Source organism: Atractosteus spatula, chromosome 24 (genome assembly GCF_055471065.1).
Source record: "Atractosteus spatula isolate fAtrSpa1 chromosome 24, fAtrSpa1.hap1, whole genome shotgun sequence".
NCBI lineage: Eukaryota > Metazoa > Chordata > Actinopteri > Semionotiformes > Lepisosteidae > Atractosteus > Atractosteus spatula.
This window is the reverse complement of record NC_142729.1, coordinates 5319829-5377964: the sequence shown is the minus strand read 5'-3', so window position 1 is coordinate 5377964 and position 58136 is coordinate 5319829. Positions and strand designations below refer to the sequence as shown.

The 58136-nt window shown below is 40.2% G+C and overlaps 2 protein-coding genes across 2 annotated transcripts; one reads left to right on the top strand and one right to left on the bottom strand.

The window, feature by feature from the left end:
- Positions 1–32402: 32402 nt before the first annotated feature.
- On the bottom strand, positions 32403–41577 carry LOC148815809 (uncharacterized). The gene is made up of 4 exons (XM_088904669.1): positions 41449–41577; positions 41196–41252; positions 40066–40265; positions 32403–32483 (listed from the first exon to the last, which is right to left on the bottom strand). The coding sequence occupies exons 1-4, from the start codon at positions 41549–41551 to the stop codon at positions 32433–32435; spliced, it is 411 nt and encodes a 136-aa protein (XP_088760795.1). The 5' UTR covers positions 41552–41577; the 3' UTR covers positions 32403–32432.
- A 778-nt stretch (positions 41578–42355) lies between these two features.
- Positions 42356–44226, top strand: LOC148815808 (uncharacterized). The gene is made up of 5 exons (XM_088904693.1): positions 42356–42437; positions 42529–42642; positions 42756–42823; positions 43384–43449; positions 44139–44226. The coding sequence occupies exons 1-5, from the start codon at positions 42384–42386 to the stop codon at positions 44224–44226; spliced, it is 390 nt and encodes a 129-aa protein (XP_088760819.1). The 5' UTR covers positions 42356–42383.
- The last annotated feature ends 13910 nt before the right edge of the window (positions 44227–58136 follow it).

Below are 58136 nucleotides of genomic sequence, written 5' to 3'. Positions count from 1 at the left end.
GCTGCTGTTGCTCTGCAATTTTCCCTTACGGGATTAATAAAGTATCTATCTTTAATAGGAGACTAGATGATCACTGCAGTTCAATAAGCTACCAGTAAACCAGTAAGCAAGATGAGACAAATGAGTTCTTTGCATTGATGAATTGTTTTCAGTTCTTGTTCCAGTAGATTTTTCACTTACAGGATGGGAAACACATTAAGAAAAAGCAACAAGGCAGCTCATGTTTCCTGTGGGCACCAAATCTCAGCGCCTTCCTCTTTTTTCATTTGGATAATGCAAATACCTTGCTCATTGTGAGACTGTGCAAATGATGCCATTTTCAGATTTGGTTTGGCCTGAAACAAAGAAAACCTCAGCATGTGCTATATAATACAACTTAAAAAGATCACACTGAACCATATATTAGAGCCTCCCTAAAGTGTACAAAAGTCAGAAAAAATCACTAATTTACAACATCTTTACACACATCATGTATGACATAAGGCAATAAAGGTCACTTTAAATAAGAAGATTGAAGGTGGATAAATCTAGAGTTCTATTACAATAATATCAACATAATTATTATATTACAAATTACTGTATGTGTTTTTCAAGATTTTAGTTTGTAACATACAGCAAAATTAGTATTTCAATGATCAGTGGATAACCTTGCTCCAAACAGCAAACAGCAGAGGCTGGGAGCCACCTGCTGCCTCTGGTTTGCCCTGATCGCCAAGGAGAGACGAGACACAAGAGCACCTGTCTGTAACAAATAGCCATCTGACAGCAGGTGTTCTGGGGTCTCCTCTGCAGTTCGGCATTGACATTAAAAAAACATTCATTACTTCAGTACTGAGACACCCTTCAGCGTTCCAGGTCTCTAGTGCTGAGATGTCTAGGGCCTCTCCAAGCTTCGTACCCAGACCTCAACAAACTACTCCTTCGGCCCGACCTACTAGTCACCTTATTCTGCCCTGAATGGTCTCTAGAGAAGACCACCTGATGAGCACTCACCCTTTTCAGCCCGGTATAGAAGCACCTTGAGGATGACCACCCCGACTAGGAGGATCCTGCCTGGCCTTAGAGCTTGGTCCTGTGCTATGCTCTGGAACCAGCACGGCACCAGCTCTTCAAGGCTCTCCCTGTCCTGCACCTGTTTTCTATACGTTCCTTCCCTGTGCTCCACTTCCTCAGCCCACCTGCCTGCATCCCAGGCAATTCCACCTGCCCAGGAGCCCAGCTTCCAGGAGCCCAGCCTCACGAATCCAGGCCAAACCTGATGAGTCTGACATGCCATGCAACCCTTGGCCATGGATTTCTGCAGACAATATTGCCTCCGGCTGACTTTGTGCCAGCCTGTCTTGCACCCGGGTGCAGTGATCCAGATAATCCCCTGGACTGTGACACCCTACTGTAGCTCTTGGGTCTTGGGTCCTCTGCGCTGTTTGGGGGCCGCGTTGAATGTAACACAAACATGTTACAATTTTGTCGATTGGTAAGGACCCGCTTCCACTGGTGATGAGGCGATGTACTCCCTGAACCATGAGCTTCTCTATGACGAGTGCAGGTTACAAGTTATCAGTAAGAATAACTGTAGCCTACCACTGCTTGTGAAGTGGAACACTATCAGATTGGGCAGCTACATTTCTGTTATCACTGCTAGAGATTTTATCCATTACATTTTATCCAGTACAGAGTCACAGTGAGGGAGGCCAGAGCCATACAGAGCAAGCAACAGGAGCAAGGCAGGTTATACCCTGGATGGGACGTAAGTTCATTTCAGGTCAGTCACGGATACACTCATGCCAGGACCATTTCAGGAACATTTTTCCCAGAAACCAGCTAATCTAACTATGTTTTTGGGCATAGTTGGAGGAAACTTGAGCACCCAGAGGAAACCTACACAAACATAGGGAGAACATAAAAACTCCACCCTATTCACCACTCTCAGCTGACTTTGTGCACTTGTTTGACATCCATTTCAACCACCTGAGTTCACTGAATGCACCTATAGATAGAGAGAAAAGTCTCCTCCCCTCCCCAACAGACAGTGTTCTAATGTCTTGTTCAGAAAATTTTGGACCTTTTCACTGGCAAAAGAATATGGCGGCACTTCCAGATGTTGTGGCAGATTTTGTGTTAATCTCATGTGAAATTTCACCATCTGGCCTCCTGTTTAGACACACCCAGATTAATTTGATTGAAAGCAGTAAGATCCTTTAAAATCAAGTAGAAAAATGAAAAGAAATTTAAATAGCATTGCCATATCTCAACACAGTCAATTAAATAATTATGTAGTATTTGCATAAAACAACTAAATGTCAACAAACATCAGTATTGATGATCCACATTCACACCTCAGTGCAAATAGACACTACAGAAATATTTTATCAAATGAGCTATCCTTGTTTGTTTCCTTTTTTTCAGTGTAACTATATACACCCCTAGTTGGATATGAAAACATCCAACTGGAAGTAGGAAGGAAGTATCCAAGAACAGAATGTCTTCAGATTGATTGCTTTTGAGAACAAAAAAAATCGGTTTATCTTACAAACGCAGCGGCTCAAACTTTCAATAGCAGTAGCTTTCTGAATATTTTGCAGTTAGAAAGGATGATCTACCACCTTTAAAGCACAAGTTCATATTGATTTCTGAATATTTTAAAAAAATAATGTGTGTGATTCTCCCTCCTCTTGAATCACAGAAATAAATATCTCTCTTACCAGAATAATACAGTAACGCCCTGAGAAAATCTTCACTGTATCCAGAAACAATGCCATCCAAAGAATGTGCTTTAAAAATAACATCTTACAATGCAAATGTACTCAAAACACACCCAGTGGACAACTCCCACTTTGACAGGCTTTGTTAAGTCATATGTGTAGATTTGTGTAGTGTTATCCTAGGTCATCATTGCCTTAATTGCAAATGACTTTTCTGAATAGCAGTGAAGCTTCCATCTGTGTCTTTGTACTGCTTAATGTCTTTATTACTCTTAAAAGGATAACAATTAACACATTTTAAAAATAATGCTGCAATAGTAATCTGTCTTTCATATGCATGGTATACATCTCTAGGCACTTTACAATAAAATAACCAGGAAAGGATTTGCCCTTTTCCATGCCTTCTGAGATACTGATCACCCTAAGATTGGCATAAAAGGTCCACTGGGTCATTTATTTTTGTTTGTGATCTCTCTTTCAGCTTGTTTCCAGGGAGCCGAGATAAGTATCTGTATTTGTGCAGTGGAATACACAATTTACACTGCAAAGGGAATAGTGATTTCATTTCTGGACCCTGCATCTTAATTCTGTCCCTCTAAAAACACTAGTGGGATCTCCAATGCATTCTCATTGCATTGAAGAGTTTTCAGGATATCACTATTCTGGGACACAGAACCCTTGTGGGCTGCTTTTTATTTGGAGGTCTTGGTAAAGATGATTACAAAAAGACAAAAAAAAATGAAAAATAAAATAAAATCTAATAAAATGATAGGAAGCAAGTTTTTTTATTGAATTGCATTAGTTAGACTGGAAATAACCGATTTTTCTTTTTATGGATTGCTACAGAAGATTAATATACTATTGTTACAGACCTCTTTTTTTCCATCAGACTATCCCCAATGAACAAAAGAGACAGATGTGCACAGATTCTTACAGCACATTGAACAGAGTGTTGGAATATAATAGTGGTGTTTAAGACAGGATTTGAAAGCCCTGACTTACAAGGATGAACAGATATGGGCTAGGACATTATTCCACAGTTTCAGAGCACAAACTTTCATTTTTCAGAGACTTATTTTGAGAACTGAAAGAAAGCCAGAGATATTTAGGAAAGCAAATGAGAGTAGCTGTAGAATTTAGCTCCTACAAGTTGACTGATGGAGTAAGTGTGACCGTCGCTGTTAAGCGCGGACTCGTGCCCTCCGCCACCTGTTCCGTCCCACAGCACCTGGGGCACGAACCCGGGTCTCCGGCGTAACGTAACAGGGAACCAGCCGCATGAGCTAAAGGAGATCTCCCTCAGCCCAGGCAGCTGAGGTCCGTGCTACGCGCAGTGAGGGCGATGACTTCACCGTATCCGAACTAGCTCCGCTACATTAGGACCCCAATTGTTCAAAACTTTAAAAGTGTGCAGAAGTATTTTGAATTTTATCCGGTGATACAGTATATGTTCATGGACTTGAATGAAATTACAAAAAGAAATATCTCTAAAAATGGTATAACATGGTAAGCGCATATTTGTCAACAAAAGCACGGTATTAAAACAGTCAATTAATTTTTCAGACTGGGAGAGATGCAAACTGATATGAGCAAAGTTACAAAGATAAAGGAAAAGCAACTGAGTTTCATATGAACATACAGTACAACTGAATGCTGATGTCTCACCTGAGATTAATCTGTCTCAAAATTTAACTGGACCAAAAACATCCAGGTTAAAAAAAGCATCCAATATATCTTCTTACTAGTGTCGATTTGAAAACTGAATGCCTGGGGCAGGGCAAAATAAACTCATTTGGTCGAAAGGCACCAGTTAAATAACTGGTCAAAAATTTCCAGATGGATCTATCAAATGATAGCATTGAGCTCACTATCACATTGCTGTAGAGAGTGGAGATGGAAAGCCAGTGCAAACACCTGCCCCCAATGCAATTTCCTCAAGTGACTCCACTACTGCAGTTGATCTAACTGCACAGTATGGTTACAGTGCTTCATCTGGTGGTGCTGCACTTGCTGAAAGGCAATTGTGGTGATAGCCAACCCCTGTACCACAGAACAGAGCTCTAAGTCAATGTGTCACCTTAGCACTGGATGACAAAACCCATCCGGACTCCAGGATGTACCAAAGGTCCCCTTGTGGAAAAATCTGTAGAGTCCAGTGTTCAGTTTGTTCTACATAGATGAAGTATCACAGTTACTTTAAGTCCTTTTCCACTCCTCAGATTAAGTCCTCTAAGGTAATTCAAAGCTCAGGAAGTTCAAAATGGGTGAATTCCTCTTAATCACTGCTCTCATTTACATGAAACGCAATCTTGTCTTGGGCCAAAACTGGAACACAGTGCTGCACTGGAGGGCTGGGGACCCAGGCCACATTCCTGGAGTGCTAACTGCCTGTAGTGTGTATGTTCTCTGTTTTAAATATACTTCTGTATAGCTTCCTTGTGTGCTCTCTGCTTTGTGTTTCATTGTGAAGCGATGGTTTCATCGATGCCTTTCAGACTTTCAACACTTGTATCAGATCTCTTTGCAGTCTTCTGTTCAAGATGTTTATAATAGATGTATACTGTATTATAAAGCACTAAAAAATCAAGACAGTTTTATGTTAATAAATTGTATTAAGCTATATTTTTACTTTAGACGTTTAAATATTAAAACTTGATTTAATTGCTACAGTAAATAATTCTATAATACATGATTATATACTCTGTAAAGTCATTAGTCTTAAAATCAATGCATTTTAAAATATGCAAAGCTAATACACACCGCAGGCTGAACAGCCGGTTTACAGTGGCGGGCACTTATCACAAAGATATTTTAATAATTTTTCTTATGAGATGATAGCAAATTTGAATTTTCAGGAAAGTTAGAGCAGCTCACAGGCTATGTGATACTTTTTTGCAATACAATGATGAGTGAAATCCCTGTGGTTTTGTTTAATTTCATTAAACATCACACTACATAATACATTTTTGCAAATGCCAAGAAGTAGTTTGAAAAATTTGTAGAAGACTGAAAAGTTTTGAAAGAAAGCAAATCCACTCTTAACGCTGAAAAAGACTAATAAAAGTTAATAACTATTAATCACATTCTTTTATTCGACAGATTAGAATCACTCCTACTAGCATGACCTTCCTGCTCTGTAAAAGTGGAATAAAGTGGAACCTACATTTCATCTTGCACACAGGCAGCGTATGATATGATGAGAAATGGAATGGTGACTATTTTGTGTATTAATACAATGACCTTCAATCAAGGGCAGCACATTGACACAGTGGTTAGTATTACTGCATCACAGCCTAGGTTTTCACTGGGTGCTCCAGTTTTCAGAATTCAAAAACATACTGGCAGGATAATTGACTTCTGGAAGAACTGGTCCTAGATGTGAGTGTGTATGTGTCTGTCTGCCCTGAGGTGGCATCAGCTCCTGGAGTTCTCTCCATGTTGGCATGGCTTTCCTCCAGTTTCCTCTCACACTCCAAATACATACTGGGAGGTTAATTGCCTAATGGGAAAATTGGGCCTGGTGTGAGTGTGTGTTTGTTTATGTATTTGTCCTGTGATGTGTATCCTGCCTTACACCTGCTGCATGCAGGGATAGGTTCTGGCTTCCCCATGACCCTGTATTGGACAAAGCAATTAGATAATGGATGGACTTTCTAAACAACAAAAAAATACAATTAAATTCTCTTAAATGGCAACAAAAGATAAGATAAGATCACTTTATTGGCCATATACAATTTCTTGCATTAGGAATTTGTCTTTTCGCATACCCCAGCTTGCTCTCCATGAGACACACAAAAGCCATGAATAAGACTGAAAAACAAAACAAAAATATCTTCTAGGTTTTTGTGATTAAAAAACGAGCCTATAGTATGAAAAGATGAATGGCCTAGTAACCTCAGAGCTAAGAACTGTTCTTATTCAAGGGCGGTAGATATTTTGTGAAAGTATACGATTTCAAATATTTGGCTTATTGCTGCATTGAAACAAATAACATCAAAGACACCTCGTAACAGGAAAGCACTGTGATCAAAAGAAAGCTAAAAGCATCATTTCAGCCTTGGTTCCATTTATATATACTGTAGTAATAGTGATCTGTACACAGAGTTACTGACAGGCAGGAATGCAACTGCAGGGACTCGTCGCTCCTTGGTAGCTGGTGGTGGAAACCAAAGTTAAAGGCTCGGGACTTGAGGAGACAGCCAGAGAGGAATGGGGTTGTAGCTGAGGTATGGCAGATAGAGAGAAGTAATTGTGGAATCACCAGACTGGCAGACAGATGCGGGAAAACACTACTGGATCTGTGCTCGTTGTCAGGAATACAGGCACGTTTTGGGTTTTAGGTTCCAGGTCTCAGCTTTCAGATTTCAGAATCTTTGGGGTTTTCATGTTTTTGGGCTGGTGCATCTTTAAGAATGGAATGCAGCACTTCCTGACATAGCTCAAATGTCAGAGCTATTTGCTCTGTAGGTAATACATGCCAACCAAGTGGTATTAAACAGGGAGAATACATTGGATGATTAAGTGGTAAATTGGATGATTGATAAGGTGTGATGTCAACAAGCAGCCCTAGCGTGTTCGGCTGCGATCTTTCATGAATGTTACTTTGTCCTGAGGCAGCTGTGGATTATGAACCCACCCGGGAATGACAGTAACAATCTGGAGGAGATGTCTTAAGGCTCACAAGGATAGCTTTATTGCCCCTTCGATTTACAGTGGGGAGTGCTAATCACTGGATGGTATCTAATGCCAGGAAGTAAGATAGCGAGAGAGACAGGTTTATCCCCTGAGAAGCACACAGGCCAAAGAGATAGAAAGGGAACTCCTCCCTGCTTTTAAAGGGGGAAAACGTGGGAAGGGGTGATCCTAGTGGGAAAGGATAAGAGTCACTATCACAGTGCACTTCAGACAAGAGAGGAACACTACACAGCCCTCCAAGATCCCTAATCCCCAGGGGTTTAAGTTAAGGTCCTGGAGGTGGAGTGGTTGTCATCTGGTTCTCTGGGATCAGTGGGGCTGGGAGACTGGAGTGATAAGCTGGCAGCAGGAAGGGACTTGGAACACCGTCTTGAGCTGGGGGGTCTTTTTCCTTTTCCCTTTAGGAGATTTTGTTCCATATAGAACATTTGTATTCCACATATCTTCCTCCAAAATGCTATCAGTCTCGTTATCAAGCTGTTTTTCGATACAAGTTCGGTCTGTCGGGTAATTAAAGGAAATATATATTCCCTCAAAAATAAAAATAAAAATTTTAGATTTTTGTCCCTAATTATACTACTTACATGAATTCAAACATACCTGCATTTGGTTTTCAAAGGCCATGCCTGAACACAAAGGTGGAACACATTCGCAGTGTCTTGTTTCTGTATCATATCTTAACTCAATAGCTTATCTCTGCCATTCTTTTAAAATGTATCTGCAGCACTTAGAGGAAATCTTGAGGAAGTCCTGAGACCAAAGTGTCTCATTCTATTGACATCAAAGGGGGGAAACACTGAGTTTAAAAACATATCTGAGTGTGACTCAATGATTTCAAATATGCAAATCAGTTTGAGGAAGTGTTACTTTATTTATTACTTTATTTCTGAGTGGCCCTTCTGTTGTTCGGAGGATCCTTCTCAGTGCTGGAATGGAATGGAGTCCTTGAATCAGCAGGAGGAACTACAGATATTTGAGAGAGAACTGACACCAGAGAAGGAAGAGAGGCTGCACTGTGATGTTTCTTCTGCCATCACCTCTCCCTGAGATGAGTATCTAGCTGTATGGCTAGATTGATGAGGACTTCCAATGATGAAGCGAAGGGCAGCTTGTCCTTCAGCTCCCTCGAGAGGGCTGCTCGAAAAAGGGAAATGAGTGCCTCTTCTCCCCACCCACATTCTAAGGCCTTAACTGGAAGGTGAAGTGAGTAACCAGTGGGCTGCCCTGCTTTAAACACGCTGCTGGTGTTAAGATGTTGAGTGAACACAGATGCACAGCCAGGGGTGTCAAATACCTGAAGAAAGATGTCCATGAGGAGTTGGTAACTGTTACAGTTGGGCCCTCCTTTCTCCGCAATGATGAAGCCCAGGCCAGGCCTCATCCCCAGACAACAGGGAGATCACAGAAGCCACCTTAACTTGATCTGAGGGAAATGAGCAGGTTTGCATGGACTACGTTATGCCACACCCCTACAGATTTTGGGAGCTTCAAAGCAAGGAGGCGGTAGATACATCTGAGACTCACAGAAAGCAGGCATTAGAGCAGGAGCCAAAGTGGAAAATGGAAAAGGAGATGGGACAGAAGCTGCAGCTGCAATGCTTGTGCACTAATTCTTTCAGATCGGTTACACTGATGAACTGTGCTCCCTATCCAGTCTCATGCTTGCTGGATTCATTTCTGCTGACTCAATCATTTGGCAATGTTGAACTTTGTCCTGCAGGGGGCAGCAGTAGTTGGGCTGAATAGTGCATCCCAACGCAAGCCTCTGAAAAGACTGCTATCAGACAGACAAAGGTGAACCAGGAAGCATAGCACTGAGAACCATTTTTCCCTCTAAGTTGTGCAGCTGCACGTCCGCACACCTTTTTTTAAACTGCCACACAGAAAACTCAGAGGCAAATGTTTTGCGTGGAAAAAAAATTTGACTGTGACTGTGAATGTTGACCTTCACGTGTATCTACAGTTGTGGCTCTAGTCTTAGTTATTTAATGTCTTTGACATACGTTAGCACACTATATTATGCTTTCATCATTTCCTTTTTATAATGTGTAGCGTCATTGTGATGCGTTGTGTAGAGAGACAATTGTATAATATTTGAACGGCCACCTTACTTGCATCAAGTGCAGATTGCGAACGCGGATTCAGTCTGATGAACATTATAAAAACAAAGTCTCAAAAACTGCTGGAAGAGTTACATTTAGACATGCTCATGAGAATTAAATCAAACCAAAACAATGGACAGAATATTAATATTGACAAAGTGTACACGCGATGGTCGTTATTGAAACACAGACGCCAGAAATGATATCTGAACGATATGGTTGTGTACAGCACAAGTTAGATTTAGACTTCAGTTAGTAGGATAGAAGTGAAGACTTCTATAATTTTCAGTGACATACTGACTTGGTATTTTTTATAATGATTAGTGTACCGAAATTAAAGATATGTAGTGCATGATTTGCATTATAGTTGCAATGTTGTGAATAAAAAAGTCCATGGTAAAACTGCAAGCATTAGCATGCACAATACTAAGTATGTAAGTAAGTGGTTTATTGCAATTCACATCAATCAACTGCTGGAACAAACATCAAATGAAATATCAGAAAATAAACATTTGCAAGTTGTAAATGGAATCTTCAAGAACTTCATAAAAGTTGTGGTTCATGCATAATGAATGACATTACTGACCAGCAAACAATCAATCAAAAATTCAGATAATGTGGCAAAACAAATAGGCCTTCATGGGAGTCGTTTAATAAAATCATTTTGCAATAAATTATCGGTCAACTCAATAGGTAGTACTTGAAAATGTATCTTAAAACTACATATTGTAGGTACTTCCTTTAGATAGATAGATAAGACTTTATTGATCCCGAAGGGAAATTGATGTGTTACAGCAGTCCAGCCCAAGACAATCAAAATAAAACAGACATCAGAATAGACGAAAAATTAGAATACGTACAGTAATACAAAATATAAAATAAAATAAATAAAAATAAATAAATAGGTGTGTGCAAAATATGCTCATATTCACTGTCAAAACAATAAAATATGTGCAAAATGTGCATAGGTATATACAGATTGAGTGTCCAAAAAAAGTGCAATGTAGCAACATGCTGTCCATAGACGAGCAAATGAAGGGCTAACAGTCCTAGTCTAGGGCAGCGTTATCCACCCTGACAGCCGCCGGGAGGAAAGACCTGCGGAAACGTTCCCTTGAACACCATAGCTGGAGCAGTCTGTTGCTAAAAGTGCTCCGCTGCCCAATAACAGTCCCCTGAAGCAGATGAGAGGCGCTGTTCATGATGGCTGTGAGCTTGGTCAGCATTCTCCTCTCAGCCACCACCTCCAGGGGGTCAAGGCTCAGCCCCAACACAGAGCCAGCCTTCTTGATATGTTTATTCAGCCTATTTGCATCTCTTGTCATGATGCTGCTGCTCCAGCACACAACAGCGTAGAAGATGGCCGCTGCCACCACTGATTCATAAAAAAATGTGTAGCAGTGTTCCACACACACCAAAGGACCTGAGCCTCCTAAGAAAATAGAGTCGGCTCTGACCTTTCTTGTACAGGGCGTCAGTGTTACCAGACCACTCCAGCTTATCATCCAGGTGTACCCCTAAGTACTTGTAGGACTGCACCTCCTCTATGTTCTCACCCTGGATAGAAAAAGGGTTTAGCGGAAACTTATTCCTTCAAAAGTCCATGACCATTTCTTTGGTCTTGCTGGTGTTTAGCTGGAGATGGTTTAGATGACACCACTCCACAAAGCTGGTAATCAAGCTCCTATATTCCTCCTCCCTCCCCTCTCTAATACACCCCACAATTGTAGAGTCATCCGAAAACGTCTGCAGTCTCTGACATGAAACAGCAACCAGTGACATGCCTCAGAGTTGTATCTGAAGTCAGAGGTGTAAAAGGTGAACAGGAATGGAGCAAGGACAGTCCCCTGTGGAGCCCCAGTACTGCTAACAACCTCTTCGGACACACAGCTCTGTAGCCATACATACTGTGGCCTGCAGGTCAGATAGTCTATAATCCAGGACACCAGGGGAGTGTCCACCTGTGCCGCCCTTAGCTTATCTCTCAGTAAAGGTGGATGGATGATGTTAAAGGCACTGGAGAAGTCAAAGAACATAACTTTCACAATGCTCCTCATCTTCTCCAGGTGAGAGTTAGCTCTGTGTAGCAGATAGATGACTGCATCCTCCACTCCCAAGTGTGATCAGTAGGCGAACTGCAGTGGGTCCAGTGCTGTACTCACCAGGGTTCTGAGGTGGTCCAGTACAAGCCTTTCCAGAGTTTTCATCAGGTGTGATGTCAGTGCCACAGGTCTGTAGTCATTCAATACTTTAGGGTGCTCCTTTTTGTGTACTGGCAGCAGGCAAGATGTCTTCCAGAGCACCGGAACCCTTTCTAATCTCAGGCTGAGGTTGAAGATGTACTGTAGCACTGAACCCAGTTGGAGGGCAGGGGAAGATGGAGTAGGAGTAGGAGGGATCTCATGATGGGGTGACTGAGGACATGAAGAGGGTGTCTGGGGTGAAGGCCTGTGAGGTGAATGGACAGTGGACCCTGTATCGAATCTGTTAAAGAAAAGATTCAGCTCATTGGCCCTCTCCAGGCCTCCCTCACTCTGTTGGCCTCCGGACAGCTTGTATCCAGAGATCTTCCTCATGCCATTCCACACTTCTCTCACATTGCTCTCCATCAGCCTATCCTCCATTTTCCTCCCATAAGCCACCTTGCTCTCCCTAACTCTCACCTTCAGCTCTTTCTGCACTCACCTCAGCTCCTTGTCACCTGCCCGAAAAGCCCTCTTTTTCCTATTTAGGACGGCCTTCAGTTCACTGGTGACCCAGGGTTTATTATTGGAGAAGCAGCACACTTTCCTGGTACTTCCCAGTCATCTATCTGCTACAACAGAGTGAGCACTGCACTGTCAACACAGAAGTTTATGTAGTAAGTGATGCAGTGGGTAAGACCATCAATGTCATCTCCATAAGGCTCACAGAGTATTTCCCAATCCGTTGTTTCAAAACAGTCCACCATTAGCCTCAGCTGACCATCTCCTCACTGTCCTGGTGGTCACTGGTTGCTGTAGGACAAGAGGGTTGTACAGAGATAGGAGATGAACAAGGTTGTGGTCAGATCTGCCAAGGGAGGGGAGTGATGAGGAGCTGTAGGCATTCTTGACATTAGCATACAGCAAGTCCAAAGTCTTATTATCTCTAGTAGGGCATTTAACAAACTGACTAAAAGTAGGCAGAGTAGAGGAGAGCGAAACCAGTTAACAAGAACATGGCTTGTGGGTGACGAGTCTGTAGTCCAGCTCTAGCAGTGTGTATGACGTCACACGCTGAGGCTGTGTCAGCAGAGGGCAGAACATACACCAACACAACAATAATAACTCCCTAGGTAGGTAATATGGCCACAGGTTAACTGCTAGTAGCTCAATGTCCAGGGTGCAGAGCTGTTCTTTTACAGTAATATGATTAAAGTTACACCATCTGTTATTCATAAACACTGCCAGCCCTCCACACCTCTCTTTTTACCGCTCTCCTTGATTTTCACACACCATCTGAAAACCCTCTATTGTAGCGTTATGTCGGGAACCAGTTCGTTCAACCAAGTCTCTGTAAAGCACATAATAGAGGACTCATGATATTCCCACTGGCTCCTCATCAGCGCCGCTAGCTTCTCCATCTTGTTGGCAAGAGATCGTACGTTCCCCATTATGATGGAGGGTAAAGAAGGTTTATACCTTCTTTTTTTAGCCTGACACATTGCTCCGGATCTACAGCCTCTACTCCATTGAATTAGCTCTCTGGGGATCTCCAATAGCTCACCCGAGAACACTGCCGACTTCCGTAACATGAAGAGCTGGTCTCTGGTGTAAACAAAAGAGCCTGGTTTGCCCGTAGTACACGTCGATTAAATTAAAAAATTGCTCAGAGATGATGGAAGGTAAAGAAGGTTTATACCTTCTTTCTTTAGCCCGACACATTGCTTCGGATCTAAAGCCTCTGCTCCATTGTATTAGTGTATTAGTGTATTACTGTATTAGTAAAAAATTGCTCAGAGACTGTCATAAATCCGAGAGAAAAAAACCCCACAGAAACAAAAACGAAAGTAAATGAAAGTAAACAATAATCCAAACTAAAACTAATGTAACTACCGGTAGTAACAACAAAAAGACACACAAATCGCAAAGTAACCGGAGCTGCTGCAGCAGGCTGCCGCACTCACGGTGCCATATTGGACTCACGGTGCCTTTAGTTTAGCTGTGTAGTGTGCTCTCACGAGGCACCAGTTCTGTAGGGGTTTGGGCATTTACTGGGACAATTATTAATTGTGGCAGTAAATCACAAAATTGATTCTTTTAATGGCCTTAGAATCCAACCATGTGATATAACTCAAACAACGCACACACACAGGTACTAATACACGAGGATACATTTATTAATACATAGAATATGCATGTAAACCTAACAGATCTTATCGTGAGAGTTATTAGAATAAAAAAGATATATATTAATTCAGTTACGAAGTGTTACATATATCAAGAGGACATACGTTCAGTATATCATTCATTTAGACCGTTTCGTAGTTGAACTTGGTTACAACTTCTACATTAGATACTCAAAACAAGTACATAACTCTTAGGAATTAAATTGATATCAACTGGTTGGGATAACAATTGAATTCTCGAGCAGTAATGCAGTGAAGTTGAATACTCATCCAACCTCTGGGGAAGAAGCATTTGCAGGCTTGTTGCTGTCCAATCCGTGCTCTCTGGCTCCGTGCCAGGCTGTGCTGTGCGGCTTGCGACAGTGCGCTGCTGATGCTCTCTGAAGACCGGCTAGTTAGTTTTGGCTGAAACTAGCAAGAGTTTGTGCACAGGAGAAAAGATGACTGTGGGTCCCAGCAGGTCAGGAAGAGGACCAGTTCGTTCCTGATGAAGCGCTAGTTCTGAATAGTGATTCAGCTGTCCACAGTTCCGACCTGTTCACGAGGCTTGCTGCTGATGCTAACCTCGGGTGGATCCTCTGGTTACTCTCTGGAAACCTCCGCTCTCGACTCTTAGAACAAAGCAAAGTTCTGGCACTCAGACACACTGGCCGTTACGTGGTTGTCCGGGCTGAATCTCAGGATGGTCAGGAGGCACGCTGCGAGAATGTCCTGCCCTTGGGAGCCTTTCTGCTCCTGGGCCGTCCTGGCCTGGAATTGTCTCGCACCCCTGGAATTCTCCTTAGAATTCTCTAGAATAGTCTCCAGAATAGTCTTGGAGCTCTGTGTTGCCTGTTTTTACCTGGAGGAACTTCAGCTCGTTCATTGGCTGAAAGTTTCATGGGCATCAGAGACCCACGTGGGTTACTCGGCCCCTACCAGTCCCTGATTGGTTGATCAAGGTGAGATATGAGTCATTTACTCCTGACACCTAGGAATGCAGTCCAGATGTCCATCTGGCACTCCCTAGACAGATAGGCGCCAATGGATGACCATTGATCATGATAGCCAGGCTTAGCTAAGTGCATCCCCATTTGGGAGCTGTCCCTTATCAAAAGAAAACATCTTTAAATCAGCCTGCATGAATAGTTTCTCTGTGGCTGCACCACAGAGATGAAGAGAGAGATGGGGCCTCATTTGGGAAAGCACAGCAACACTTAATTCTGTCTTATTAACAAGCATTGCCGCTACAGCTGGCAAACTATTGCAAACTCAAAATCAGCAAACAACAATACATGTCATTATGCCCCTTGGGCCTTGCCTTTGGTCTTTTCAGTTCTCATATGGGACCATATGAAGCGCTGTGCATCCTGCACTACAGCTTTTTTATGGCACTCCCAGGCTATTAATTCATCCATTCAGCAGGAACAGTGGTTCTCAGCCAGTAGCACAATAGAAAATCCAAACTCCAAGCTGAAGAAACTAACCCAAGCACGAAGAACATAAGAAGAATCTGCGAAGGGGTACCTGAGAGAGTAAAGATGATGTGAGTGAAGGTCCAAACTCAAAGATGCAAACTAGGAAGTTTTAGGAACTGCGAGGAAGCCATCTGACTTCAAAGAAGCAGACTCAATACCTGAGCATTAGTGTAGATAGCAGGCAGGACTTACATACCTGGAAAAACAAGCACATCGCCTGTTAATAAAGTGAAAAGGGGTTGCAAACCCGTGGTCACAGCAACTCTGATTAAGATAAGAGATAACATGAGACAAACAGACAGGGAGAGAAGCGTAGGGTCAGCCATTTATACAGCACCCCTGGAGCAGTTGGGGTAAAGGGCCTTGCTTAGGGGCCCAATGGAGTAGCCAGCCACGGGATACAAACTAGCAACCTTCCAGCCACAGGCGCAGATCCTGAGCCACAAAGTCACTGCACCGTCCCCAAATTAATATTTGATAAATCTGTCCAGTTGCAATGTGATGTACATGTGTTACGCCCGGTATTAAGAAGTTTTGAGATAAAACATCTTTGAGAATCGCTTTGATGCATCTCCAAATATTATTATTATTATTTTCAGCTTGATAAAATACTCCCGCTGTTTTCACTCTTCTAGACCTGCTTACACTTGTTTATACTTTTAAGAACAATGAGACCTCTACCTAGTATCAACCAGATATTTAACCAGATTTGACAGAAATGTAAAATAAAGATTGTAATTTTTCTAATCTTCAAATTTAGCTTTTAGTCCAATATACCTGCTCCTAGCAAACAGCCTGTACCCCTGAGAAAATGTCTTTCATACCTGCATTTGTAATCACACTTGTAAACCTTGCCAAAGAAAGAACTTTCAAATTATGACTCAACATGCCCGCCTTCACAGGGACAATAAAGCCCTTGGCTATCAGATTTGACATTCAATTATGCCTCTCCCTCTTTTCATTTAGTACTGATTGTGTTTCTCTTTCTAACATTCTCTGTGTCTGTTTGTTATAAACTAATAAATCAGATCTGAAGAAAACATCTATGACTCCAGCTTAGGATGGGAAGAAAGGCAGCCCTCATTCTAACTGGTCTTGACTCACTGCTGTGACTTTGAGGAAGAATATCAAATGCACAAAACTGTCTTCAGTATATTGTAGAATATGAAAAGTTTCCGATAAAGTCAAAAATGCATCTAGAAAAATGGTTCAAATTTAAAATAGACTAAGTAAACTACGACATCCACTTACAAGCTCAACATTAAAGATCATCTGAGAATCACTGTATCCAAATATAATCAATATTCACAGACTTCTATTCGATTGAAGAGACAAAGGAATAAGAGTTCTGATAAGAAGAGGTGCATGAAAAGAAGATATTAAAGAAATGAAAATTGAATGGAAAGAATGAGAGAGTGTGAAGTAAGACAGAAGCAGACTCTGAGAGAAGGAGGTTTGAGTGCTAATTGAAGATTGAAAATGGAAGATTGTTGCCCTTTTCCTTGGATGAGTTTTGTATGGGCAAAATAATGCATGTTGTAAGGAAGTGTTTTTTTCCATAAAAATGTATCTATGTCTTACGTACTGTTGTTGTGAATTTATGTTTTGCTTGTGTGCTTTGTACTTTGATAGGAGAAGCCAAAGACATATTTCCACAGTAGTGTACAATAAAGTATCTATCTATCTGTGTTAGGAATATACTATTCACTCAGAATCAGATATATTTTCTCAGAAATTTGGGTTGGATAAGTGTACATACAATTTAATAATAGCAAATGTAAATTAGCCCCGGTGTAACCAAATGGCTTAAAATAACATTAAGATCTAATAAGCCTCCACCTCCACCAACTGTAGTGATTTGAAAAGTTTCAAAATAAAATCAGTTAGATAGTGCATCTCCAAAAAAAGAGGCAAAGAAGAAGACTATGGCACTTGTGGTGCTTTAAATGCTAGTGAAATGGTAGTTCATTTAATCTGTTGTACTACTTAAAAATCAGTTGTTTTTGAAATCCACTTAATATAGAATATTAATATGGAATGCTGTAATTAAAGTTACATTTCAGTAGTTCAAAATAAAAATAACCAAAGCATAATGTTTCTGAATGTCATTGACAATATTAATATATACTGTATATATAAACATTGTTAATATACTGCCAGGGTCTAGTCTGACCTTTCCATGTATGCTGGAGCTGTTCCAGGCACATCCCAGTGGGCGGAGACCCTGTGGCAGACTCAGGACACGCTGGAGGGTTTACAGTATATCTCTCGGGAGCATCTGGGGGACCCACGGGAGGAGCTGGAATCTGTTGCTGGGGAGAAAGAAGTCTGATCTACTGATCTACTCAGCTTGCTGAAACTGTGAACCTCACCAGGAAAAGCAGAGTGAAAATGGATGGATGTCAATATGCTGTTATATATATAGTTTGTCAATTATATATATATAATAGCTGTATCTACAGTATATAGCTGATAGTGGTAGCTAAAAAAAATTAGATACACAACAGCATTCCATTTTGAAAAGAGAAGGAAACACAACGTTTCAGCCGAGGAGCCGTATTCGGGTGTCCACAGCTGAAATGCTATTTTTTAAAATTATTTTCAGCATAGAATAAACCTATGACTTGTTCCTTTACAGTCTATGCATGCTGACGCAGCTACCCACCTGAACTATAATAAATAATGTCTATTTATATTTTTATTATTTTTATACAGTATATCACTTTATGTTAGATATTAAAATAATATTAATAATAAATTAAGTAATAACAAGAATGAACCTCCATAGTGTGGAGTAAACGTGCATACTGTCATAGGGGGAGTAAGAAAAACCAGTTTTACCGGTCCAACCAACCTTTGTGGTTTTTACACTTACAGATGCAGCCATTCAAAACAAGCGGGGTGTGCTGCGGTATAACACGTTGGGCGTGTCGCAGTATACAGCATCATACCGTATGCAAATTAGATTATGTTAATAGTATCCAGAATCACCTTGTAAAACCGGCAGGTGGAGCTAATAAAGTTTAACCTCTCCTGTACAGCATTTGAGCTGTCACCAGAAAACATCTGGTTTCGAATCCCGGTCACTGCTGAGGGACAATCTTTATTCAATTAAGAATTTAAGTTGTATACTCTTTAGACTTTTAAATTTAAACTGTGTATTACAGCATGTTAATCATTATACATTAAAAAGTTGGTATATTTTATGAAAGCAAGATTGCTCAGTTGGACAAAAGTACACAACCTACCACCTTTATGATAAATATGACATGACATTAGACATGCAATACACTTCCTTGTGATCATCTTGGAATCATTGAGTAAGTTTTTTTTTTATACATAGCATTCAGAAATACAATCGAAAATAGTTTTGTGGTGTATGCATAGATGAAACTTTTCTAAAATGTATAACAAAATTAAAGACGATTAAAATCTGTAATCTGTCATCTTTCCATGTGTAATGTCATTAGAAAGTACAATAAGTTCCTGCCTTGTCTAACGATGGTATCAAAAAAGAAACCTGTGCTTAATGATATTAAAAGACTTAGAAGTCAAAGAAAATGATTTACGTTGTTTAATTTTAAACACTAAGTTATGAACACAATTGGTGTTTTACAGCCATAGCGTGTATCTCAGTAATGCACATTCTCCTTCCCAGTGCTACCTCCCCCTCTGACACAGCGCAGTGAGCGGCACGCTGTTTTCAGAGCCACTGATTGGGGAAAAAAAGACCTGCTGATCCGCTCTACATACCAGGAAGACAACAGAATATGATTTTTTCTATTCGAAACGTGTGTTGTTTTTATGAAATTCGTGTATTTTAAACGTTTAAGAAGTAAAAACCTTACAGCGTAGACAGAGATTCTAAGCTGCTCATGAGGAAGAAAAATCACCCGTTTTTCGCGCATACAAAGTGGTTATTAACTATCGAAACCTGTTTTTATAGCTTTTAAAGTCGTGCAATGTCTTAGTAGGAACACATCATTATATCTCGTTTTTTATTTATTTTTTAATAATTAAAATAATCGTTTGCCCAGCCTAATTTTAAAGACCTCTACTTGTGAAACTTTTCACAGCCTGTACATAAAACTGTTATTAAAAAGCTTATTAAAAACAGCCCCCATGGTGTTCAAACTGATTTTTTTTACACAGAAGACTGACACAGCTTCGCGCTGTGAATCTGTTTTTCTAAGAAAACATGTGTCCGTGGGGGGAGGTGGAGTGTCTTTCGCTGGAAGACTAGTCCTATTCTACTTTGAAAATACCTGTGAAACCAGTTTAATTCGGCACAGCCAGCACTCCCGCAGAGAGAGATGAAAACCGCGCAACACCAGGAGAATGCACAACATTAATGTAGGGTTTTCGGGCTCACATGGATTTACGCCCTACAACATGCGGTACCGCTGTGTACATACAGTACAAACTTGTTGTGATATTTAGAAATATAAAAAATGTCAATACTCTAGTGTCCATAATATTTGCTATTTTAGTTTTTCAAAGAAATGTTTATTTGTTAAAAGAAAACTCATAGCGATTGCTGGATTTGAACACCAGACTTCATGCTTATAAATCAGTCACTTAAGCTGTCACGCAACTAAGTCACGTAACATGCACTGAAACAGCAATACACATATCAATATAGAAATATAGTTATACTATTATTAATTTATTTAGATACGCAAATCCATATTATATTCCCTATTAATCCAATTCTAAAAGTATGCTTTTGTTTAATCCGATAATGAGTGTATTCGCAGAAAAGGTTAAAACGATCAATTTTCCACAAAGTATATAAACGTACAGTAATATGGTCAGAAGGAGCAGGTAAAAACGTTTCAAAATAACCACATGTACTGTAAGACTTTGATGCTTAAAATGTTTAGGGAGAAATGGAATAGTGGTGTGTATTTTTTCTTTAAAATACCAAGACCAGCCACATACAGTACAGTTTACATACAGTAATGTTTATGTTCCTAAATTAATATCATTTATGACCTTCAGATGCGTTATATTCCTATTCTTTTTATGCTCAGCTACTAAAATTTCCCTTTAGTGGTAAAATTCCATATAAATATTCAATACTAAGCGGATTAAAATGTGCACAGTAAAGAGATCAAATGATTAAATCTTTTCACTACCGACCAATGCACCATGAGTGCCCCTTTCGGTCATTTTGGCCAGCCAATCACGTACCGCGGTACGGCACGGTGGCGCACGCGTAGATGCCTGCGGTACGGGTTTGTACCGTGCATTTTGAATGGCTGCATCTGTATAGTTGCTTTTAAATACTAATCATTAAGCCACTATGTAATTTTTTTTAATAAAATAACAACTTGCTACAAATATTGCACTCAAGTTGCTTTGTTAATTAGCAATACTCCATTTAAATTGACTGAATTTCATTTAATACGTGGAATCTTTTTTTATTCTTGTGGCTATGCCACTGCTGACATCTGCTTCAGTGTCAGCCGATGGTTTATTAGAATAACAGGTTTCTGGGTCGATATACATGATCAAGAGAAGTTTCCAACACTTTAAGCAGGGAGGTGAGAAGAAATGATACCTGTATAATAAATTCAATGCATATTTTTATATATTCATGGCATAACCTGTCTTACATATTTTTAAGTAACAGTGTTACTTAAATTAACATTAAGACAAAATATTGCCTTGGCTATAAAGTGAGCCTCAGTTTAAGCTAACCTGCTCGGAGCAGGATAAGAATAGAGGACGTGTTATTATGGTCTATTTAACTACATAGAATTTGATGTTGCTTCATGCAACCAAAAATCCAGAATTTTGTCAACATAATTACTGAGGTTATTCAGCTAGCTGAATTATTAATCAAAATCTGGCTAATATATAATATCTGGCTATGAGAAACTATAAGATTCATTTAATGTTCATGATTTTAGCATTAATCAAATATGCATTTTTAGTTATTTAAGGAATATTTTGTCTAACATTTTTTTAAGTAACGTATTATAGACTATATACTATCCCACCAAACATTTTTAAAGAAAAAAATATAATTCAGAGACTTAACTTAACAGCTGTCCATCTCACAGACGTATCTGTCATGAAGCGTTCTTTCAGGACCCTATGCAGACAGCACAATCCAGAGAGGAGTTAGGAAAACACAGGGACAAAAGTGTGCAAAGGGGCTGGAAGGAAAACAGGGGGCATGTCCAAGGTGCGCTGGTGTTCAGGGGGGTGTGTCTGAGGCAAACGAGTCCAAGGGAGTCCGTAGCAAATCCAAAAATGTTCCAATGTCCAAAACCGGAAGATCCACCCTGACACAGACAAACAGAGTTATAAGCTGGAGCGGGATCCGACGAAGGGATGGGGGAATAAAAAGAGGGTAATGGGACCAGACGCTCCAGTCCCGGACCCAGAAGGTCAGGATGCCGTTGTGAAGCTGATGCCTTCGAGTCGCACCTGGACTCGCGGGTAGGCGGGCTTCTGGGCATCCATCTTCCAAAGCTGAGCCCAGATTGGCAGGAACGTCTGGCTTTTATAGGACGGGAGTAGGAACCGGAGGCAGGTGCAGGAGATAAGTACAAAACTAGGAAGGGCTGGAGCATCCTTAAGAGGAGGGGTTTACGAGCGTGACAGTATCACACTATTGTGCATCAGCAGTTGTATTGGGCATGTACCGTATCAGACATTACACTGAGAAGAACATATTTTTATTAAAAAATCATCAAATATCTACAATGCATTCTGTGGTTTGAACTGGGTTTAAAAAGACAGCAGAATGTCCTGATTTAGGGACAGCACAAATAATACTAAGGATCAAGAAGGGATGAGTGAGAACATGAATCTATCACATCTAAACTTATAAATTGTTTCTTTCTAGCAGGTTATTACAACCTTAAAAATGCATCTGGGGTTCACCAAAATTCGCAACACAAAAGAACGCCAGAAAGATCGGACTTCCCCGAGAAAACAAATCAACTTTATTATACCAAAAAACCCAGGGGGGCAGAGTTACACATTTGTATTCCAATTGGGAGGGGAAAGACAAAGAAAAGAATAAAAAAATGACAAACTGAATTAAAAAAAAAACAACTAGATAGGCTGGAAGCAGAAACAAAAGGTGGTTGTGCCTGAAATTTGAGCCTGAAGTGTTCGTTCGTCCAGCCAAGCTTTATTGTATACATACAAGGAACCACAATAAGCACCATAATAGTTATAGTACCTATCGTAGCTCAAACTGGATATGGTCCTACAGAACTTATATATACACGTTTCCCCCCCCCTGTCTTTGATGTAACCGAAGGAAATAGAAACCTCCCTTTGTCATTAGGAGTTTAGTGTAAACATTTACCATTTGGGTAAACATTCACCATTTGGGGGTAAGTACAGGGGGAGAAAGCCCCTGTGATCAAGCAGGCGTGATGGTTACAGTTCAGCATGTAAAAGCCGTTAGCAGGCTCCATCATGCCTAACAATGCAGCCATACCAAAAAAAAGTCTTCTGTGTCCTACCCATATCAACACTAACTAACCAAACCAAAAGCAAAAAAGAAAAGCACACAACATATCTTTCCCCCATCCCTAAAACACACCACTCAACTAACCTCATTCACCATCTCCGATCTCTCAGTGTTCTGTCTTTTGCAGTCTCATTTTCCCCTTTTTGTTTCTGCCTCATTTGCTTAATATATTAATTGGCAGCACACGGAGAAAAAAGGAGAAAACAAATAGAGAAAAAAAAATAACTCTCCAACTGAGGACGATAACACAGGCCTAGTGGTCATTTTATTTATGATTAGTTTAATTTTCCATTGCACCTCAAAGTGGACATTGAAAAGACTGTAGACAACAAAGATTTAACACAGAAACGCAAATTCCAATCTCCAGCTTTCAAAAATCATTGTTTTTTTTCCAAGCTTAAACTATGCTTTATTAAAGGTACTTGTAACAGAGAGAGCAAAGCAGCCAAAGAGCAGGTGAGAGAGTGAGAGAACTTTTACAGTACAAAAGGAGTTTTGCGTTTGAGTCCAATGAAGCCAAGATAGCTTCCCATTACGTGTAAATTATTTCATGAAAAGAAAGATCAAACTCTTTTCAAGATTATTTTGATTTCCTTCTGTTATTTAGATTGTACAATTAGGATTGAGCCAAAATTAAATTATTTTAATGTGCATCTTAACCTGAAAACACATCACCTTCACAACAGACTAAGCAATAAACTATTTTTCAATATATGGAACTAAGTAGTCTTATTGGAAATATCCCCAGACTGTCACATATGCTACAGTAACTCTGCAAGTCATTGCTACTTTTACTATTAACATTAACATACTGTGATATACTGTATAAAAGTCATTTAAAAATTGTATTGTATTATTTGAGAAAGAGTCTTTATTATCCCCAGTGGAAATTTGTTGAAAGTACAACTAGCACATTGACCGGGAACGTCACTCTGCTTGGAGTTGCGAAAATAAAAAACTACAAGCTTTTCATTTTCCATTACACTGCAAAGAAGCATTATACATAATATATGAATGACAAATAATTCAAATTAATGATGTTATATTTTATTGCAGAGGAACTGAAACCTGGGAACGTTTAGAAACATTTTGAATGAAAAACACTGAATGAAAACTTACACAAATTTCTGAGAAACACACTAATGACACACCAATGGTTTGCAGGGCACGACAGACATGCACACACACACCAGGGCCATTTATTTCAGAAGCCAGTTAACCCACCAGCATATTTTTTGGGCTGTAGGAGGAAATCAGAGAACCCAGAGGAGACCCATGTGACCCAGAGAAGAACATACAAACTCCACACACCCAGGAGTCCAGCGCTACCCACAATGCTACCATGCTGCCTCAACAATGTCCTATTTTGTCGAACTGCACATTTTTTGGAAGTGAATAGTTTTAGTATTTTAAAATGCTTGTTTTATTTAACACTTCAAAACAGATCATTAAAAAAAATTACAAAGTGTTGAATGCTAATTCATCCATCTCAATCAAAATTTGGTATAAGCAGCTCTGACAGCTTTTATAGCTGTGAGTCTTTTTCGATCTTTGGTCTTTGCCAACTTCCTCAAGTTCTGTCAAGTTGATCAACAACTATTTGTAATTCGTGTTACTGACTTTCTGCCTGAATGGTTTGCTTTGTCACTAATGTCACTGTAATGACATGTAGTTTCCCTCTGCTTGGGGGAGGTCTGCACACCATGGTGGCTCTCATGGGAACTTTAACTGAGCTGGGAGCTAAGAACCTGTAGACCATCATGCACCTTTGTGGAGTGTCAGGATCCACCTGGTGAATCTGAGACACTGGGCTCTGAGGTCAGCTGTGAGCCTGTGAATTCAGCTCAATTCAGCAGTGTAACCCAGGATATTCAGATTTCAGTCCAGAAGGTTTAAAGAGAACCGTAGAGTTAGCTGAGTAGAGTGCATGCCTTGGGTAAATGTTTTCAGTTTCTTTCCTGATTTGTTTGTTTGTGTGTGTGTCTAACGCTGCAGGTGCACCTGTACCGTGACCCACAGTGGTCCTCTCACGTGGAAGAGGCAAAGACAAAGATGGTGGAAACACTCAGCATAGACAATTTCAGCTTTTTTAAAATGAGGCAAAAACTCCACGAATCAACAGAGGATGAGAAGTTTTCCTTAACAGATGTATGGCTGCAGGTTTTGTTTACAATGTGGTGAGAAAGGTCAGCATTGCTTCTTGTGTGTATCGGTTTCTTTACTCAGTGTATCTTTCTCCTTGTGTAGCTGTTTCTTTGTGAACTAGTCTGACAGAAGTCCTTTTGTAACTGAGCGTCTTGTACAGCCAGTGGAAAGAGTCTACTGCCTGTAGACATTGTCAGTCTTTTTGCCCCTGATGAAAAAGGGTTAAAGTTCCCAAATGTGTCTGAGAAGTGGAGAGGGGTGACTATTTAAATTCATCTTCAGAGATAAAATAATGAATTAAACTGTTATTAATAATTCTAACAACAAAAACATGATGATTTAAAAAAATAACTGCAGAACAGTAAAACAGATTAGCACAATGAGGGAAAGAAGTTCTGTACAATTGGGTGTACTGTAAGCACCTGCACTCTCAAGAGAGATTTAGTTTATAGAGTTGACAGGTTGCAGGTCCGTATTCCTCATTTACACCTTAAACAGGTGACCTAATCCACTGGGAAGGGTTCTCTCAAGCTGAATTTGAAGTGTGAGAATCATAGTTACAGTACCATACAGATATCAGAAATCTTCCACAGCAGATAATCATTCACTGAATTTGTAATGGGAAAGGAAGCTAGGTTCCCCATATGCATACTGTCATGAAAACGATCATCTCTGCTGCATCGATAGGCAATGATTGCACAATATACAACTGGAAATGCTGGTAAAAATGTATAGTACTATTAATGCAGATCTCCAAATAAGAAGATACACTTGGTTTAATAATTGTTTTAATAACCACAACTCACATTTTCAGGCTGTAACATCAATGCAGTTGCATTGTAATTAACCAGTTAAGGTTAACCAGTTCAATCACACGGTCCTCGTTGTTCAACTTATTGAATCTGTGCCCAATCCCGACACCTGCAGCAACATGCTGTGAGAGCTTGATCTGGTTGAAATTTAAAATGGTGAGTTACAGTGACAATACAGTACAGAATGGGACATATGTACTGTATGCTAACAAAAATAATAATACTGTAAAATGATTTTTAGTTTCTTTAGTTGTTTTTAGAGCAAAACTTTCTTTAATCATTCACAGAGCAATTTTTGTGTTTATATTCATAGCTCTTTCTGTCTTCTGAAGTTTAAAAAATAGTAAGAACAAATTAATGAACTTAGCAGTTACTGTATGACATTTAAAGATGTTATAACATATACAGTTGCAGCCACTCAGAACTTTATTTCTTAGAAATGCAGTGACTATAACGCAGTGCGGTACGTTATGTGATTCACTGGCCAAAGACTATCAATTGGTGGCACTTGTGGTATGTTAGATGTTAGTGAAACGATAGCTTCATTTAATCTGTTTCCCTACTATTTATCATATTTAAATCCACTTAATGTGGATTATTAATTTGTTATTTTGTAACTAAAGGGAAATATTGGTATATGACCATAAAAATAACAGAAACATAAAGTCTCTGAATGTCATAAACGATATTCATTTAGGAATATAAATATATTATACATTCTGTATATGGCTGGTAGTGGTAACTAAAAAAAATCTTACTGTATCCAGCTTCTTCATAGACATTTTCTGCATCAAAATCTTTAACTCACTTATTGTGGTTATTTTGGAAAAGTTCTGACGATATTAAGTTTATATACTTTATGAAAAGCTATAATGTTTTAACCTTTTCTGTAACTACTTACTGTTGCTATTGTTATAAAAAAAGTTGTTGTATTTTATTATATCCACTGAATAGGGAATATTAAAATGAAATAATGTAACTAAATAAAATTTGGTTGCTGAAAATAAAAAAAGTTTCTGAATGTCATTAATAATGTTAATTTATGGAACAAGTAAAGGTGTATTTCACGCTGAAAAAAAAAGAAATGCAATGTTTCGGCTGTTTAGCCTTCTTTGGGTGAAGAACTGAGAACACCTAAAGAACATGCATACTAAAAAAAAAACAAATTCGGACTACACAAAACAGATCAAAGATCCTGGACCAGCCCCCAAACATATTGCAGAGATAGTTATGTCTAGGGGAAAAGAATAAATAAATGAATGCACACACAAATTAAATAATGATACAAAGTGTATTTACAAGAATAAAGATAACAGTAATACACAGTAAAAGGGAGGTTGCTCACACTTGAAGAAGGCTCCACGGCTAAAACGTTGTGTTTTCTTTCTTCTCTTTTCAGCATGGAATAAACCTATTATTTGTTACTCATACACAGTAATACACTGTTATATTAAAACTAACACTCAATGGGCACTACACGTGGGGGGTGGCATGATCAAACAGCTGACTTCCAATCTGGTGAAAAACAAGGTACAGTAGCATGGGAAAAGATACCACTTTTAATAGCACAAACTGTCCCAAACAGAACACAAATGAATGTGGGGGGGTTTCATTGTTTGTGCTGTTTATAGAGGGGTCAACTTCATGTAGCTAATTTGCAAATGGATACAATTTCATTTTGCCTCATGAACCTAAAAATCCAGACTTTTGTCAATATATTTACTAAAGTTATCAAGCTGAGTCATCTAACTGTGTTAAATAGTGAGGGAATTAACTAAAAGTTTTTACTAAACGTTTGTATTATATCTTGTTGGCTATGTATAGTATTTCTTTACTTATATTTTACTAACTCTGTCTCAGGATGTCTTGTCTCAAAAGATAATATAGCCACACTGTATCTTTACGCATAGCTGGCATGGTTCTCAGGGAAATGACTGAGTGACCTGGAACAAATGGTCTATTCAGTTACAAGCAGAAGGGGCTGCTTGTCAGCAGTAAAAAAATATATAGGTACTGGTCAGCTTTCTAGAATGACCATATACTGTACAGCCACAATGCAAGTACAGATTAATGTGGGAGAGTATCTTGTATCATTTGTTTCACTGTATAAAAGAGCACTGTAAGAGTTGTCGTTTGAGTCTTGCGTACAAGAGCAAGACTCCCATATGCATATGAAATAAAGATGACTTTCAACACACAAACTCTCGGCTGATGCCCTTTGTTTGGCACAAAAATAGGGCCCCGGTACTCTCTGAATCTTCACACCTTCAGTATTAATTAGTGCCCACCTGATGGGCACACTGTGAGTGTGAAATACAGCAGGGTTAATGACTTCTGTTTTAAAAGATTTCAGATTTGTCTTAAAATTTGTATCTGTTTGTAGCTAATACCATGGTGAATATAATTGTAATCCTACTGTCTATCTCCTAATATTGTGAGTCATGTGTGTGTTGTTGGTTGAGTGTACAGTTACTCACAGGTTCAGTCTTAAAATTTTCACACTGAAAAAAATAAGCATGTGTTGTGTCGATGTTAGTGGTTTTATAATAAATCAGCCTGCTTTATTACTTCATCTCTTAATAGCATTCCTGAGGTACTGTAGCACACAAACACTACTTTCAAAAGCACATTGTTTGTGTGATTAAAGAATGTGCAACCTTATTTTTATCATAAGATGGGCTATTTAAAATGGAACAATTTTCATTCACAACTTTACTGTAATTTTAAAATGTTGGCGATGTGAATCAAATACACGAAGAAAGGCTGCAATCCCTGACGTGCCACACATCTCATGAAGTCATATCCACAGAGATATCACAATAATAGTGTACAATGAACTGCTGTATGATCAGTATACTATATAAATATACTGTATATACAGTTAATACAGTATGACAACATATAGTTTTAAAGCCACTACAGTACAGTATGTTTGAAATATATTATTCACCATCAAAATCTAGACTAAAATTGTTGCTGAAATTAGCATTAAGACAAAATATAGATAATTTTAATGTGGATGTAAACCTCACACAAGCAAATCACATTCATAGCAAGCTATAATAATAAACTATTTTATATATGTGGGTGAGTAGATTTGCTTTGAAAAATAGCCCTTTGTTACTTTGTAAAACAGACCCTTTCTAATATTAATTTAATATAGTATTGAATATAATGTAATATGCAATCTAAAATCTAAAGTCAAAACAGTATGTTAATAAAATTCTGTAACTGGAAAAAGGTTGTCCCTACGGGGCTGAGTATTGACAGGGATTCTAAACAAGACGTTTTTGCTTGAAAGCCCAAAAACTTCCACATGCAGTCCTGCACCAGATTATTTCAAAAATGTATTGCAATGTTGTATGTATGTATACTGCATTATCATGCATTATTTGTCACATATTTTGAAATCTACTAAATGTAGATTTAAATGCTATAAAATTAGAACCATTCAGTAAAAAAAGGACAAAACTTAATTTTCTTAATATTCCAAACACAACACAACAAAATTTGGTTAAATCTTTTTTTAACTACATATACCTTATATGACTACATATACTTTTAACTGTATTTCAGTTTTAGTTGGCTAGAAGTAAGTTGTTTCAGTAAATTTTTAGTTGACCAAACCACTTAATTAATACATCTACTGATGCACCTAGAAACATTATCAGTGACATTCCTGGGTTCACGGGGTGTTTCAGGTCTTTCAACATCATACAACCTCCTGCAGGTGAGGCTGATCAGATCTCAGCTTGTGTCTGATCACTAAACTTTACCTCAAGAATCTCCACTCTTAAGCCAGAGACATCTTGAGGCTCTTTCTCCAGCTTCAGGTTTGTGGATGACTCATCTCCTTCTCTCTCACCACAATGCCCGGTGCACTGAGAATCCTAAACAGTGATCAACCTGCAAAACCTCTAGGTCTAACCTTGGCTGGCACCTTACGTTCCAGCCCCACGTACTTGGTGAATTTCCTTTCAAAGGCCTTCTCCAAATAATCTTCCCAAGGGAATAAGCTCCAGGAAGAGCTCCAGGAAGATAACGATCTCCAAGACCAGCACGATGTCTGGTCTCAAGGTGGTGTTTGCAGTGTGTTGGAGGAATTTAAGCTGTTTCTCCAGGTCTGTCAACAACTGACAGTCCCCTACAGAAACCAAGATCCCAACTGATGAGTTTGTTGAGGGCTTAGGGTGTTCTTCAGCTCTTATAAATGTGATGGCTTGTGTAATAGCAGTTAGCATAGGGATGGTAGTAGTATAATGCGACACCTTTCGTCAAACTTTTTTGACAGGTGCCACGCCCCCTTTTTCAGCCACTGGGAGTCCACGGTGGAGCGGATGTCCCGCCCCCTCAGGAGCCAATAGTGTGTCGTTAAGGGGCGGATGTCCCGCCTTCCCCCTGCCGGTCGTGCCTGAGCCTCAGGGTCCAAAAGCCCCGGCCACCGCATCCCTCGATTTATAAATAAGTGTATGAAAGCGTGTGTTAGGGTTAGAAGGCGACCATGTCTTCCGTGGGGTTGAGCATGCTCTATTATAACCCTAGGGAATCAGGGAGTTATGGCGACGTGGGGAGTCTGGTGAGGGCCGCAAGATCCTGTGGTGTGAGCGGCACCAGCCGCTGCCGGGTGGACGAGTGGTTGTCCGGCCAGGCTGCTTATACGCCGCACAAGCCGGCACGCATACGCTTTAAGAGAAACAGGACGTTGGTGTCTGAAATGGACTGGCAATGGCAGGCCGACTTGGTGGACATGAGAGAGCACCGCGAGTTCAATGACAGTTTCTGTTGCATCTTAACATGTATAGACATGTTGTCTAAATATGCCTGGGCCGTGCCTCTGAAAACCAAGTCTGGAGGGGCCATGACAGGCGCCTTCCGAAATATACTTCAAGAGGGTTGTACTCCTAAAAAGGTACAAACGGATGAGGGTAAAGAATTTCTTAACAGGACCTTCCAAAATTTTCTTAAACGTGAAAATATTGAACATTTCGTTACGGCCATCGATGTGAAGCCTAGCGTGGTCGAGAGGTTTAACAGAACTATTAAAACAAAAATGTGGAGGAATCTGATACACAAAAACACCTTTCGATATATCAACGTCCTATCAGATCTTATTTACTCTTATAACCATAGTTACCACACGACTATTAAACGAACCCCGGCTTCTGTTACGGCCGACAACTCCCTTGAGGTGTGGAGAACGGTCTATGGCAAACACTTTAAGAGAAAACCATCAAAGTTTTCATTTAATGTGGGTGATCGCGTACGGGTGTCCAAAATAAAGGGAGTGTTTGAGAAGGGATATGAACAGACCTTCACAGATTAAATTTTCATTGTCAAAGAGCGGACCTCGGCTCTGAGACCCTATTACAAGCTGCAGGACTACGCAGGCGATGACATTAAGGGCTCCTTCTATGCAGAAGAGCTACAGAAGATAAACCCCAATGTTGAAAACGTCTACCGCATTCAAAAGATTTTAGCAGCCAGGGGGCGTGGCAAAAACAAACAGCTTTTGGTAAAGTGGCGCGGCTGGAGCGATAAATTCAATAGTTGGGTAAAGGCTTCTGAGGTCTGAGACATATAAAGATGGTGAAAAATGAACCCCAATGACTTCTATGTTACGATGGCCAGTAATTCATCCTCAAAGATGTTTCCAAAGAACACCAGCGCATGCTTCACAGAGCATCTAGCAAAGGCGATTGACCTGGACGGGAGCTGGGAAGTGGGCCTGGTAGAGCTACACGAACCACATACGCTAAACACGTTTGATGAAGACAAAGTTTTTCTGTTCGTCAGCCAAGAGCTCAAGACTATATGGACATGTACCTTACCTAGAGGGTACTACAGCAACATCGAGCAGCTCTTGCATGAAATGAAACGGGCTGCGGAAAAATCCAAGTTAACGACTGTAAGTCTTAAATACAACCCCATTAGCCGGTGGGTAAGGATTGTTGGTGATAACCGGTTTGTTATACAGGTGCATAACCGTCTGGCGAGGATGTTGGGGTTCAAATCAGGTGTCGGAAGTGTAAAGTCACCGCACCCAGTCGATATGACTGGCGGATTTAACACCATGTATATATACACAGATATCATAGAACACCAGTTAATAGGCGACTTCTACGCACCGCTTTTGCGTTGTGTGCCCTTCAGAGGCGTGGATGGTGAATTTGCCACAGTATTGTACGACAAGCCCCATTATGTGCCGGTGAGCATCGATCATTTTAACAACATCACTATTGAAATAAAGACGGACCAAAATGAGCACGTGTCATTTGCATTTGGTAAGGTCATCGTCAAGCTGCATTTCAGACCCGTGAAAACCGACAAACATCTAAAAGGATGACGGTCATCAAGAGCTATGGGGATCCTTCTTTGTATACACACTACTACAAACAACAGGCTGGTTAGGGATTACCAGGATTTTCTGGGCTACCTGTTCAGTATGGCGCTGGTATAGGGGGTATTTTCAGAGCACTATTTAGAAAAGCCGTGCCTTTTCTGAAACGAAGGTTTGAAATAGCTAAGCCGCACATGGCATCGGCAGCTAAAAACATAGTCAAAGACGTGGTTAGCAACATTACAAGCGCGGTCATGTCTAAGGTGGCAGCACATCAGAAGGAAGGTTCGGGTCTAGCATACATCCACAGAGGTTTCAAGAGAAAAAGAAAGACGTCATCATCTCATCGTCGGGGGCCACGGAAACCTGATAAAATCAATGAGATACGAAATTAGACATATTTTAAATATGGCTTCTGTTCACGGCGGGTCTGCAGAATGCGCAAAGTCGGAGCTGGACATATTTCTATTAGCGCCTACCCAAACAAGCATCGAGAAAAGCTTTTACATAGAAGTTTCGCCCCTCACGGCCCTAACAGAAAGCACACCTCTGGAATTCTACATTGCAGGCAACGGAGATTATTTAGATTTAAACAACACGCTGCTCTATTTGACCTGTAAAATAACGTGAAGCAGACGGTTGGGACATTGATGCAGCAGCCCGTGTGAGTCTGGTGAATTACCCCATCGCTGCCATCTTCAGCCAGGTTGACATCACCGTAGGAGACCGGTTGATCAGCCAGAGCAACAACTGTTATCCTTACAGAGCCTTTATAGAGTCTGTCCTGAACTACAGTGAAGAGACGTTGAAGATGCAGTATTCAACAGGGCTCTTTTACAAAGACACAGCCGGGCAACACGAGTCCACAATTTTGGATGGACCCAATCAGGGGTTCCTAAAAAGAGCATCATACACGACGCAAAGCCGAAAACTGGAGCTCCTAGGTCACATTCATGCAGACCTGTTTTTTCAGAACAAACTACTACTGAATGACGTTGACCTGAAAATAAAACTCACGCGCAACAGAACTTTCTGCTTAATGAACAACACTGGAGAACACAAACTGAGCATACTCTCGGCATCTTTGTTTGTGAAAAGAGTCAGAGTGTCACCAGGGGTCAGACTGGGACACGCCGAAGCACTCCTGATGGCCAACGCTAAATACCCCATAGACCGCGTACAGATTAAAGTCTTCAGTCTGCCTGCAGGGAGCTGTGTGTGTAACCAAGAAAACCTCTTTCTCGGGCAGTTACCCAAAGTGGTAATTTTGGGGTTTGTGGACAACGCAGCATTCAGCCGCAGTTTTACACAAAACCCCTTCAATTTTAAACACTACAACGTTAACTTTCTGGCTCTCTATGCGGACGGTGAACAAATCCTCACTTAACCGCTTCAACCTGACTTCCAAAATGGACATTGCGTCTGTGAATATTTTAATCTGGTGGAAACATCCGGGAAGCGTCTGAAAGACAAACCACTTCTGGTGGACTGCGAGGAGTATGCGCACGGTTACACATTGTTCGCGTTCAACCTCAGCCCCGACGACAAGTGCATAGGTCATTATTCACTTACAAAACGGGTAATCTGAGAGCTGAAATATGCTTCGCACTACCGCCACCCACTACAGTTAACATGGTTGTGTACGCACTGTTCGACAACGTGATAGAGCTTGATATGAGACGTCAAGTCATCTGAGTTTAATAGTAATACTCACCCACACGACCGCCCCGGAGAACACTGGCTCGCTATTTACCTACCCGATGACGACGGAGCAGAATTTTTCGACTCCTACGGATTTTCACCCGAAGCCTTTTTTCTTTCCCAAGAACATTATTGATTTCTTAAATAGAAATGCTAATTCCATATTTAACAACAACAGACAATTGCAAGATTCTTTTGCAGTGACCTGCGGACTACATTGCGTCTTATTTCTATACCATAGATGTAAAGGTTAATCTTTTAGAAACATTTTAGAACTTTATTCTACGAATGCAATCCAGAATGACTGCATGGTTGAAATGTTTCTGAAAAACCGACGACGTGTGAGACGGAGACCCCTGTACCCTTTTAAGCCATTTGAAAATACGAATGTTCAATTATGCGGGTGCTTACGCCAATTTAAAACATGTCATAAATGTTAATCGACCGTCTAAAATAAAAATGAAATCGAACCATTTCATTGTCTGTGTGGTTATTATTTAAAAAATAATATCATACAAAATATGAATTAAAATCAATACAATATTTTTTATTATACATCCGCGGTTATATACGGTTATAATGCTCAAGCTTTTTTTAATACACAATTACATCTAAGCTATTTTATTACAAACATTTTTAACATAACTATATTGCTCACGCTTTTTAATATACATTTCAAGTCAAGTCATTTATCACAAACACACATACCCTCAGATGAGAGAAAAAATGTTACAAAGACAACCATGTGGGTCTAGGTATTAATGATTGTCTCCTTTCTGCGGTTATCTTAGAGACCAGGTCGGGCGTCGACATCTCTACCGGGTGTTTTAAAGTTTTGACAGATGCTGCACACCCCAGCGGGACACACTTGAGTTTTTCAAGTAGCTCTCAGTTACCAGCGTTGGCTAGCAAGGTGCCCGGCACGTTGATTTCGGCCATAGCCTCCATAAATACATCCCAACCTTTAACAATATCTCGGCATTTCTCCGGAACCGCTGAGACACGCTGTCCAAAATATACCCAAAGTCAACGTCGCTCGATGACGGCTGTTGTGGTAACGTGCGTGATAGCTCAGCGGGTGCATTTTCGGATAGTACAACAGTTAAAGTCCCCTTTTCGGAAGCCTCCTGGCGTACTAAAGTCAAATACCGTTGTAACACCTGACTGTACAATTTCACTTTTTCATATTCAGCCAGATGTGAGTTCTGAAGAATGTCTCTCATTTCATCATCCAACCGCCGGGTTGTTATTTTTCTTATATCGCTTTCGATGCCAGACCGCTCTCGGAGTCGATCGAGCTGTTTCTGAGGTACCAGGTGCATTTTTTCAGCGTGCTCCATTATTGACGTTGTAGAAGCCCCGTAATCAATGGTACTGCAATACTCAACAGGGTCCCAATAAAACCGCCGGACTGGTTCACCAAGAGTCTTTCTTTTAAGAGAAAGACCCTTTCGACTCAAAGTCTTTATAAGCTTACGCTTTCTCTTCAGGGTCCCAAACTGCTTAGCAGATAATGGTATGTTCCCTTTCAAGGTATTCAAGGCGATTTCAGCTATGGCCTGTACAAGATCATTTGAAGCCCTGCAGAGAATAGCCTTCTGCTGATTGGGGGCAGCTTTTACCAGAAAATGTAAGAGAGTCAGGTTTCTCTGAACGCGTGAAGACATGACGACGGTCCGAACGTGTTTTTCGACTGAGTCTATGGTTGCGAGATCACCGACTTTTAGATTTTTTAAATACATAAGCCGTGGGTACATCTGGGGGGGAAAGACCTGTTCGCAAGTGATAGTCATCTGGGGTGTCGGCATTTAAATCCACCAACAAGTAACCGAAAGGTTTTTTAGTAGCGTCATCGAACGCTTCCAAAAAAAATTTGGCTTTACTGGGGTACATCTGCCGGGACAGGGTTGTAATCTGTAGTTTATCTCTAGGGTTTTTAAACAGCACCATGTACTTTGTATTTAACGCTATGGTTCTACCTTTCCGGCCTTGACATAACACATTTTGGACGATATACATGATGCTAAGGTTTCTGTGGTGTACGTATTTGGTAAAAAATATTTCATTATTTTCACACGCAGACTCCATCAAATCATCAACTATAATCAAATTTACTCTATCAGGTGGCAGTAGCTGGTCTTCGGAAAACGATATCGGTAGCCCTTCTATAAACTGAATGTATGGAAATTTCACAAGCAACTCAGCGTATAAAGGTTGCCAACAGCTGTAACACCAGACTATGTTTTCGGGTTTATGAGTCATAACGGTATCGCCGTTCTCCAAGAGTTGTTTTATAAAATAACTTTTACCGCAATTCGAGGGTCCGGACAAAATGCATGAAAAAGGGAGTTTTAACCTGACATCCATCGTGTTAATATCCGTAGGGCAGCGATGTCAAATTTTCTTGCAGCACCCGCTTGTCGTACACCACTTTCTGGGTTTTCTCTAAGGTCCGGGTCTCAATGCGCCAATCCTTTTTAACACACACGATCATCGGCTGTTGAATAGAAATGTGTTTAAATTCCTGGCACTCACCATAAGGGTTAACGCCATAGTCAAAAACAGTCCCGCAGACTCTCAAAGTTAACTTTTTCACAATTGTTCACATTGAGCGTAATACCTTTCACCTTTAAACAGGCTTTCCCACCAGACAGCTTGTACCCATACGACTTGGGTCCTGTTGATACAAACTCGGTGATGTGTTCTCCAGCATCGATTTCACTGGTCAGCTCACCCAAGTAGTCACCCAGTTCCGGATTCCACTCACCCTCCCAGCTCACAAAGATAACGGAATCTGTGTCGTGGTACAGACAGCGGTTTTGCAAAGCATTTAGCAGCTTGTATAACTCCAAGCGGGCATAGGCTGTTGTAAAGCTAGCGATGAAAATGTTAATGTTTGAATGGCCTGTATAGTGGTCTTTAGTGTGTTTTCACGTAACACAGGCTGTGTTTTCATTGATAAATTCATAGGCTGACACCTCATGATAAGGCGCAAATAAGTACCTGAACAATTCATCGGGGTTTCTCACAATGGTGGTCTGTGGTAAATTGGGTCTTTGGCCGTACTTGCCCCACAAACTGTTCAAGGCAATTTTTGAAAGCTGTCTTTTGGCCGGATTCTTTTTAATGTTGCCGGGGTCCAGTCGGACACCCTCTTTTTCATAATATTCGCTGAAATATCTTTGTTGTTTCGCGACATCAGTACACCACTCTGGAAACCCCGAAGCTTCCTGTTTCCCTTTCAGACGCAGCTTGATGTAGTCGGAAAAAAGATTGTGTGAGGACTTTTCGAAATGCCAAATTTCGTAAATTTTACCCACTCTATACCCCAGATCTAAGGCAGTCTGTAATTCCAGAGTGCACCAGACACCAGTCAAAGCGCGATCTTCATCACTGTGCTCGCAGGGAGTGGTCTGTTTTGTTTCAGCACACGTGCTACACAGTGTGAAAAACAGTTTTTTGTCAATTTTGGTTGATAGAACTGGAAAGTACAAACATCTGGGTGGGTAAACTTTCATCTTCACTAAACCAAAATACCGTTTTAAATCTCCAAAGTTGTTATAAATTATTCGGGGGTGACCCAGTGGGTATTTTTTAGTTTTGTTCACAAACGGATACAGACTGGTGAAATCATGGTAATGAATTTTTTCACCGGGTTGTGCAATGTAATGCAAACAAATAGCATTTGTTCTACCCCCAAAAAGTGAATCGTGCTGTTGCAGAGGCTCTGGTAACTGCGCAACCGCTAGAAATTTTCCCAAGTCTCCATTTTCAACAAGCATGTCTCTGAACTCGTGCTCCCACAAAACACGCATGTTAAAACCTCTCATTTTGAGAAAATTAATTTTCACCATCGTCTTTCTGTGCAACCAACCAAAAGTAGTGTTTGTCAGCGGATTAAAATAGTTTTCACAATAACAAACGTTACAACCGTGAAAAAAGCAACTGTTGAACTCAAAGGCTGTCTGCACTCCGTCAATTACAGCATAACCATTCAGAAAATAACAACGCAGAACAACGCAGGCAGCCCCCGACTCAGTCAGACGCGCCTGTCTGGTCATATTCATGACCTCGTCCCAAAACCTGACACAGCCTTCTCTTAGAATTGCCACATCCAGCTGGCAGTAGCGTTTCAACTTTCTCTGTAAGTTAAACACAGTTCCCTTGCATTCTTCATACCAAGCCAAAAACTCGGCTTTCTTGCTCGGCAGCATGTAGTTAACGCCGTAAAGTTCTGGCGGCGGCATCGGGCCTACATCATTTTGGTTTTCTGAAGTGTTCATCAAGTGTGGAAAATAACCCTTTTTGTTTAGAGAATCGATAAATGTGATGTTCAGAGCTTTTACGGTTATACACATTATCTTACCACCCTGATTAATTAGTTCAACGTCCATCTTTACATCTAACAACTGTCTGATTGCAAGGTAATTCTCATAACCCTTGCCACTGTGCGAAATGAATGTATAGTTTTTGAAACGACTATCGATAAATTTACACACAAAATCCTTTAGACAAGTTTCACCATAAAATTCCCACCTTTGTTTATTGTTAATATGAAGGGCATGGACGTAATTTGGTATGTGTGTCCCAGTTATTTGCATGCATTCAAATTCGAAAAAAATGTACTTGTTTAAAATTTTGGGTTTGTCCAAAGGCTGTATGTAGCACAAATGTGTGTCGGGGTGCCGATCACGTTGTTACAACGCGAGCACAGTTTCTCTTTACATTTGTGACTTGCGAGGTTATAAACCCCACATTTCTCACAAAAGGACCTGCGCTCACACTTACTAACACCCGTCGCCACATTCTGAAAGTGTCTCGCCAAACACTGAGAGCTACGACAAAAGACCTTACAGGCCGGACAATTCTGAATTTCTGCATCAATTTCGCAACACTGGGGATCTAAACAGGTTTTACAAGATTTAACACAAGCGTGTGCGTTCCAATGACTATACGCTGCATGGCAGTTAGTGCAAAAATACTCCGCCCCCACAAAAACTTTAATATTTAAAACCCCGTAAAAATGCTCTTCATGCAGTAGAACAAAAAATATTTTAGAATTTGGCGGCATGGGACCCGTTGTAAAATATTTCCAATCACCCTGGTCGGGTACAAAATTTTAATGACCACCTTTAAATGTTTTTCAAAAGCTGTAATGTCTGACAAATTAATTTTCCAATTCTCTGGAAAACCCAACTCTTTGTGCATTCGTTTAGCGCCCTGTAACATTTCCCTAACCTTCATTTAACAAACCGTACACACTCCCGGCGAAACACAGATTACCCCCCATGTAATGTACTGTAAGTCGATAAGGTGTGCTTTTTTCCGAGCAATTACCCTGCTGTACAGAACGGATTGAAATCTTCTGCGGGCACCCCCCTGCTTATTCCTAACTATCGTCACCACTAATCGGAGGCTGTCATCGGTGAGAACTTCTGTGTTGCTCTGTAAGAGGTCTGAGATGTGGTTTAAAAAATCGGCAGCATTTAATTCTCTGGGGCATCTCCTGCATGAGAACAAGGGTTTGTTAAAACCACCCGAAGACAAACGCAGCTGTACAAAATCATTCACCCCTATGTTTGGAGAAAGTTCATCCAATATATGTGTCTATAGCATGTACATACGATGCTATTCTGTCAAGATTAACAAAACGAAATTCTTCATAGTGCTCTGTTGCTCTAAAATTATTATAAGACCTGTTATAACTATGTATACGCTCCAGGAAAACTAAGGGTTCTCTATTCACACCGACACTGTCACCAATCTGATTCACATCGTTCATCACAACCTGTTCTCGGTTTTCAAAGTTACCGCCATCCTGTTCTGCTACAGCACCCCCGGCCATTAAGTTATTTTCTACCAATGCATTCTCATTGTGTGGTTTGGACGGCCCTTGGGAAATCTGATGCCTCTCTCTGAATCTTTTACGTCTCAACAAACATGCTTTTGCCAGTTTAATTCTTTTATTAACGTACAAACGCTTGATGTTGGCAAGAGGTCGGTCTTTTAAACACATTTTAAACCGCATGTTTAGTCATTTATCACTGGGGATCTTCGCCAATGAACCATGAAACAGCATTATCGGGTTTTGAAATCCAGCGTTTAGAGCGCCATCCTCTTTAGAAATTACGTCTAAGAGGCTAGCAGCGTAAGCCTGGATCGGTTTTGGAAACAAGGAATGTACACTTGCTAAAGCCGCTCTTAGACACTCTAAATCTTGCTTTTTATCCACCGCGTTAGTGCTCACCGTTGATAGTAACTGTGTAATATACCGCACTGAATCTAGCGCATCACCAAACGCCAAGTCTCTAATTGCGTTATTATTTCTCTCCAAAGGCTTGACATGCTTGGATTTGGTCAGCGTATTAACAGCCGTCTTCGACGCTGTCACCACCATAGGGCCCGACGTTTCCTCCACACTTTTTTCACCGCTCGTCGATACAGCTGCTGTGTGAATAAAAATAAAAGACTTTTTAATACCACGCCAATGCGCCATATCTCAAAATCAGAAAACTACACTAACCAGGATAAAAATAAAAATAAAAATAAAAGACTTTTTAACACACCAACCAATGCAATCTAAATGGTCAAAATAAGAAAACTACGTTAACTAGGATAAAAACACCACACATGTGGCGCATCCTTACACAAAGGGCTGTGGGTGAATGGAACAAGCTACAAGGCCATGTTGATGTTGTTACACCGGTTTCCTTTAAGACAGTGATGGCGCTACTGGGACAAGCGGTTAGGTTAACAGCATATAGACACAAGACGCCGACCAGTCATTTTTTAACTTTAAATATGAAGTCTTAAAGGCTAAGCAGATTTAAAAATAAGACGTTTTAATACACCAAAACGTAAAACTACATGAACTAGGATCTTTCAACGAATTAACATTCTAACAAAAGAAGTAACTGTTGCAAGAAGTGGTTCATACCACATCTTGACCACTCTTAAATTATGTTAACCTTTGGTTGCTGATTTGAAACGTTTTGAGTTCGCTGTTTCAGTTAACATCTTAGCGGTTACCAAATTAATTTTTATTAATTAGTTATAGACACCTTTAAATGTGTATGTTAAAAGAATGTTTTATAACATGGCACAGACAATTCTTAACTAATACCGACCTTTTCTCACAAGCGATCTGGTAATATGCTCCGCACCCTCTGGTATAACGTGAACATCTGCCTGAGTCTCCACAAGGTTTTGAGGGGGTATTGTAAACCACAAACAAGGTTTTTTAAACGTGTAGCTCGTTCCCTTACCAGCGTCTGCGAAATAGACACATGGGTGTATTGATGTGGAGAAAGTGCCCGTGTGTCTTTAAGACGGACATGGCCGTAAAGCGTTTTTCAAAACATTGTCGTAATTACTCACCGGCGTTGAAGTGTATTGCCGTAACTGGACGTTTGTCAGCTGTTGTTTTCGTTGCATCTAATGGAAAAGAATGGATAGGCGCAGTCACTGCCATATTACTGAACAACTCCCTTGTAATTCCATTATAATAATTCAATATTGCATAATATACAAATATTATACAACGTTTTGCATCTATAGCTAACAACACGACTACATGAGATATGCAATGTGACGTTGTAATTTTATCTCAAAATAAGCCAGATATACATACCTGAGAAATGTTGGAAATCCTCGTCTTCGTCTATCAAATTGTGTAGTGTTAAGTCAGAAAATAAGACGTCTTCAGACTGTTGAATTTGATCGGTGTGATCCATTCTGACAAGTTAGACGATAACGCGGACTGATAGCCTTGGAATCCTGACAGAAGTTCAGATGTTACGCCATGTGTTCTTATACCCCCCCACCCCCCTCATCCTCTTCTAAGAAACACATTTCCCCCTAAATCCTTTAACCTTAGGTATCATGGGGTGTGCACGTGTTGGGCTGTAGAAATTATTTTAAGAAACATTTTTAGAAAACATTTTAGACAGTTATAATGTTAAAATCTATATTATTTTAAGACATACATCTGTGTCTAAATTTCATAGCTGTGAAAACATGGTGAAAATGTGCACCGGTGTCTATGATTGATTCAGCAACAGACCTCTAAGAATATTATTAAGAATTTTTTTTTTTTATTAATGGTATCGCTATAAGAAAATGTATCTATTTTTATAGCGACGTGTTCACAAACCATCCTTGACGTTTATTGTCACTGTTAATTGTACCCGCTTAAAATTTAAAACTTTTATGAACTTTCGCTATGAGGTCAATTTTAGCGCGAAAAAAATTCTACGAAAAAAATTCTTTTCTGCACAAACACATCATTTGTGTTTGAGTTGTGTGTTAATACTTTTAAAGTTTAAAACTTATAAGCTGATAAGTGAATACTTTTCGCTCATGATAAAACACATGTGGCTTTGGGGGGGGGGGGGGGTGGAGAGATGCAGCTGGTCATTCTAGAACACCACAACCAATTGAAAAATGTCTTGAGTTATGTAGGCGTGGTTACACCTTTAGCTCATATTCTTAAATGCACCAGCTTGACAGGGGTGCAGCGTGTCCCTGGAGCTGTCAGACACCACCCCGGTGTTTGTAGCTACGAAGATGGCTTCTTTGTGTGGAGAAACATTGGGTTCCTCTGCTCTACAAAGTGAAGAGGTAGGCTGCTAAAATATTTTTTCTGATCGTGGAATTGTTGTTTCAATCGGTGCTTAGCGTATGTCATTTTAATACTTGGTCTTCTTTTTAGCAAAACCCGACCCCGCCCTCTGTGACGTGTGACAGCGGCTGTCGTGTGAGTTCGGATGGGGAACCTGGTGCTGAAGAACCGCCAGGTAGTGGTGATGAAACGGCGCTACAATTGGTAAATATTAACGAAAAACCCTAACACAAAAGAGGCATTAAATGATAGATATTTTAGGTACAAAGCATGTCTATTTATTTTGTTAAGCCTTCCTTTTCTTTTTCCTTTAATAGAATAACGAAGAGGTCGACGCATCAATCTTCAAACTACCATCGTGCCTGAATGTGTCGTGTCTATGCCTGTGTGTTCATCAAAATGTTAATAATGATGATGCACAACCAGGTTTAGCTAATGATGTCCCTAATGAGCCCGATGTTATGCCCCAGATTGTGAAAGCAGTAGTTTATTGCATCTTCAAACACTGTTTAAAGGGGGTTCTGGTTGATGAATGCCCGGCCTGTTTGATTAACCACTCCGGTCAACAGGGTCACACATGCCTGGCTGTCGGCTACACAGATGGGTTTGAAGATGTGAGGTTTGCCGCGTTAGAAATTTATAAATCTCTCAGTTTAGCCCGAATTTTATCGGCTGTTCTGTACATCACCAGGTGTCTGGGTTTGTACACCATTACAAATGACACTGAGCGGAGCATAAAACACTTACTGAAAAACATAATTGACGACCGCTCGCCATACGAGCATGTACACTCCATACTTGAACAGCTAGATGAAAAATTAGTAGGCATGACTTTTGATGCATTGCAAAAGAAACATTATTCTTATTTTTACAGACGCAAAAAAAAGATCTATGTAAAATGTGAAATACACGCTATGTGAATAGAGCTTTCACTCTGTTTTACAGACCCGGGTGTGCCATCGTCCGAAGAATGAAGAATTTCAAATGTATACGTCTGAATTCTTACAAAGAGTGCTTTACATACTTCTTTCTACAAAGCTTGATATGAAAAACAAAGAGTCGGATGCTAATGTCCTTAAATTTGTGAAAGAGATAGATGTGTATGTCAAGAACATGAGTGAAATTATTGCAGATCTGATGTTTTCAGATCAGAAACGGAAGCCTGGTGGCTTCTGCAGTGTGTATTCCAAAATACAACGTGTTTTGCACAGAACCTGTGGTAACACCATCCCGCTGATTACGCAGGCAAATTATTTTGCTCTGCTAGATCGAATCACCCAATGCAGCTCGCATGGTTTTAGACATGGGGAGCGGAAGGGCATTATGAATACTTTTTCAGATGCCTCAAAGTTCCTAAGCAATGTTGGGGTGGTAGTTACGTGTACCAAACTAATTTTCCGCACCAACATTTAATTGTTGATTGCAAACTGGTAACGTGTGTACTGTGATGTTTCTGTGTTTGAAAACCTACTGTTGAAATAAAGTGGTTCACATTTCACATGCTTGAGAACAGGAGTCTGTAACATTTGTGAAAAGTGTGTACTACAATGTTTCTGTGTTTGAAAACCTATTGATGAAATAAAGTGGTTCACATTTCACATGCTATTTGTCCTGCGAGTTCTTTCCGTGAGACTTTACGCTGTCACTATGTGTGTGTGAAAGCTTACACGCCCTTGATGTTTTTTGAGACTTGCTGTCAGGGTCAACCACTCAGCCACCCGGCTGCGGCTGGTGCCGCTCACACCACGGGATCTCGCGGCCCTCACCAGACTCCCCACGCCCCCGTAACTCCCAAATTCCTTAGGGTTATAATAGAGCGTGCTTAACCCCGCGGAAGACATGGTCGCCTTCCAACCCTAATACACGCTTTCATACACTTATTTATAAATCGAGGGATGTGGTGGCCGGGTCTTTTGGACCCTGAGGCTCAGGCCCAACTGGCAGGGGAAAGGCGGGACATCCACCCCTTAACAACACACCATTGGATGGCATGGGGGCGGGACACCCACCCCACCGTGGACTCCCAGTGGCTGAAAAATGGGGCGTGGCACCTGTCAAAAACGTTTGACAAAAGGTGTCGCTTTATACTACTGATGGTTGCATGAATCCCTTCCTTCAGGGCTTGGTCATGGCGTCTCTCCTAGAGCGCAGGATGTGCTCCATCGTTCCTTGTTTTGAGCACAGAGGACACCATTCTACTCGCCTCAGCACTAGGAGCCTTTTCCCCAGAATGCTCTGTAACTTAGCCAAGGCTGCATACTGCTCCTCATTCGCACTCTTGAACTGATTTTAAGGGTTTTTAGCTATTTCCTGACTTTATGGATCTTCACTGTTCTCAGGTTCATGGAATATAGTGCTTTAGCAAGTTTCTCCTCCTATGCACCAAACCTCTCTGAAGCCAGACTCACTATGATGCTTGTCATAATTTGCAGCTTTCTGTCAACACCAACTTTCTTTACCTCCAGCACTTTGTTTACATCATCATTAAACTGGTGCCACAGTGACTTTTTGCATGACGCTGGCCATCTGATTCATGTGCTTTCTGACTGGATACCGTTGGAGGCAGCATACGACACATGGAGGTTCTGGGCACTGTGGGGTGACTCTGGGGCTGGTTCCTCCTGCTTCCAACCAGATTGGACACCTGTGCATTGTGTCACATTTACTACCTCCAAACATCTCATCTTTGCTTACTGAATCTTCAGGCCCCTCGCATTCTTGCAGGCTTTGCCACCGACCCAGTTCCTCGTCGTCTCCTCCTCGTGTCCATGTCCACTTACTTCTGGATTATACCGTCTGCGTAGAGTCCTGATCAACACATCGCTACAGCCCCAGCCCCAGTGAAGGAAAAGTCTCCATCTGCCTCCTCCACCTTTGCAGGAAAAATTCAAAACCTTTACCAATCTGGTGTTGAAATGCCAGTAAGATTTTGAACTTTGAAGGTGAAGGAACAATAAAAAGAATGACATTTATAAGAGCTGGTCTGAAAAGCCATCTAGGTAAATAGAATAACCAGTGATTAAATTAAGTTGATTGGAATAGTAATAAACTCTTTCCAGCCTGGCTAAGAAAACCAGATCAGGTACAATTTTTGCCCAGATGTACTGCCTGGTGTACAAGTTGATAATCCTTAAGACATCGATCACTGCAAACAGATAGCACTGTGCTTAGCTCCTTGGCTGTGCTAGGGTAAGGTTCTGAGCTAGTCCTTTCCAGCTACTCATTTTCATTACAGTTAATATCCAAAATCACAATATCCACAGATTTGAGCTGTCTCCCCTCAGGGCAATGTGCTGCCCCCCGTCCTATACATTCTGTATATACAGTATACAGGCTATGGAAGCCCTTTTCAGGACAGACACATCATTACGTTTGCTGATGACTTTGTCATTATAAGGACAGAAACTCGGTGCTTCTAACTGTCTCCACAGGGGAGCCATTGATGTACAGTGGGGATCAATCAGCGTGGGCCCTCCTGAAGTCAATGATTATCTCTTTTGTTTTGTTTACGTTAAGAGATAGGTTGTTGTTTGTGCACCAGTCCACTAGTTGCTCCACCTCCTCTCTGTATGGTGCCTCATCATTGTTGCTAATGAGGCCCACCACTGTCGTGTCATCGGCAAACTTGATGATGCAGTTTAAACTGTGCTTGGCAGTACAGTTATGATTCATCAATGTGAACAGCAGTGGACTGAACACAGAGCCCTGGGGGTTCCAGAGAGGTGTTAAGGTTCAGCAAGCTCAATTTTTCTGTCAGCTTCTGGGGGATGATTGTATTAAATGTTAGACACATTTAATACAATAGACACATAGACACTAATCATGGACCTGTAGTAGATTATTTTGTTGATTTTTGTAAGAACTTCTTCCATCAGCAAAAACCAAAGACATGATCATTGACTATAGAAAACAACAACCAGTTGCAAAACCAACAGTCATTGAGGAGCAAGAAATTGAAATTGTCACCAGTGTAGCGGCAAGGCTTATTAAAATATAGGAATTAAGTTTTCTGTTCCCTTGCCAGTGAGGCCCCGTCTCTCTCTTCATCTCTGTGGTGCAGCCACAGAGAAGCTATTCATGCAGGCTGATTTAAAGATGTTTTCTTTTGATAAGGGACAGCTCCCAAATGGAGATGCACTTAGCTAAGCCTGGCTATCATGATCAATGGTCATCCATTGGCGCCTATCTGTCTAGGGAGTGCCAGATGGACATCTGGACTGCATTTCTGAGTGTCAGGAGTAAGTGACTCATATCTCACGTTGATCAACCAATCAGGGACTGGTAGGGCCGAGTAACCCACTTGGGTCTCTGATGCCCATGAAACTTTCAGCCAATGAACGAGCTGAAGTTCCTCCAGGTAAAAACAGGCAACACAGAGCTCCAGAGAACTTTCCAAAAAGAAGAATCCCAGGGGAGAGACAATTCCAGGGCAGGACGACCCGCAGGCCAGAACAGTTCCCAAGGGCAGGACATTCTCGCAGTGCGCCTCCTGAACATCCTGAGGCTCAGCCCAGACCACCACGTAACGGCCAGTGTGTCCGAGTGCCAGAACTTTGCTTTGTTCTAAGAGTCGAGAGCAGAGGTTGCCACGAGTAACCAAAGGATCCACCCGAGGTTAGCACCAGCAGCAAGCCTCGTGAACAGGTCAGAACTGTGGACAGCTGAATCAGTATTCAGAACTAGCGCTTCATCAGGAACGAACCGGTCCTCTTCCTGACCTGCTGGGACCCACAGTCACTTTTCTCCTGTGCACAAACTTTGCTAGTTAAAGCCAACATTAACTAGCCGGTCTTCAGAGAGCAGCGCAGCAGGAATCTCTTCAGCCGCACCGAGCACTGCCTGACACCGAGCACGGATTGGATAGCACAAATCCTGCAACTGTTTCTTTGTGCCTGCAGGAGATCTGGATTGGATGAGTATTCAACTTCACTGCATAACAGCTCGAGAATTCAATTGTTATCCCAACCAGGTGATATCAGTTTAATTCCTAGGAGTAATGTACTTGTTTCGAGTATCTACTGTAGAAGTTATAACCAAGTTCATTTACAAAACGGTCTAAATGAATGATATACTGAACGTATGTCCTCTTGGTATGTGTAACTCTTCGTAACTGACTGAATATATATCTTTTGTATTCTGATAACCCTCACGATAAGATCTGTTAGGTTTACATGCATATTCTATGTGTTAATAAATGTATCCTCGTGTATTAGTACCTGTGTGTGTGCGTTGTTTGAGTTATACCACAAGGTTGGATTCTAAGGCCATTAAGAGAATCATTTTGTGATTTACTGCCACAATTAATAATTGTCCCAGTAAATGCCCAAACCCCTACAGAACTGGTGCCTCGTGAGAGCACACTACACCAGTTACAAACATCTTGGCACTGTTGTCGATTATAAATGAACCTTTGAGGAAAACATATATGCCACATGCAAGAAGAGGCAACAGTGGTTGTTCTTCTTAAGAAAACTCTGCTCTTTTAATGTGTGTACTGCAACAATGACTTTATTCTTTAGAACTTTCATTGAATCTGTCCTCATATTCACTGCAATATCCTGGTTGGTAACCTTAATACTGTACATGCAATAAAAGCAGAGTGAGCAAGATTGAGAAGGTAGCCAGAAAAATTATTGGTGCACAGCAACTACAGCTTTCAGATATCTACTGTACTGTACGTCAAAGAAATACTGTAGTGCAGAAGGCCATAATAATCACTGATTGCAAGACCACCCCTTGCACAGAGAATCTGACCTCCTTCCATCTGGGCATCGATTTAGACTGCTTAGATTCAAGAGCAATAGAACTAAGTCATTATTTATTCCCACAGCTATTAACCTGTTCATTTTGGACAATTGACTGTATATTTTACTCTATTTATATACCTTAATTTAATTTCTCATCATACATGTACTGTATGTCTTTTATTTGTTAATGGGTTCATGTTGTGTAATGGTATTGTGTGATGTGTTATGTCTTTACCTGCAAGCAAAGCAAATTTCTCATCTGGGACAATCAAGTAAGTGACTCACTCTCATGCTCACATTTTGTATGCTGCTATAGGAATTGTCAGAAAGACAGTCAAAATGCACTAATTATTATTTTTTTATTTAGACTAAATTAAAATCCAAGTGAACTTAATCTTCTGTAGTTGTTACAAATCCTTTGGATATATTTGTATATGATAGTTATTTTACAAACATTTTTAAACACAGTAACAGCTTTTCAATGAGGCCTCCAACATTTGGCATTTCTCAGTGTAGCGGCAAGGCTTATTAAAGTACAGGAATTAAGTTTGCTGCTCCCTTGCCAGTCTCTCTCCTTCATCTCAGTAGTGCTTGATACAGAGAGGCCATTCCATGTGTTTCACAATTAAGGTGGTTTTTTTAGCTGATAGAGTGTCCTGTGAAATGGAAATCTAATAGGTAAATTGATTCTTAAAATGTAGAGAGCTTTGCAAAAAATATATTGGTGCTTTTGGAAAATATATAACTGATATGTAACTGCTGTGCTACGTGCAGGTTTTTAGAAGACAGTGCATCAACAAAGTACACACTGTCTAGGTTACTTTAGAAGACAGTGTACCAAAACAATATATACTGTCTGGGTCATTAGATTAGCCGAAGGTAACTGACAAACTTTGAAAAATGTGTCTGAGTGCAGGACTTAACTTGTGTTCTAAGAGTCGAGAACGGAGGTTGCCAGCGCGTAACCAAAGGATCCACCCGAGGTTAGCCCAGCAGCAAGCCTCGTGAACCCACCGCGAACGCTCATCTGATCAACAAGTGAACTATGGTCGGAACTGTGGACAGCTGAAATCAGTATTCAGAACTAGCGCTTCATCAGGAACGAACCAGTCTTCTTCCTGTCTAAACAGTGTGATCTGCTTGGACCCGCAGTCACTTTTCTCCTGTGCACAACTCTGCTAGTAAGTCAGAACTAACTAGCTGGTCTTCAGAGAGCCCACTGCTTGAGCATCGCAGCAGGAATCTCTCCCACTTCTCTCCAGCCGCAACACCACTGCTTGGCACCGAGCCAGAGAGCGCCGATTGGACACAGCAACAAGCCTGCCGCTGTTTCTTTGTGCCTGCGGGAGATCTGAATCCACACAGATTGGATGAGTATTCAACATTCTGCATTACAGCTCGAGAATTCAATTGTTACCTCAACCTGAGTTGATATCAATTTAATTCCTATGAGTGATGTACTTTTGAGTATCTAGTGTAGAAGTTGTAACCAAGTTCATTTACGAATCTAAATGAATGATATACTGAACGTATGTCCCTCTTGGTATTTGTAGCTCTTCGTGACTGAATATATACCTGTTGTATTCTGCTAACCCTCACGATAAGATCTGTTATGTTTATATGCACGTTATGTATATGTATAAATGTATTTTCGTGTATTAGTACCCGTGGGTGTGCGTTGTTTGAGTTATCCCGCAAGGTTGATTCTAATAGCCATCAAAAGAATCATTTTGTGACTTACTGCTACAATTAATAATTGTCCCAGTAAATACACAAACCCCTACATTTACTGGTGCCTCGTGAAAGGATGCCTACATCAGCATAACCAATTTTTAATGTCTTGTTAAGAGCAATGTTCACCAAAGAATGAAGAATGCAAGATAAACTAGCTTGTACAAGAACATTCAAATACACTTCAACATACAGTAAGTGAATGTTTCAGTGTTTATTTGGTATTCCATATGTACTGTACAATGAAAAACTTATATCTTTAGTTGAGTCCTGTCTATGACATGTCTTTTATATGTTTATCTGCATTCATCTTTACCTTGTTCTCACACCATTTCAATCTTTTTTTCACATCAAACTCAAACTTAGACATTAACGACATAAAAGATATGTCATAGATAGGACTCAGCTAAAGATATAATTTTTTCTTTGTATGTATGGAATGCAAGACAAACATTGAGACACATACTTATTTTGAAGTGTATTTGAAAGTTATTGTCCAAACTCGTTTATACGTTCCCAGATAATACAATTCTTTAAGATTACACTGTCTAGTGCCCACTCTCTTGCTACTTAGATATACCTCACTCTCTGAAGGTCTGTGTTATTCAGAAAAGGAAATATCTGTTTGATGGTCTGGAGTACATAGCTCAATATAGAATGGCAAGAAAGTGATATTTTTTTAAATTCTAACTGGTTTGCTAAAATGTTTCCCAACTTAGGAATTTTGCTGGTTATTAATAAAACCATATATTTTTTATTTCCTTAATTGATTTTGAGTTTTTTAATTGGATTGTTAGCATAAACATCACTCAGTTCTTTGATCTTGTTCCTTTTTTTTCCTGAGATGAATATGACAGAATTTTGTCCCTCAGTACTACTTTGATAGTTACCTAAAGTAAAATAGTAAACAGATGTGTTGAAGTCCTCATCTTTTAGGAGCAATGTACTAAAACACCAGATTATATTGGGTTGTTTAAGTTGCTTACTACTGGAAATTAAGGCAACAGGGTATGATCACTAATTGTACAGTAATGTGGTAATGTTAGTATCCGAAATGTAAGATATGATTGAGTTACGGTACTAGTGAGAAAGAAAACAATATGAGAAAATGACTGATGAAGGGGTGATACTGTAAATAAGAATATATGCTGTTTTGGTGTGTTTCTCAGTAGTGTTGTGTAGGTATTTGTTCAGTTTTTTTATTCATATCATTTTATTTTTTGAAACACTTTGTGCTAGTTTGATTTCACTTGTTCTGTAAGCAATTAAAATATCATTCATTTTAATTATTTGCTGTTTATATGTAATGTTAATATATAATATATAATGTTTCTTTTCAGTGTAATGGAAAATGAAACTTCCTAAAACATCAACTAAATTCATCACTTAGCAACACTTCTAGTTTTTAATTTGGCTCATGGCACTGTAGCGGCAATGCTTGTTAATAAGACAGAATTAAGCATTGGTGTGCTTTCCTAAATGAGGCCCCATCTCACCCTCCATCTCTGTGGTGCAGCCACAGAGAAGCTATTCATGCAGGCTGATTTAAGATGTTTTCTTTTGATAAGGGACAGCTCCCAAACGGGGATGCACTTAGCTAAGCCTGGCTATCATGATCAATGGTCATCCATTGGCGCCTATCTGTCTAGGGAGTGCCGAATGGACATCTGGACTGCATTCCTAAGTGTCAAGAGTAAGTGACTCATATCTCACCTTGATCAACCAATCAGGGACTGGCAGGGTATGGTAATACCACGTGGGTCTCCAATGCCCGCCAAACTCAACCAATCAGCACACATCTGTGTCTTGGTCAAAAAGGGAGCGCAAGCTCAGATCAGGGCTCTCCTTGGCCATTTTCGCGCATCCTCAGAGACAATCACGTGACAACTGCTGTTGTCTGCAAAGGGACTTGGACTTTGTTCTAAGCGCGAGGCCGAGGATCCCGTACGTATTCAGAATTCTACCAACGTGAATGCTCCGCTTGATCAACGGCAGCCTACAGTTGGACCCTCGTCGACAACCTGAATAGCTTATTCAGAAGCAGTGCTGGACCGGGAACGAACCAGCATCTTCCCGGGCAAAAGAGTGACTTGTGAGGACTCGCGGTCACACTCTGTGCATAGAGACTTTCTACTAGCCAGCCGGACTGCTGGTAGATCCCCTCGGAGCAACGACTGCCCTGCGCGCCGCAGTCAGATTCCTCCGCCCGTCCTACTCCGAGCTGCACTGGTTGACTGGTTGGCCAGTAGCCAGAGGACGCCGGGACAACGCCCATTGGACAACCGCTGGAACAGAGGCTGCAACAGAGCCTGTCAGCTGGTTTGGTGTAACTGCTGGGAAATTCCAAATCCATACACAGTGGATAAGTAAACCCCATGTTCTACAGCACTAATACATGAACTAAGAAACTACATTTCCCACTTGTCCCACACATTCAGCCATTTAAAGTGATGCACCACTGCAATAACGTGTATGTTAGAAGAAATATTTTTCATAGTGAAAATGTTAAAACCATAACTGTTAAGTAATACTGTACTTCCAACGATATTAATGGTACAACACATTTGTGTGACTTGCAATATTAAATGATAAACTGTTATTGTATTAAAAGATGTGGTTTATATTGCAACTGAAATATAGATATTATACAGTAATTACAACATAAAATGAAATAACTGGTTTTATAATCATTATATGTACGCAATGATTTTTTATCATTGCATGAAATATATATTGTGCTAATAAAACTGGTAATTTAATTATAATTGTTACATTGTGATAAATTGCATTAGAAATTATCACCGTAGTTGAAAAGGGGTTTATGTACAAAGTAGTTTGACAAATTGTTTTTCACTAGTATGTTATCAGTGTATGAAAGCACAGACACTTACTGACTTTAATTTCGATTTGCACCAGTACCTGTTTCTCTTGGCCACACGCAGTTACAATGTGCTCTTAAGGCAACAATTTCAGCCTTTTTTCACCCGCAATACACTTTATAAAAAAGATTAAATTTCTCTTTCTCAGAAGCCAGAACAAAATGAATAATTACTCCATTCTTTGTGTAAGCAAGTAAAGCTTATTCTAAACATTCTAAATACTCTTTGCTGTGTCCAACAAAGGAGACACGATCCGGGTGTGTATGAAGCAGGCATTTTCTTTATTACGTATGCATACGGGAGCCAAGGCCGATGAAGCACTGACTCAACTTACTGATACAAAAGGATGCTTTTTATACAGAATCACAAACAGAAAACCCACCCAGAACAGTTTCAGGACAATTCCATGCCATATATGGTGTAAAGCCAAGGCTGCTAGCCTTGGTACGTGATAAACTGTAAGAATATTCTTGGGTTCCTTTAATCATTGTTTAAGCAGACATTATTTACTTCTAGATTTTGTTAATCATGGCTTAAGCAGATATCGCGCACTCTTAGTTCTGGACAGGCTGCCCAAAGCTGGCTCTGCCCTTCATGTTCCAGGCACGCAGCCAGCTCACACTTAAGTTGCAGTTAATAATTTTCCATTATTCTAGCAGGATAGTTAGTAAATTATATTAGTAAATTATTCACACAGTAAAAGCAAACTAGTGAAATAAGAGAAATAAATGTTTGATCCCTCACCTTTTAACGTTTTAATTAAGTGATCTGGAATTTATTGATGATTTTTTTTTTACTTTTTGAGTGGTGTTTATTTGTTTTACATGTTTAACAAAACATTTGTTTTATTTTTAAACCTTTTTTACAAGCACACTTGCAGCATTTTTTACAAGCATCATCACAGTGGTTGGGAAGGTTAAGTCTTCTCTGCACCACCTGGCAGTGTTACACAGTAGTGCAATCCTGCATGGACTACTGGGGAAAAATAAGAACAAAATGTTGCATGTCACCTCTGCACAAAATAACCTACCGCAGCATGCCTACAGATAGCTTACTTTAATTTATAGATGGCTGCATCTGTATTTAAGTTGTAAAATCATCAATTTTATTTTTATTATTGAGGGAATTATTCTTAATTCCTTCTCGGATAAGTCTTTTTATATTTTAAATGTGTGTGTCTTGTAACTTTTCACTGCAGCAGTTGTGAAAGTATGTAGTTTTGCTTTTGTCTATATACAGTATGCTGAATTGTCAACGTATGTTACATAAACAATGAGGAACTTGCTTGACTGCTCTTCACGTGCACAGCCAATGTCTAATCCCTTTTATGGACAAGTTTTACAGACTTTACAGACTTTAATGTTTAAAAAGACCACTCTTCTCTTAAATACTTGTTGGAGTCTGGCTAGGCTCCCCTGTTTAATAATGTAAAAATGAAGACTTCTGCTACCCTTGCTGTCATTTGTTTGACACAACATTATTAAGCAATCAATCAAAAAGTATTGATTCTGTTCTGGGGTATTGTGAAGAGAGGTGGACTGCCATGGCTGGAGGAATAGATGAGTGTGTTGTGAAGTGTTCACAGTGCTTCTTAACAACATCATGTCCTTAAGCATGCAGATTTTATACAATTTAAACTTGATTAGCTATAGTACAGCAAATTAGGTTCAACAAATAAAAACAGTAAAAACAACATGATCTGGTGGTAAATTAATTATTTCTTGAGCAAAGTAATGTCAAAATGAGTAAGGAAAGTTATCAAGTTAAAAAAATCTGAGAAGCAATATTCACAGATAATACTGTCACGGAGCTGGTTCGGACTCCCGTTAAATGTGTAATTAAAGACCCGATGCAAGATGGTATAATCCGGAAGTGACTGGAGTAGGATATCAGGGAAGACACAGCAGGTTAAGGTCGGGTAGAAACAAGGGGTGATAACAGCAGTGATCTAGTGCATGTGGGGAGCACAGGCAAATGACTCCAAAAGGAAGTCCAATGGGGGAAATCAGGGCACAGTCCAGGTGCTGGGAGATTCATCCAAGACAGACACAGGGAACAGGGAACTAGGAATATGGATAGTTAAAACCTTGACAGGACAAGGTGCTCCGAGCCCTGGACTCAGTAGGTCAGGACGTCGTGATGAAGCCTGTGCCCTCAGCTACTCCTGTGCCTGGTGGATAGGCGGGCCTTCAAACATCTGTCTTCCAAAGCTGAGCCCAGAACTACAGAGATGCCGGTAAAAGGCTAGGGAAAAGGGGATAAGACACAGCTGGGACAAATAAAACTGGGAACACAACGAGAAAGGTAGGAGCGCCCTCTAGAGGACGGATGACAACCGGGACACATACAGTACATCAACTATTACAATATTTTTTGCAAACCTTTTCCATCTAGAATCAATTACTTACACTTAACATTAATATTTCCCCTTTGCAGGCAGTAACTAATAGTTGACTTTATGCGTTTGGGTATATGAGTTAACATCATTCGGAGGGGATATAGGACTTATTGGTCACAGATAATTTATTACCTGAGCAACTCCTATTCTCTTATTCTCACAAAGTCCACAAAGTCCACTATATACCTTTCTGGCATCTACGTCTGGCATCTACATCATAAATCCCTGTGCTGCACGACTGTGGTGATGTCCAGCAGGTCCTGGCCAGTGCTAGTGCTTTGCTGTTAGGCTGTGTCCCAAAAGCCACACTTTGCCCTGCAGGTACGTCCTCCAGGACTGCACCCATAACATTAAACTGGAGATTTGGTCTATACAAAGATGGAACATATTCACAGTGTCTTGTTTATTCATCATATGTTAGCTAATAACATATCTTTACCATTCTTTTAAAATATATCTGCAGCACTTAGAGGAAATCTTGTCCTGAGGCCAGTCAAAGTGTCTCATTTAATTAACATAAAAGGGGAGAAACACTGAGTTTAAAAACATATCTGAGTGTGTGTTTGCACAGGCACGTAAAACAAACCTGCTCTTCGTATGACTGTAATTCCCCTACCCCTAACTTTTAGGGCATTTTCACATGTACTTATATAAAAACAAATATTTGTAGTGTTATTTTCATGACAGAAATATTGATTGACTCAATGATTTCAAATATGTAAATCAGTTTGAGGAAGTGTTACTTTATTTCTCAATGTATATTCCTAGTACACGCCCCTAACAAGTTTGATCAAGTGTGTGTATACTCTGTTGTCTTTGTTGAGAGAGTGTTATCTAATTTCGAGATATACCACAGACGTACAAACTCTGTCAGTCAGGTAATTCAAGGAAATACATCATCTCTCAGAAAAAAAATAAAAAAATTAGCTTTTTGTTTCTAATTATACTTTTGTACATGCTCAAACACATTGTGGTCCTCAAATAGCCTGCCTGAACTGGAGATTTGGTTTGTACAAAGGTGGAACACACTCACAGGCACCTTTTCCTTCATCATATCTTTATAGCTTATCTTTAGCTACTCTGTTTTGATCAGGATGTGGAGGAAATTTTGTCCTGAGTCCAGTCAAAGTGTGTCTGTATATGAATATGCAGACACTTTGATCTGTATCAGTGAAGTACATCTCAGTTTAAGTTTGCACAAACATTCTCTATGTGTAACTTAATTCTATTGTTTCCCAATATTTTCAGGTCATACACTCAAGTACTTATAAAAAAACACATATGTGAAGTTTTATTTCTATGTCCTGTGGTAGGCATTTGTAAGACACACTGATTTTTGCAATGATAAAGCAAAATGTGAAATATGCAAATCAGTCTGAGGGAGTGTCATTTTATTTCTCATTGTAACCGTATATTCCTACTACACAAATGTGTGTGTACTTTTTTCACACTCTGCATTTGTTCTTTACTTTTCTTTAGTTTACTTTACTTTAGGTGTGCCTGTTCCACAGAACAGGTTGTAAACTTCAAACTATGTTTATGAGCATGTTGACCTTGCTGGGTTTTGTAATTTGAATGAAGATCAAAGGAGACATGAATGGGCAGTTTCATATCTGCACACCACCATCAATATTTTACACCTTGAGGTGAGAATTGAGAGATAGATCTAGTTCATAAAATGTATTATGCAGTTGTAATATTCCTGCTTTGCATTGAAAAGTATTTATTTTACTTATTCCTTTTTCCAGATGTTTTGGCACTTTTCTTGGGGAGGCATTAAAACGGTTTAATATAACAAAAAGTAATCTGTAAAAAGCACAATACCCTATTAAACCCCATTTGTTAATATGGTAGCAGGGTTTCACACAAACAGAGATTTATTTAGTTCTTTTAGCTCTGTCCGCTAGTGTGCAAGTGTGCCAACACAGTGGAGTTATTAAATCCCTGACCAGGGTACACTAATTTTCTTACTTAAGGTAAAATGAAATATACTATCTGCCCTCTGTCCCTCACTTTTATACATACAGCCAAAGGGAAGAGGATTAGAGTCAGACTGCAGGCAGACTATGTTTTAAAAAAGCTGTAAACTTAAAATGATCCACTAGTGATCAGAGTTTAGTATCACGTATATTGTTCCCATATTGGTTTAAAGGAGATGAAAACTCTGCCTGTAGGGAGTCTTTCTTAATTAAGAACTTAACTTTATAATATTAGTCTCATTTCATTGTACATTTCCCTTCTGCAGTAGGACCTTTGAAATGAAATAATTGCAAATGTGCTCTATTTCACCTTGGTTCTTTTACACTGTCAAGGAGTAGTGGAGATAACCAAGGGCTGTTTAGTTATTATTTAGGTATATTTTTAGACAATGTACAGTACTTTGTACAAGTTTGAGTTGCACAGCAATATGGATTAAACTTTGATGATTTTGTCCAGCCTCGTTCCAGGCTGGAATCTGTCCCTTTCAATCAGAAAAATGAGACCTTCATCTTTACTAGATATTCAACCCCGAGATTAAGATATTCAACCCAGATTTCACAGAATATTATCATGTAAAAGAATGCTAATCTGTCATTTTTTCTATGATACACCCTGTGTACCTTGAGGGAATGTCTTTCAGAACCTGCATTTTTTTCACACTTTTTAACCTTTGCCAGAGAAACAAACAAGTCACGACTCAACATGCCTGCCTTAACAGGGACAATGAATGATCACTTGTTTCTCAGAGTTAACTGAATTTTCCAAACACTCTCTGTCTTTTCATTCAGTGGTTATTCTGTTCCTCTTTCTAACATTCGCCTTGTGTGCTTGTTACCAACTTATAAATTAGAATTGAAGAAAACATATATGGGTACAGTGTAGAATAGGCAGAACTTGCCACTGCAGTCCTTATTCTAACTTGACTCAACTCACTGCTTTGACGTAAACGCACACAGCTCTGTA

What these genes read in the sequence shown, in the direction of transcription:
- LOC148815809 (XM_088904669.1), bottom strand. Translation starts at nt 41,551, where the DNA reads ATGGATCACACCGATCAAATTCAACAGTCTGAAGACGTCTTATTTTCT. An exon ending in GGATTTCCAACATTTCTCAG is followed by an intron (nt 41,253 to 41,448) that starts GTATGTATATCT and finishes CTTTTCCATTAG; the next exon opens with ATGCAACGAAAACAACAGCT. An exon ending in GGCAATACACTTCAACGCCG is followed by an intron (nt 40,266 to 41,195) that starts GTGAGTAATTAC and finishes TTATTCACACAG; the next exon opens with CAGCTGTATCGACGAGCGGT.
- LOC148815808 (XM_088904693.1), top strand. Translation starts at nt 42,384, where the DNA reads ATGGCTTCTTTGTGTGGAGAAACATTGGGTTCCTCTGCTCTACAAAGT. An exon ending in ATGAAACGGCGCTACAATTG is followed by an intron (nt 42,643 to 42,755) that starts GTAAATATTAAC and finishes TTCCTTTAATAG; the next exon opens with AATAACGAAGAGGTCGACGC. An exon ending in AATGTGTCGTGTCTATGCCT is followed by an intron (nt 42,824 to 43,383) that starts GTGTGTTCATCA and finishes TCTGTTTTACAG; the next exon opens with ACCCGGGTGTGCCATCGTCC.